Source organism: Brassica rapa, chromosome A08 (assembly GCF_000309985.2).
Source record: "Brassica rapa cultivar Chiifu-401-42 chromosome A08, CAAS_Brap_v3.01, whole genome shotgun sequence".
Lineage (NCBI taxonomy): Eukaryota > Viridiplantae > Streptophyta > Magnoliopsida > Brassicales > Brassicaceae > Brassica > Brassica rapa.
In genome coordinates, this window is record NC_024802.2 from 6,942,253 (window position 1) to 7,014,341 (window position 72,089).

Here is a 72,089-nt window from a genome sequence, read left to right on the forward strand (position 1 = left end):
AACTGATCACAATCTACCTGAAAGTTGCATGAACGAATGGGCGGACTTGTTTAAAGAGTATTTGCCGGAAGACAATGTGTCTGCTGATTCTTATTATGAGATTCAGAAATTAGTTTATAGTCTTGGGTTGCCTTCGGAGATGATAGATGTCTGCATCGACAACTGCATGATCTATTGGGGAGATGATGAGAAGCTAGAAGTATGTCGATTCTGCAAGAAGCCACGATTCAAGCCGCAAGGACGGGGACGTAATAGGGTACCGTACCAAAGGATGTGGTACCTACCAATTACAGACAGATTGAAAAGATTGTATCAATCAGAGCAGACTGCTGCAAAGATGAGATGGCATGCCGAGCATACTCAGACGGATGGTGAGATGACTCATCCATCAGATGCAAGAGCCTGGAAACATTTCAACAAAGTACATCCGGATTTTGCTAGCAATAGCCGGAATGTGTATCTCGGATTATGCACAGGTGGATTTAGTCCGTTCGGAATGTCAGGGAGACAATATTCATTGTGGCCAGTCTTTCTTACGCCATACAACCTGCCACCGGAGATGTGCTTGCAACGGAAGTTGCTACTCTTGACGATATTGATACCTGGTCCGAACCATCCAAAAAGGTCCCTGGATGTTTTCCTACAACCATTGATAAAAGAGTTGAAGGATTTGTGGTCAACAGGGGTGAGGACGTATGACTGTTCAACGAAGACGAATTTTACGATGCGAGCTATGCTTTTGTGGACCATAAGTGACTTTCCTGCATATGGGATGTTGTCTGGATGGACTACACATGGGAGATTAGCTTGTCCATATTGTAATGGAACGACAGATGCGTTTCAACTGAAGAATGGTAGGAAGACAAGTTGGTTTGATTGTCATCGTCGATTTCTTCCCATTGGCCATCCTTACCGAAGAAACAAGAATTTGTTTAGGCACAAAAGGGTTGTGAGAGACACTCCTCCACCATATCTAACTGGAGAACAAATTGAAGCACAAATCGACTACTACGGAGCTAACGAAACAGTTCGTTGGGGTGGTAATTGGCATGTCCCTCGTAATATGCCTGATTCTTACGGTGTTCATCACAACTGGCACAAGAAGAGTATATTTTGGGAGTTGCCATATTGGAAGGATCTTCTTCTGCGCCACAACCTCGATGTGATGCATATAGAGAAGAATTTCTTTGAGAACATCATGAATACAATATTGAATGTCCCAGGGAAGACAAAAGACAACATAAAATCGAGGTTGGACTTGCCGGATATTTGCTCAAGAAGCGAGTTACATATTAAAAGCAATGGACAAGTTCCCGTTCCGATATTCAGACTGTCTTCAGAAAAAAAGTCGGTGTTGTTCAACTGGGTGGCATCAGAAGTGAAGTTCCCCGATGGGTATGTTTCAAATCTCTCTAGATGTGTTGAAAAGGGTCAAAAGTTCTCTGGGATGAAGAGTCATGATTGTCATGTCTTTATGCAACGACTACTGCCCTTTGCATTTGCGGAGCTACTTCCAACAAACGTACATGAAGCACTTGCAGGTTCGTAGTGTTTTATATCACAATAATTTTATAACGGTCTAGTTTGCAAAATAATATACGACTAACAATGTGTTTAATTGTTTTTGGAATATAAAAGGCATTGGAGCATTTTTCAGGGATCTGAGCACACGCACTCTTAAAGAAGAAGTTGTAGAACAGCTTCAGGAGAACATTCCCATCTTATTGTGCAACTTGGAGAAGATATTTCCTCCTGGATTTTTTGACGTCATGGAGCATCTAGCTGTCCACCTCCCATATGAAGCATTGCTTCGTGGCCTGTACATTACGGATGGATGTATCAGTATGAGCGAGCCATGAAATATTTGAAGGGAAAAGCAAAGAACCTCGCCAAAGTTGAAGGTTCTATAATTGCTGGAAGTTTGACGGAAGAAGTTTCTCACTTCACATCGTACTACTTTGCGTCAAAAGTACGTACCCGTAGAAGAGCTCCAAGAAGATATGATGATGGTGGAGTTGCGCCAACATATGCAGTTGCTGGTGTTCCAGACATCTTTAGCCAGATTGGACGACTCGGTGGGAAGTCTAAAGAGGTTTGGTGGTCGAGTGAACAAGACGCTCATAGTGCACACACCTATATTCTACTCAATTGCGAGGATCCATTGATGCGTTATTTTGAAAGGTAACATATATGGACACTTCAAAACACATATAATTAATTATATAATTGCAAGAGATTCATTCCTATGAAATGTGATTAATTTTACAGCCTATTTGTTTCTCAAGTCGAAGAAACATTTCCTGGTATATCCACAAGTGACGTAGACAAAAGGAAAGATCAGCACTTCATTAAGTGGTTGCGGAATCAGGTATTATAACTCAAACTATTTTTTCATACATGATTTGTATTTTAATGTTCTCTTTATTTTTGCAGGTTGATTATGACGACGATGCAGATTATCCTAAGTGGTTACACGAAGTAATTCAATCTCCACTTGTAAAGGTCACCACATCACAGATGTATTTCACACGAGGCTACACTTTTCACACATATGAGTATGGTAGACAGCGGGCGACCAGTAACTATGGAATATGTGTGAAAGGGGAAACAGATTTCTACGGGATCTTGACGGAGATTATTGAAGTCGAATTTCCAGGGATACTGAAGCTGAAATGCGTCATCTTCAAATGTGAATGGTTCGACCCCGTCGTCAACAGAGGTGTTCGGTCTAACAAATTTGGTGTAGTTGATGTCAACGGTGGACGTCGGTACAACAAATTCGAGCCTTTCATCTTAGCTTCACAAGCAGACCAAGTTAGCTTCCTTCCATACCCTCGGATGAGAGATTCGGGTATAAATTGGTTAGCAGTGATCAAAGTTACACCTCGAGGACGAATCATCAGTGGAAAAGAACCACCATTGCAAGAAGAACAGATAAATGAAGTCGAGGAACCTGAACAAGAAGTTGATGACATCCTTCTCATTGATCCGCATAATCACGAATACGAAGATCTTACCGATGATGCCACAGACGAAGCTGTAGAAGACGAGTTTAATGAAAATGATGATATTTCTAGTGATGACGAGAATGTCGATGTATCCGATTGATGTATTTGATTTTGTGTAGTTTGTTTTATGAATAAGGTAATGTGAGAGTTTGTTTTATGAATAAGGTAATGTGGGAGTTTGTTTTATGAATAAGAAATTGTGGGAGTTTGTTTTATAAATAAGTAAATGTGGGAATTGTGGTTTGGAATGGAAATAAGGGATGGGGTTTGGAATATATGAAGTAGAAGATAAGGAATATGGGGTTTTGGGGTTTCGAATTTTAGGGATTTAAACGTACTCCTCGTAATTTGACGTCGAATGTACGACGTAATCCTCGTTTATTCCACGTAGGACAGAATCGTCGTAAAGAACTCGTTAGCTTACGTGGAAATAACGACGAAAGTAAAAAAAAATAAAGAAAGCGAAACCCGTTAATTCCACGTAGGACGGAATCGTCGTAAAGACCTCGTAAGGTAAATTGACGTAAATACCACGTAAAGTAAATGACGAAGGAGGCACTCTTTAATTCCACGTAGGATGATTTCGTCGTAAACACCTCGTAACAGAAATCGTCGTAAAAACCTCGTAGACTTAAAAACTAGAAAAAAAAGGAAAAGAAGAGAGACACCAGATTTACATGTGGCAAGACTTCCAGCAATTATAATACTTAAGTCTCGCCCACATAAATTCTAATATCTTCTTCTCTTCCTTTTTTTCCAAATATTTCTAATTTGGTGAAAAGCGAGACTAGCTACTTCCTCATAGTATAAAAACTAGAAAAAAAAGAAAAAAAAGAAAGATACTAGAATTATATGTGGCGAGACTTAAGTCTCACCCACATAAATTCTAATATCTTCTTTTCTTCTTTTTTTTTTTCAAATATTTCTAATTTGAAAAGTATTTTGGTGAGGAGTGTGATTTGAGATAGGGTGTGTTTTGTGAGTTTGTGTGTGTGGTTTGAGAAGGAAAGTTGTGGGTATTTATAGAAAATAAAGGCTCGCTAATTCCTCGTAACTGGTTAACTCGTTAATTCCACGTAACCCATTTCGTCGTAAAAACGTCGTTAACGAAAACGCGGGCCTCTGTAATTCCTCGTAAGTTTACGAGGAAATTACGAGGACAAGTAATCTTATATATATCCCGAGCGAGCTCGCTCCGTCTTTCCTCTCCACTTCCTCCCTAATTCGTAGCAATGGTAAGTCTCTCTAATTCCTCTCTAGTTTGATTAGTTTAGGATATATTAGGTGGTTAGTATAGGGAATTTAGATAGGTTTACGGATCTTATGTTATTTAGTGTTGATTAGGTGGATAATGTTGGGAAGTATATGTTCACGAAAATTTAAAAAATTTAAATTTTTTTTTTTTTCTCAGGTTCGAAAAGGTAGACTTACTGCCCATTACAGAGAGATGTTCGGTGAGCCGGGTAGTCGTTTAGACCCGTCGTCTTCTTCAGCTCCCGGTTCTTCGGGTCAGGAGACTGTCCCCGAGACTCAGTACACTCAGAGAGTCATTGGATCTCCTTCTTCTAGTGCACCATCGGTTCCTCACGTGCCTCCCCAGATGGCTCCTCCTCCTGTGCCTCCTACGATGCCGGCACCTCCGATGCCCGCGGCCGAGATTCATCCCGATTTGATGGTGCCTCCGAGTGCTCCTTACTCGCAGTACACCGTAGAGGACATTCTCCGTCTGCCAGGCAGAGAAGGTTTACCAGTCATCGACCCCGACCAACCGGACGAACTTTATGGTATGTTTCATTATTTTTTATTCTTTTTAAATTCTTTTATAACTTTAAAAAATAATTTATATTTTAAATTTGTATTTTTCAGGTGGGGGATTGACGGATGGACGTGGTTCAAAATTTACGCTGTAAGTTCTATTAATTAAATATATATCTTTAATTTTTTTATTATTTATATATATATTTTTTTCTGAAAAACTAATTATAAATTATTTTTTTCAACAGCAAAAATATAATTGGGCCTTGGAGATCACTGAGAGGGTGAGGAAGAAGTTTGTCGCGAAGGCGAAAGTTCGCTTGTTGGACACGGTCTCCAACTGGAAGGGTGACTGGATCGTGAAGGGGTATGAGCGTGGCAAACCCGCTGAGCTCACCACAGATGTCTGGGATGGCCTCATCCGATATTGGCGTCTTCCTGATTCCATTAGAATCGCCAGTCTTGCTCTAACTCCCGTAACACAGTCGATGAGCACGGGAACGGGCCGATGCTTCACACTACGGGCCAAAAACCCCACGCCGGTGTCCGTTTGGAAATGGTAATTAAAAATTTAATTATATTAAATTTTTAGTATATTTTTATATATATTCTAATTAACAACTTTCTTAAATGTTTTTTAGGCCAAAGAGACGGGAGAATTCCCGTCTCTTATGCAACTTTACGAGAGGACCCACAAGAACAAGGCGGGCCGATTTATAGATGGCAAGTCCGAGCAAATCTACAACGATTTGGCTGCTCGGGTTGAAGAACGCCAGACCCAGCTGACCCAACAGTCCACCGATGGATTACCCGTCACCTTATCCACACCTGAAGTGGATAAGCTTTACGAGGAGGTAAATTTTCTAAAATTTTAATTTTTTTAAATATTCATTTAATTTAACTTTAAATTTTTACTAACAAAATTTATTTTTTGTTTTTAAGGTTGTCCCTAAAAAAAAGGGACGGACGTTGGGGATTGGTTCCGTCAACGATGTTCCGAGAGCGACATCGTCTTATGTTCAGCGACGGGATGATGAAGTCTCTCAGCTGCGTAGGGAGTCCGAAGAGCTGCGTAGAGAGTCTACTCAGCTGCGTAGAGAGTCTACTCAGCTGCGATCTCGTATGGGTGGACTCGAGGGCTTCTTGGACGTTGTAGCGGCCACAAATCCGGAATGGGCGACTTTGTTGAGGACCATGCGACAACAAAATCCTATCCCAGGCCAGTCACCGACCGACGACTCACATGCCGAGGCGGATGTTCAGGCGAGGAGTGATGAATTCTACGAGGCGATTAACGACCACCCTTAGTTCTTTTTAATTTCGATTCTTGTATTATGAATTCAAAACTTATTTATATATAAAATATTTTGGTTTTGATTTTTTTAGAATTTTAATTTTATTAATAATTTAAATAATTTAAATTATATTTATAATTATAATTTTTTATATTTCTATAAAATAATGAAACGAAGTAAATTCGTAGCTAATTTTGCGGCTTCTTTACGTGGAAGCTTAACATGGTTTTTACGAGGAAACATTTACAAGGAAATAACGTGGAAATCTATCAAGGTTTTTACGTTTTCTGTATGTGGAAAGCTGTCAAGGTATTTACGTTTATTTTACGAGTATTTATTTACGTGGGTTTTACGAGGAAAGTTTTTCGTGGTATTTACGAGGAAACTTAGCGACGTCCTTACGTGGAATCTTTACGTGGTCTTTACGACGAAATATCCTCCTTTGCTTTTACGACGAAATTATTTCCTCGCTACCTTACGACGAATTAGCAAGGATATATGCGTTACGATAAACGTATAACGACGAAACGGGTTTCCTCGCTAATTCGTCGTAACATTGCTTTTACGACGAAGTAACGAGGAAAACTGCCCTCGTAAAATTTGTGTTTTCTTGTAGTGCATGTCTACACATAATATTTTATATATTTATACGTTGCTATTTTTGATTAATATATTTCATTTCTTTAGTTGTTTGTTTATATGAATGTAATTTGTACTTTGTAAAAATTTGGAATATATAAATTAAAAATAAAATATACTAACACATATATAGAATATATTATATATTAATTGTTATAATGGTGAAGCTCTTATTTTAAATCCATTTTGATATATATTATAGTCTAATGCACCGAAGCTCAATTAACTTATTATAAGATCATATTATTAAGATGATTTATAAGTAAATGAATATTATACATTAGAATAAGCCTATTAACATAAGCTTCAGTATTAAATGGCTAAGCTAATTTACAAAGTACATAAATGGGCCTTGCCTTTAAACTAAACCCATCTGGAAGTCTAACTATTTCTTCTTCTTTATCCGGGAAACACGATGTTACCTAACCATTCATCTTCCCCTCGGTGTCTCTTTTATTTTTTTGTGTCGGTGAGGCAGAGATGTATTTCTTCATCTCAATTCATCAACCTTAAACAATCTCCTAATCTCAATCGAAGACTCACCTAACGAAACGAAAAAGATTGTCCCGTAAGTGGATCCATGTGATCTCTCAACGTTAGTCTTATAATTTGTTCTGAAGCGCTTGAGATTTCGTTTTCAGATCTGTGTACTAATTGTTTCATACATATTGATTAGGTAATTCAAATCGTCAAGGATAATCGATGATTGACTTTTTAGAAGTTCTGGCGAAGATGAATGACTTGATTGCAGAAGCTCTGTTTAAATGCTAGAACACCCAAGTATCGTGATCTGAGGAATCACAGAATCTACACTGCAAGGTAAGTTCAGATAGTGTTGTATTAGATGAATACTATTCTAAGTCAGGGTCAACTTTCTTATAGCTTATTGATTTCAGAAATGACTTATTTAGAGGTATCGACAAACTGCTCTTACTGGAGTAAGAGAGGAAGAGTAGCCAGAAGTGATCTATACAAAAAAGCAAGACGGAAGGGAGAAGTACAAAAATATGAGAATCAGTTCTACAAAAGTCAAAGTGAAGGGACAAAAAAAACATGGTAAGTAGTTGTTAAATATTGATACCTTTCATAATATGTCGTGTGATTGCCTGCTAGTTAAAAAAAACGAATTTTGTTTCTTTTTATACAAATCATATAATGATATTAGACCTTTTAATGTTTTGCATGATACTGGATCGTTCTGAGAACCAAGTACTTCCAGCTATCCACCTGCAAATGAAGACAACAACCTTGCGAACAATAGAAACATAACACGGTTAGTAGTTACTTATTTATCTTAAGTAATTCATATGGTGAAACCTATGTAGAACGATTTAGAATCAATTAGAAGATTGAAAGAACCTTTCTTTAACTATAAATAAAAGGTTTCAACTTGACTGAGATGCATTTCTAGGTACATGTTAATGATAGTCTTATATAACAAAAAAAATAAAATAGATTCAAATTACTTTGTGAGAATGAATATGTTTGTCCTAAACAAAGGAAAAAGAATCTTATTTAAGCGAATGTTTGTTTGATAACCACGAAAAAATGTTGTTTAAAAAAATTAAAACAATCTTTCTGAAGCATACGAACCAGTAAGCATTCTTCCACCAGAACAAACATGTGGGTATCTGATACTTGCACAAAAAACTGGTCATTCATTTAACTTCTGTGTCTTTCTAAGACATACAAGAAAACACAAATACAACTCTTAATCAGAAAAAGAACTCTACATAAAACTAAAAGGTCTGACTTTTGAGAAGAGTAAAAGTTGTCGCTAACGACATGTTTAGGTTGAGGATGTTCAATGCTTTTCTCTTGACGCAATAGAGTAGGGGTATATATAGTTCCCTTTCGAAAGGGTAGGTTAAATAGGAGAATTTAAGAAAAGATTTTGTTAGTTGTGATTCTAAAGAATTCAAAAAATAATATATACGGTTTTGAATTAGTGACTAAACATTCCTTATATATTAAATCAGCATACTAACCGAAATATTCGTTTTAAAGATTAGCCAAACGTGATTTGCAAGTTAGATAATAAAATGTGCAGATTTTGTTAGTTTAATGATATCTTTTTCGTTATGATGACTGCGTTGAAATGCTGAACAATTATGGAAGGTTTTTGAGTTTAGGAAAAAAATGAATTTATCAGTTTTATTTAGTGCAGTTAATTGTCATTGCGTTAGTTATGGGTTTACGAAATTTATGGAATGTTATTGATTAGGAAAATACAATTTATGGAATGTTATTGATTAGGAAAGTACTAAATTATTGGTATACGATAATACCTTTAGGATTATATTCCAAGATTTGCAACACATTACTTGCATAAAGACTATGTATCTTCGAATTTGTATTAATAAAAAGATGAAAGTTATAAAAAAAAAAAATCTTAGCTTGATCGATACATTTTAACATACATCATGCTACAAAACCAAAAAACCAATAGATACATGAAAACGATACTAAGATGAGTAACAATTCTTTGATAATTGCAGTCTTTCTTAATCATGATATATATAATGAATCGGAAGTATGTGGTTGATTATTTAAATTTTTTTTAATGCAGTCAACTGAATTTTGTATCTATCTAATCTATCTAAACTATTAAAAGTGAAGTACAAATAAATTTTAACCCTAAGTTTTCCTCAATAATTACTATTCAATGCCATTGACCTTATAAATAGTAATTTTCATAAATATTGTTACGAAATTGCCTAATATTTAGCTACCTGATAAATTTAGAAGATATGCAATCATTTACTTACTTTTAAATCAAAAAGTCAATTTTGCAATTCATAAAAAACTATAAAATATATTAAATTATCAGATTAAAGTATTGATTTATTAAAAATTAAATTAATCAAAATCGTTTAAATTTTCAGAATAATAAAACTAACTCAGTTATATTAAATTAATTAGTACAATAATGTATGTATTTAATTTTAAACGTTTACAAAATCAAATACCCGTGCAGACGCACGGATCAAGATCTAGTCATATGTTAACTGATAAACAGTACATACTTTGCCATGTATAATATACATTTTACATTCGATACAAGTTCGTCATCAACAAAACTAATAAGCCTGCAATTTAATATCGGTAGGCAAGTTCATCGTCGACAATGTTACCAAAAATCATCGTTTTCTTAACAGTCAAAGGTAAAAGACTCTTGACATACATGATACACCAGTTTATCTACTCTATTACCTCCTCTCTTTCTCAACTGATCACCTTCCCAAAATTGTTTGTTCCTGAGTCAGTTGCTCTCTCAGTGCCTTCTCATTTTATATATATTACTTCTAATTTCGAATCTATATTAGTCTGTGTCTATATGTTTAATTATCCAATCAACTATACAGAATATCTTATAACATTAAATCATCATACTACAAGGAATCATTATACCATGTCTGTCCCAGTTTCGTCTTCTGGCTTATGTGAAGGAGACAATTTTTTTTTACATCGGTTTATGGATTTGGTATACTCTAGATCAAACCGGTTCTCCTAATTAACAATAAACCACGGTTAAATACAAAACAAAATACAAAAAAACAGGATTTGAATGTAAATATCTTTGAGTAATAGTTTCCAGCAATATTTTCCAACTTAAATTGTAGATAAAACCCAAATTCCTAATTTGTAGCAAACTAAAACCAAGATAATATCAAATTTTAAATCAATCAAGATAAGAACATTAATTTTCTAATATATCTTCTAAATCTTAATGGAATAATATACGTCAAATTTATATGGTTAGATACAAAATTATACCAAATATGCTTCAACCGCTTCAACAAGATTATGTAATATCTTAAACCCTTCCAAATACAACCCTAGAACGTCTCAAGCCTACACGCTATATATACGCATAGTTACAGCACCATTGTATTATTCAAAACCTTTACTCTCCATTGTTTACGTGATGTCTCCAAAAGGTACAAACTTAGTTAGTGATATCAAACCCTGGAAAATAGAATGGCGAATTCATGCAAAAGCATTTCATTAGTGGAGGCAACAATCAAAGTTTGGAGGGGAATCCTTAGAAATGATACTTGCAGATGAAACTGTGAGGATCCATCCAATCATTTACGAATAGAAAGGATTGAAAATTCTTATTGTGGACAAAGATAGGAAGCCTCAGAGGAAGACTAAGAATGTAGGTTTCAAAGAAGTGTTTAACAACCTTGAAAACGGAGAGAAGAATGAATTCTGTGTTCTCTCTCTTTTTTACAGTTTTGAACAATGATGTGAATTTGTTTCTGAAGTTGTGAGCTCTTTTGAACCTTTTTAGTTCAGTATAATCGTCATGTTTCATTTAAAAGTTTTTTTCAAGTTTATGCATGTTCCTCGTTTAAAGCGGTGAAAAGGTTAAAAGAGGCTAAAATTCACTTTCTTACTGCATATATTAATAAATATATGTAAGATGATTACGTCCAAATACGCGGAAAACACAATTAGTTTTATTTATATGCAATAAAAATGAGCTAATTTATGGATAAACATTTATAATATAGCACATATTCCCTATACATTAAAAGTGAAGAATTTGTAATAAATACTTTTACACACTAATTGACACGTGGCATTCTCACAATCATTTAAAAATTAGAATTCTGACGTGATAGCCTCACAATTATTTTAAAATTAATGTGTTCATACACTAATTTTCTTTACTCCGCCGTAGACAATTTATAATGTGTTCACACACTACATTTTTCAATCAGCTCATGTATTTTTAAACTTTTATTAGTGAATTGAAGTTTCCTTAGTGCAACTACTGAATAATATCATTGTTGAAAGAAAGAAATTACAAAATTATTAAGATTCGTACCAACTCAAATGGTGGAATGAGAATGTTTTTAGAACTTGAAAGTTACATATGTTGCCGAATTTCGCCATGATTGAAGCTTTTGCACACGAAGATAACAAATAATTGTGATTGGTTATAAATTAACGAAACTGAAGTGAAAAACACCACACACAAAGTCGGATTTTAGTTTAGCCGAATATTGTTTTTCTTTAAAGAGTTTTCATATCATACCAAGAATTAGAAACATAATCAAATTGTTAGAAAAAACCGAAATCAGAAAGCTTTAAAAGAACATAAAATTCGCGAAACCGATTGAAAAACAGAGTTCATTTGCGGAGTAGAGAGATCACATTATATTCGACAAAACCCTAACCCTATTTCACTCGATTGTGTCATGTTTTATTATATTTACCAATACTTTTTTATATAAATTACAGGTTATTGGTTATAGACTACGTCAATTTTGCAACATGCCCAACAATATTGATAGGACACTCAACCATTTTATTGGTATTCTTAAAGTATGGTCCAGTAATTATGTATGTTAAATAAGTCCAAAATATTTTTTTTGCATTTATTTTATTTTGCTTTATATTACTAGAAGAAAGTAAGTCCGGGTAAAAATTTGGATCTGAAGAACCAAACCGAACTTGATTTGAAAGTACTACTAAACATAAATAAAAATTGATTAAGCACTCAGATGGATCTAAAACTTTTAATATCCAAGTAACCAGACCCGAATCCGATCCAAACTGAAATATTTTGGATACCAAAATCTTAAAATCACAATTATATACTTAAATATATTATTTATTACTAATTATATGTATATTATATATTCAAAAATATGAAAATATCTAAACGTTATCAAAGTAGTCATAAGTAAATATCTAAAAATAATAAAAAATTGTTCAAAATTACTGAAAATACTATTTGTTCTCCATCCAAATATATAAATTGAATTATTTTCTTATGTAAATTTTGGTATTTAGTCTTACACTATTCAAATTTTTATGTTTTACTTTATATTTATTTCGGATTTTGAGGACTTAAGTATATTTTGATATTTGTTAAAAAAAATACATAATTAAAATGGGTATCCGAACTCGAATCCAAACTGAATCGACATTGATTCGTACAAAATCCAAACCAAATTCAAACCAAAATTTGTAAATATCCAAATCAGACGACCCAAAATTCAGAGTTTTCGACTCAAACGCTAACAGTTTGATAGGGAGACTTTTAAACCCGGAGTGCCAACCAATGGCAAAGATGATCAACTACATGCCAACGGCATGGAGACTGTATGGTAGGTAGAGAGGAATAAACCTATCTAGGGACAGATTCCAGTTCATATTCCAACGTGAAGAAAATCTGTTAACTGTGTTGAAGTACCGGCCATGGTCTTACAACCACTGGATGATGCTTCTCGAAAGATGGACTCCTAATCCGCGAACTTCTTTCCTTACGACATTGGATGTTGGATCAGAATCAGGAACATACCTGTGAACTAAATCACATCAGAGACAATGTACACCCTTGCCAGGAAAATAGGCCCGGTGGAGGAACTGGCTTATGATCCGAAAGTGTCGCAAACAACAGATTACATAGCCAAGATATGCTTCAATGTGGAGAAGCCAGCTGTTGAGGCTAAGAACCTAATAATATCTCAAGAGGAGGTGGTTGTTATCAGATATTAGTACAAGAAGATCCACAGAATATGCTTCTCCTGTATGCGTCTTACACACGTAAAAACTTGGTGTCCTTACATGAGAATGATCCAGCATAACAGAGGTGAATCATCAAAGGAGGGAAATGCACGGATTATACCACAAAACCCGACAAGGATGGCAGCTATAGAAGCGTCCCCAAGATTTCTAACAATGTTCCCCGAGCTCTCTAGAGAAGATAGGCAAGCAGCCATGCAGTACATATCGCATGCTGATGAGACCGAGAGAAGAGCCAGGATATTGCGTGTCCAACAATCTATTGAAAATGCAACTACTGAAGATAATGGTCTGCCGATCAGAATATCACATGACCTACACAAAGATAAAGGCTTGGTGCTTGGTTATGAGCATCATGAAGATAGCTCTAGCGAGAGTAATGTCCATTGCACAAAACATGTTGTGTCTGCGCCTGCAGCCTCTCGTCGAAGAGATGAAAGAGCTGAGCAGCTTGAGGTTCAGAGTGTTACATCATCCTTCCAAATTAAGGGTTCGACGGTTTTCAGATTAGGGAACAATACTCCATTTGTATTTAACGATAACCCGAGATCAAGAAGGAATGATCGGAAAAGACCACTGGCATGGGTTCTAAGAGTGAGACCAAACAAAAGTGTACCTGCTATTGACGCTGGAGAGCAGGTTTTTTCTCAACATGGAGACGGGTCAGGAAAACGTAAATCAGAGGATAGTAGCAAGAGGAGTGCAGGGGAGATCTCAGGAGAGGGATCAAAGAAAACAAACACAAACAAAGAATTTTGCTTGCTTCCAGTTTGAAACCGCTGCCATCCCAATGAGCATACTGAGCTGGAACTGTCGAGGAGCTGGACGCACTGAGACAGTTCAACGTATCCGGGATTTTCGTCGTCAGATTTCCCGGATTTTATGTTTCGTATGAAGAGAAAGCAAAAGTTGTCTTATATGTAGGTTTTAAAGTTAAGTTTGTGTTACGATAATCTACATACTGTTGAGCCTATTGGGCGTTGTGGAGGCTTAGTGTTGATGTGGAAAAGTAGTTATGGAGTTGATATCCTTTACAGTGATAAAATGATAATTGATCTGAAAGTCACAATTGGTTCATTGGTATTTTTTTTTCTCTCATGTGTCTATGGGGACCCGGTGAGAGGTAGGAGCTGAGAAGTTTGGGACAAGTTCTCGGATATTAGGGTGCATAGAGATGGAGCTTGGGTGTTCGTGGGCGACTTTAATGAACTGTCTAGATTTTGACTCGCGCTTAGGAAGCACGGGTTTGCTTTTTATCTATTGATCGAAAACTGATTTACAAACTACCATTATTATTGTTTCGAACCATAACAATTGAGTTTTTAAGTTTTTATCATTTGTTTTTTTTTTCTCTTCAAAATATGGTATTTGTTTGAAATATGGTAGTTGTTCTATAATAATTGTTTTCATATCCGACCTAGATTCGTGGTTGAACCTATAGACCTGATACATTGTACATAATCCGGTTCAAATTTATAGAAAAAATTCGTTAATTAAAATCTGATAGAACCCGGTAAAAACCCTAAAAACTCACTATTACCCACGATCTAATACCATTGATTCGATAAAAACGTAAAATATATGATAGTATTTTAAAAAACAAATATTTATTAAATTACTCATATATTTTTTTGTATAACATAAATTTGTGATTCTTTAGAATATTATGAAATTTTATTATGTTATCTAAATAAAAAAAAATGATAATAAAAAAAATCTTATTGATATGATAATATTAGTTTATTTTCGTTATTAATAATAACCTATTATAAGTTTGAATTTCTATTTTAGATTTAAAAATTTGTTTTAAGATAATTTTTAAAATATTCTTAAACGCTCGTAATTTCTATATCAATATTATGTACAAATAACATTATACACGGAAAAATGATATTCAAGATATATGGTGTAGGATATAGAGTTTTGGTTTGTATTGAAAATCTGCATAATATTCGAATTATCTATTTTGAATATTGATACATAGATTTATGAAAATAATAGTGTTTGTTAATTATAATATATTTATACTTAGAATATTTATATTATTTAAAGTTAGCATATCGTTTATATATATAGACCTATTATTTATAAATCAATTTAGGTGTAGCTGTAAGACCAAAACAAAAAACTTAAATGCCATTAATGAATTTTATTAATTCCTTGTAAAAATAAGGGTATTTTTGAGAAAATTGTAATTTTTATTAAGGGTATAATTTGGGAATGATCATCTTTTAATCGTATTGATGCACAATGATGAGAAGTTAGGTGGTGTAACAAGGGAAGAACCCACTTTTTGGGACTTCCTAAATATGGCTGAAGCTTGTAAAATCAAGGAGATGAGATCCACGGGCAATACCTTGTCATGGTCTCGAAAGAGGGACCATGTTTGGATACAGTGTCGCCTGGATTGTGGCATTGGCAATGATGAATGGCTCCGTCTCTTTCCTCAATCATCAACAGAATATATGAGCACGTGGTCATCAAATCATCGCCCTCTAAGAATAGAGTTTGCTCTGGAACCAGAGAGCTTGAAGAGAGGACGTTTTTACTTTGACAAACGGATGTATGGAAAGAGAGGTGTAGAGGAAGCCATAGTTCGGGGATGGGAGGCTGAGAATGACTCCCTGAATCTAACGGTACTGGAGCGTATTGCGCGTTGTAGGACAGAGCTAGCTAAACTCAATAAGGCTAGTGACTGTAACTCCAAAACGCAGATAGAGAGACTGCAGAATGAACTCGATGGAAAAGATGTGATCATAGCGCATGACAATGTGATAATAGTGCATGAGCTCGTGCATGGTTTGAGAAAAAATGACACGATCGGACGTCAAAGTATGGCTGTCAAAACGGACATGCCTAAAGCATACAACCGTGTTGAATAGAATTTCCTTGAGGTATTACTTGAGAAGATGGGATTCGATAGAAGATGGATCAGTTGGACGATGTCTTGCATAAGCAGTCTCTTTCTCTGTATTTTGCTCAATGGTAGATCACATGGTTTTATCAAACCCGAGAGAGGGATAAGGCAAGGGGACCCTCTATCCTTTTTCTTATTTATAATATGCGCATAAGCCCTTGTGCATGTACTGAATGTTTCTGAGCTAAAGGAAAACTTCATGGCGTCAAACTTGCAGCGACAAGCCCTCCAGTTCATCATTTGTTGTTTGCAGACGACAGCCTGTTACTGTGTGATGCTTCTGTCATTGAGAGTGACGAAATAACCAGATGTTTGAAGCTATATGGAGACGCGTCAGGACAGCTTATTAATCAAACAAAGTCATTGATTATCTTCGGGAGTAGAATCGAAGATCAAACTAAAGCTGACATCAAACTGGCTTTGGGCATAGATAGAGAAGGTGGTGAAGGTACGTATTTGGGACTACCGGAATGTTTCCAGGGCTCCAAAAAAAACCTTCTCAACTTTATAAAAGAAAAGCTTGAAGGTAGGCTCCAAGGATGGTACTCAAAGACTATCTCTAGGTGCAAAAGAGGTATTGCTGAAATCTGTTGCTTTGGCCTTTCCGGTGTATGCTATGTCGGTATTTAAGCTCCGTAAAGACCTCTGTGCAAGGATCACAAGTGCTATTGTTGATACTGGTGGAATAGTGGAGGTAAAAAAACGGAAGATCCCATGGGTGGCATGGCAAAAGTTGTGTAGACCTAAAGAGCAAAGAGGCTTGGCTTTCATGATATTGGAAGATTCAACCAAGCGCTCTTAGGTAAACAGGCATGGAGAATCTGGAGCAACCCTAACTCGCTAGTTTCAAGAGTACTCAAAGGGAAATATTTGAAAAGAGGGACTTTCTTAGACTGTGGTAAAGGCTCACGACCCTCCTTTGCTTGGAGGAACATTATGCATGGTAGAGAGCTTCTAACACAAGGTCTGGTTACGAACATAGGCAATGGAACTAGCTCTAACGTGTGGGGTGAAAAATGGATCATTGATACAATCCCAAGACCACCTATGTACAAGGAAAGCATCACTATGAATCTGGCTCTCAACGTGTCCGACTTACTCATTGAAGGTACAAGCATGTGGAACCAGAACTTGCTGTTTCAGACTTTTACACCAGAGGATGTCGAGAGGATAATGATGATAAGACCATGCGTGAATCAGGAGGATTCAATACGGTGGGGATTTACTAAGAGAGGTGATTACCCTACTCAGAGTGGTTATAAGTTGTTGGAAGCTTTGGTCGATTTCAAACATCCACAGACTAGAGCCTTACCTCTTATTGAGAGGCAACTTTGGAGGAATATCTGGAAAATTAAAGCACCACCAGAAAGCAAACACTTCATTTGGAGAGCTCTTTCTGGTGCTCTAGCGGTAAAAGAACGCTTGATCACTCGTGGTATTCAGATGAACATGATAGACATCTAATATCAGATGCTGACGTGGGAAAGGAATAGAGCAAACTCTCTGGATGGTTTGGCAGGTTTGCCGTTAGAAGAAGACTCACGATAGAGACTGAGATATAAATAGAGTTCTCCTTCTTCATTCGTTCTTTATGCTTTGATGTTGCTGTAGATTGACGCCATGAGTCATCTTGACCCGATCGCCATGAGATGGGTGACGAAGGTGAAGCTCGCCATGAGAGCCTAGCCGGAGTCAAGCTCAAAGCTGTTCGTTTATCATCTTGTAATCTCTGTTCTAGCTTGTACTTGGTGTTGGAGTGATCAATAAGAAGAGTCTGAGAGTTAGAGATATCTAAACTCTATCATTGGTGCGGTGATACTGGTTCGGATTCAACGCGGTGCTGCGATTGTGTGAAGGAGCGGCGAAGACGAAGTGATCGGATCAAACTAAGTGGTGCGACAGAGTTGACGGAGCGGTGAAGCAATTTGATCGGAGAGTTCGTCCTCGATCAATAATACAATTTTGTTGGTGACGAGAGTTGATTCGTGATTTTACAAGCAATTGGTGTGTTGGTGAGCCGTTCGATTGCTGCGAGGTGACGGTGAGCTCGGATCGTGTGATTGCGACGGTGTACTCCGATCGATCAGACGCAACTGTGAAATCGGAGCGTGACGATGAGTTCTGAGAAAGTTACGGTTTTCAGTGGCGTTTCAGGTGATTTGCGGCCATGGATAGCATATATGGAGTTTGGATTCTCTCTCTTTAAAAATTTAGAGCTTGACAAGTTATCTTGGGCTAAGCTATTCATGGATGGTACAGCCAAAGAGTATGTTAAAAGGTTAGAGAGGATATCTCCTTTTAAGAGCTGGCATGAGATGAAATACGCTTTGTTGTTGGTGTTTGGGGAGAAAGATGATCCTGATAAAGTTAGGTTGCAAATAGAATCTGAGCAGAAAATGAAGCGTTGGATGGATGATTATGATCGGAAGAAGAAACCATGGAGAAAGTCTGAAACGATCCAAGATGATGCGAAAATGAAGCTTACAATACATCATAACGTCAATTCTCTGGATATGAGTGGTTCTGCAGTAGAAGTGAATTTGGGAGAGGATGCAGGCTCAAACGAGAATTCTGTTGATGAGATGGAAGTAGAGCAGGAGACAAACTCATTACTTATGGAAGATTCTGAGGATAAAATTGTGACAGAAAATACAGAAATTGTGATTAAGAAGGGTTCACTTTCTGTATTTGATCACATAGCAGATTTTGGAAGTGAAGTATGATCTACTGACCTTGTGGCGTTGAGTGATTCTTTTACACAGTACGAACCGCAGAAGCCAAATCCATCAGGTACAGAAGCAACTGAGGAGAAAATAGTTGACAAAATTGTAGAGATGTCTCAGACTCAGACAGATATGGTGCAGCAGATGACTTTATCATCGGTGGATGGATTGTCTGTGAGTCCTAGTGGTCGTCTTGTTAATAGTTGCTCGTCACCAGAATTGATGCTGAAGCAAGATTCATTTCCTATTGCTGTTCAAGAATCAAGTTCTGAGACTGTTCAAGCGGAAGAACCAAATAAGGAGATAGTGTTACCACCTGTGGTAGAAGTTACAGTGAGATTGGATGACTGTCTCGGCTGGAGTAGTTCTTCTCCAGAAATTTTACTCAAGAAAGATTCATTTGGAGAGATTGACCACGAGATTGAGTTGCAAGACTCTGCTGATAATTTGGTGCTGAATGATTTGTCTGTGGAGAATGAATTGCAGGTGTCGAATTCATCATCTATGGAAGAACTCGAGGAAAAATCTGGGGTGCAGGAGTCTTCTTTGAGGCATCCAAGCTGCTTCCTTGACCCTGTTTTGTCTATGAAGTTTAAAGCAACTGCAGAAAGGCCTCACTGTTGGTCAGAGTTTTTGAAGCCTGCAGTAGAGCATGCCTATGATGCGTATTATATTGCTCAGACTGAAGCAATGCTGCAGATGAATCAGCAGTGGACTGATGTATCAAGGCAAGGTCGTGGAAACCAACAGAAGTGCCGCAAAACTTGGAAATTCAAGTTAAAAAAAAGGAAGTTCTCGCAGAGAGTTCCAGGACAGCGTTTCAAATTCACAGAAAAGAAGTTTAAGCTCATGAGCAGAGTAGATATTATGGGGGAAGAGACTATGAATACGAGATGGATGAAGGTTGCAGGTGTCTGGTTTGGGATTTGGAGGACGTTGATTAATGAGGCAGCTATACGGAATGTCAAATGGAACTGTTGTCTTTATTTGCTTGTCGTGGCATTCAACAATAAGAATTTGCAGGAAGGGGACAATGCAGTGTATAGGAGCAGACTGAGACACACACATACATCACGAGTGATATGTAAAATGAGATTGATTCAACCGGTCAAGGAACTGAAACAGTTTGCTTTAAAGGATGGCAAGTTTCAAGTGAAGCATAAATGGAGGTTTAAATCTGCTTCAGTTTGGTCAAATGGGGTCTTCTCATGAAAGTTTTTCTATCATGTTAATCAGTCCAAGCTTGTGGGCAAGCTTGTCTTTGAGGGATGGAGTATATACGAGAATAAGAGTGTGTGGGCTGATAGAGGTTGAGGTGATTTGGTGCGTTAGCCAACTGTGGGAAAAAGAAGTACGAATTACACATTATCTGTTACAAGTTGTGAAGCATCTACTGAATGATAAAAGATGCAAGTGGTGGATATACATCAAGAGTCAGTTACAACAAGTTCTCGTACAACAAAGGCATACGTGGAAGAAGTGTCCCAAGACATGGATGTTCAAATATAAAGCTAGAATAAAGCACACGCAAGCTCTGCCATTACATGTTTTGCTTAGTCTGTGGAGGTGTTCTTGCTTTGTTTGGCATCGCTGGAGAAGTAAGGATGATTCCACTTGTCCTTCTGAGATGGTTGGCGTATAAGAGTGGCAAAAAAAAATGTATAGAGATTGAAGCGGGAACGTTAAAGGCATATAGACTTTCTCAATGGAGCTGCACGTCAGTTTATGAATGCATAAGATGGTGGTTTCTTTTCATACAAGCTTGAGGGCAAGCTTGTTTTGGTTGAGGGGAGTATTGATAGACATCTAATATCAGATGCTGACGTGGGAAAGGAATAGAGCAAACTCTCTGGATGGTTTGGCAGGTTTGCCGTTAGAAGAAGACTCACGATAGAGACTGAGATATAAATAGAGTTCTCCTTCTTCATTCGTTCTTTATGCTTTGATGTTGCTGTAGATTGACGCCATGAGTCATCTTGACCCGATCGCCATGAGATCGGTGACGAAGGTGAAGCTCGCCATGAGAGCCTAGCCGGAGTCAAGCTCAAAGCTGTTCGTTTATCATCTTGTAATCTCTGTTCTAGCTTGTACTTGGTGTTGGAGTGATCAATAAGAAGAGTCTGAGAGTTAGAGATATCTAAACTCTATCAGAACACTACGTGACTCTGTTGTAATCAAGCAGCTGAAAGCATTTGCCATGTATTGTATGGGTGTGACAAAGCACATGAAGTTTGGGAACTAGCTAACGTGCCTTTTCCAACTTCGGGCTTCTCAAGGAATTCAGTGTTCTTAAACTTTGTACGTACCTCTTAAAACGCGGAATCTTTTCCCATGGTTAGTTTGGGAGCTATGGAAGGCGAGGAACGCTTTGGCGTTTGAAAATAAATCTATATCGGCTCACACCATTGCTGCCAAAGCTTTTGAGGAAGCGTACTCTTGGCAGAACACCCTGAACCTTACTGAGAACTTTGGTGGCCTCTTGAAGAGGGGGAGTCAAAGCCTATAGGATGGATAAAGCCAACCGGGGGATATCTGAAGTGCAATATAGGCTCATCATGGATAAGTTCGAGGCAACCGAGTGGGGATTCATGGATCTTACGTGATGATAAAGCTAGAACAATCATGCACTACACTGGGCTGTGAAACCAATGACTGAAGCGGCTTCGAAGGTCATATTCCTTCATGAGATCCAAGACTGAAGCGGATCTCTGGGCACTACACTGGGCTGTGAAATGCATGAAAAACACTCATCAAAGAAAGTTTATCTTCGAAGCGTCCTCTGAACAGATACGAGAGGTTCTCTGTAACCAAGCTCAATTTCCAGGGTTCAGAAGTATTGTGGGGATGATCAATAACCAGCTCACTAGGATCGAGATATGGAGTCTTGACTATGCATTACCAAAACGAAACGAGGCTGCAAATGCCATTGCAGTGAGCGTTACGCGTGATAGACGTCACCAGTCAATCATGTCACTAGTCAGTCATACATTGCTCACAATGAACCGGTTTGGCTGCACCATTTGTTATCTTTGGAAGCTCAATCCAACTAGGGTAAGGGGTGAAACCTATCACCAAAGAAATCTATCACCAAAGAAAGATCCTCCCAAGATCATATGTTTCTCTTACCTTCTCCGGTGTCTACTGACATCTTTTTATCTTCTTTCCTTCTGTTATTTGTTTCTTTTTGTTTCATCTCAGTGTTGTGGTTATGAGACAATATCGAGCTAAGCTCGCGTTGTAAGGTTATTTTCAGTGTTATAAAAAAAAGAAAAACAGAAAGAAGAAAGTGACTGAATGATTGCCCAGTCCCGTTTCAGTATTTTGGTAGCATTATAGAAACCGAATCACTTATGAAGTTATGATACATTAACTAGACTAGATAAATTTTCTGCATCGCTCGCTTGTGAGACAGTAAAACGATGATTTTTCAAAAATTATCTTCACCAGAAAAGATTTTTCATGCTTGTTTGAACTTTGTAGTAACTTAAATAATGTGAATATTAACAAGTGATGTGGAGTGTTAAAAAGTAAGGTGCTGAATATACTAACCAATGTAGATGGTCTTAGAAGACTAAAGTAGAGAGAACATTCTACACAGTCCAATGATTAGTGGCATTCTATCATTTACAACAACAATGATTAGTGGCATTCTATCATTTACAACAACAGAAAGTCCGGCAAGTGAAAACTTTAAACCCTCTCCGCGTGGCAAATATTTTATCAACAAAATAAATTGGCTGACAAGTTGATTTGATTTGAGTTCATTAGGGTGAATATTCTATTGTTCAACTTTCATTAAGCCTCAAATGAATAGATTAACGTCGCAAAACGAATAAGAGAGACCAACCCCATTTGAACAAAAAGTGAAACCACAACATGATTAAAAGCATCAGCTAAATTTACCAATTTCCATCTTCTTCTTGATTGCTTTTTGACCATGATATATAAACGCATCTATTATCCCAGACACCGTGAAAACACCTGCCATTTTTTGAATTTTAATGCAGAGCAGCCAAAGCAGGCAACAAAGAGAGTTCTTATGGGGCTATATAGGTAATAGATACATCACCTCCAACTATGGCACAGACATTAGTCAAGAAGTGCAAGAACGATATATGCTCCTCTGTGAAGGTTACCTGGCAATTCAACAAATTTTAGATTAGGACTCTAAATATTTCTTCTATTTTTCCCTCTTCGAAACACACACTCTAACCTTGATTGGAGAGAGATCATAGAAGAAGAAAACTCCTGGTAAGGATTGCAGTTGACCTGCTTCTGAGCTCTTAACATGTTCGGTCACTGAGAACTGTGCCATTTTACTTGAAGTTAATATCATAAAAAGGATGAGAATAAATAGATTATAATTGAACAGTTAAAGAGCCTCGCGCTTACCTGATTTGATTGAATTGTGTGTCCACTGATATCTGTGTATACTGTTGGTACAACCTTTTCAAAGCAGACGAAGCAGAATAGATTAAACAAAGGTACTTTTAAAGACATACTTCAACTGGTTGTCGCAGAACAAACCTTGATAAAATATTGGTACATAGCATTGGGTGTGTCTTGACTCCACTGGACTCTGCAAACGTCAAGTAGCTTAAAGAACATGAAAATATAAACCGTGTGTGCGACAGAATTAGACCACAATTGTCATTACTTGTCAAGAGGGTTCACGACACCAGGAAAGTAGTCCCCAAAAGTCAGTCGATTGATCTTGTGACTTATCTAAAACGGAGTTTGAATAGATTATTAGGACGCATCGATTGAATTATAAAAACGAAATGAAACCAGTAGGACAAGTGATTTCTTACGTTAAAACTGTCTTTCTGAAAAGCAAGAAGATCATGAACGTGAACGCCCCCCTGATGAAAGCTTTTCCCGGGAGCAAAGTGGAAGTTTCCCGCCACTTTATTCACCTCCAAGAACCCATAGATATTACATCCTTCACCTTCTTCATCCTTTACTCTTTGTAAGAAACCTTCTCGTTTACACTGATCATAAACAGACAAGCGAAACAGATCTAAGCTCACAATTAGAAACAATAAACCCACAGAATACCAAATAAACGGACCGTACACAAACTACTGAGGCTCCAACATAGAGAAAGATGAAGAAAAAATGAAATGAAAAAAAACACACACATGCAAATACGTAATGAAAACACACACAGTTGCCAGGAATTTAAAAGGTGAGCAACATATCTCTCAGCAATTCACCTGATCAATCAAATCTGGATTTGTAACACCCCAGCCTTTTTTTCTATATGCTTCACGAACATCCTCACATGAATTGCAGCAGTCATGCTCTTCCTACAAGAAAAAAAACAACATATGAAAGCTGAACGATAGAGGAAAGCCACTATAACATCTGTGTTTGTCTGATCGACTATGATCACTTGACTATCACTAAACAACAAGGGTAATCAGAATATGAACATGACAGAAAAGAGAGAGAAGAATAGCAAAATTACCGCTTCAGCACCATAGCAAGAACCACAGTAAGTCTCATTATGTTCCAGCCTACCACCATGTTTCTGCAGTGGCTTCTCAATCTGCACAATCACAAAAAAAAAGTAAGAGACTTTACAAGCTCCCCAAAAAAGCTGCTTTCAGCTAATGCTTTTATCCTAGTGTGATGACTAAAAAATCCCAGAGAACATAATGACAAGCGCATTCTTCAAATTACACTAAAGAAAAACAAACCTTAGCAGCGCCTATACCGTCCTGTCTTGATTCTATAATGTTACCATGAGAATCTAGTCTTCTCTTAACGACATCATGTTTCTGTTTATCCAAAGGGGAAAAAAAAAACAGATTAGCCACAAAATTGACAAGCATATATACAAGAAAATGTCACATACCACGTCAAGATGCAGCTCTCCACTAATATCCATAGCATCAACACTTAGAATGGAACATGCTAGAGCAGGAAAAGTCATATCAAACTGCCATATCAAAGAGCACATTTGAGAGATCGATCTGAAGAAAAAAAAACAAAACATGCCTTAAGAAAAAAAAGACAAGATTACATTGATGCGTAACGTCTCTCCTCTAGAAGTATCCACCACGAGCTTCGTCTCGGTAACGCTATGAAGATATAATCCTAAACAAACAAACAAACAGAAACTCAAAACCGAAACTAAACTAGGTAGAAATATCAAGCAATTCAGATCTCACGTACGTAGCTCGGAGAAGAAGAGAAGGAACATAACAACGGAGGAGACGAGGGTGATAACGCCGCCGGATAACGTACGGCTGTAAAAGTCCTCGTTGATCTTTGGATAAGCATCCAGATTCCGCAATTTATTCAGGATCCCCGCCATTTCTGGGGATTGAGATTCCCAGATTCAGTTCGAATCCTTACTCGGCTCAAAAAAAACAAGACGATTGTGCCCGGAGATAAATCAGACGAGCGAAACGTTCGGAGGCGAAATTCTTCCGACGATGCGTTCGAAGAGAGAGAGAGAGATGGATTGAGTTGTTTTTTTTTTCCTTTGGTTTCGTCACCGTCGGACGGAGAAGCGTTTACGGTTTACCTAGTCGTAAACACGTTCGCGTTTGCCGTCTTCTCTACTTACGCTGAAACGACATCGTTTCTGTCAGTGTCAAAATACACATACATTATATCCCTTGTTCGGAAACTCGCTAGGCGCTATGCGTACGACATATACAGGCCTAGCGATTTATTGAAAAATTGGAAAAAAATCAGAGATTATACGAAAAAGAATTTTTTTATACTTTTATCTGTATAATACCACATTTTATACGTATAATACAAAAATTTTATATACTACATATTTATAAAAGACACATTATTAATACTAAGAGTAATTGATTTATAAATAATTAAATACATACCAATTAGATCACAAAATATAATTGTACTTCTTTTAGTTCACATCCATTTACAAAATATAATCCACTTACAAGAGACAAAAAAAAATATATTGTTTTGATTTTGAGAACAACCAAAAAAGAAATTTAGGATTGCACTTTCAATCCTCTATTCTTCAATAATCAAACAAATATATTGGCTCGATCTTGTAGTGGAGTTGATGCGTTAGAAGTTACAGCCTCATACTTGCCTGAAAGTAAAGATAAAAAAAATGAGACAATTAAAATCTGAGTTATAAAAGCTAAAGACAGACAAAAAAATCAAGTTTTACTCTACTGCTGAAGAGGCTGCGAATCATGAAAGATAGGATCTTTTTGGAAGACATCAGGTTCAAACTCCATGTCCACAATATCTTCATCTTCTGATTCAAAATCATCATCATACAGATCTCTTACTTTTGGGGCTTGGGTGGTAAGCACAAAATTAACATCACTGTCCATTTTTTCTACATGCTCCACAAGCCAATCTTCAACAATGTCTTCGTTACCATCATCGAAGATGACATCAACATTGTTTTCTCTGATATTTTTGTGCTTGTTAAACAATCTTGCATTGGACATAGACTAGACTGTTTAGCCTATTCACATCTAACCTATTTCTTTTTTTTTTTTGTGTATCTATAACAACAAAAGTGACATTTAGTTAGATATAAAATCAGTCTAGAAACACATTGTAAAGAAGTAACTAATACACTAACCGCTTCAAAGCTGCTCCAGTTTCTTTCACAGCCAGAGGAACTAGATGTCAAAGCAAGGATCCTTGTTGCTAACTTCTACAGATGTGGTGTACCACATCCATACGTCGACCATCAATTCCCTGAGGTTAAACAAGTTGAATGGGAGATAATCAAAGTCATCTTGTGTAAAATATTCTTTTTAAACGAAGATAGTAAAATGAAAAACAAACCTGGGTCAAAGTTTTCCTTCTTCTCACAGTCTGTCATTGCCAAGTTTCTACCAAAAGAGCCATTTCTGTTCTTGTATAGATTAACTTCATGATTGACAACTAAATCTTGCTTTTCAAAATCACCATGATAGAATATCTCTACACACATGATGAATCCGTCCATAACCTCCAAGTCACACTGAATATTGGGGTCTTTGTAGAAGTAGAATGGATTGAGAAAGTAAGCAGCCATATGCAAAGGATAATCCAACATACCTTTCATCTTCTCATCAATGATCTTAAAAATAGGCTGGTAGTTCTTCTCCAAATGGTCAGTAGCTTCTTTGATAGAATTCTTAGCCACTAAGAGCTCACCGTAAATAAAACCAAGAGAAGGAATCTTCTCTCCATCAGCAAGCCTCAGAACCTTCACCATTGGACTAAATACTTTCAAAACAGTCGTAACATTGTTCCAAAATGAACAACTCATCACAGTTTCAGATGCTAGCTTCCTTTTTGCAGTATTTGAATGTTTGCAGTCATGCCATTCATTACTATTAAACATGTTCCTCAGCTGTGCCTTCTTTTCGAATAGACTATTAAGTGTCAAAAAGCATGTTGCAAACCTTGTAGCTCCTGGCCTCACAATATCTCTTTTCGTATATGCTCTCATCATGTTTAATGTTATATAATGAGCATACACAAATATAGTGAATTTTTTTGCTTGCTCTATAACTTTAGCAAAAACTGTCAGCTTGGAAATTCCCTCAAGCATCAAATCAACAGTATGAGCAGCACATGTAGTCCAAAATATTCTCGGTCTCTTCTCCTTAAGAAGCCTAGCAGCTGCTACATTGTTGGTGGCATTATCTGTGACAACTTGCACAACCTTCTTAGCCCCTAAATCTTCAATACACTTGTCAATGTAGCTGAAGATATATTCACTGGTGTGAGCATCTTTAGAAGCATCCTTTGAAGAAAGGAAGCATGTAGCCCCTCTTGAATTAACACACAGATTCATGACGCTTCGTTTCTTTCTATCAGTCCACACATTCGTCATAACCGAGCAACCTTCTATGTCCCATTCCTCTTCCAGACCCTTTAACTTTTCTTTTGTCCTTTGCTTTTCTTCATTTAGCAAAGGTTCTCTCAGCTGATATTGTGGAGGAGGTACCCATCCAGGTCCAAACTGCCCTAAAGCTTCACAGAATAACCTAAAAAGCCTCATTGTCAACGGCATTAAATGGGATATTTGATTGATAGATCCATCGAGCACAATATTGGTGGACAGCATGTGTCTTCGCCTTTGAAATAGCATCATGGAGGCTTTGTTGTCGCGTATTTGCAGCCATTGACACTTCAGGATTAATGGGGCTCGCAAACTGATCAATAGGACCTTGGAAGTGGGGATTTTTAAGAGTTCCAAGCTCTTTTGTTAGTTCTTCAATGACAGTGTCCTTGCTTATATCAACATCTGCCCTCAAAGCTTCCTCATGTTTCCTCTTCATACTTTTCTTGTTCTTAGTTTCAGCTAAAGCCTTTTTACACTTCTCTTGATCTCCTTTAGTTGACTTTGGACAAGCTGCAACATTTCCTTTCAGATGACCAATGTGCTCCTTCATTCTGAATATACCACCAGAGAACTCTTTTCCACACAACAAACATTTAACCTTGTCAGAAAATCATGCATCACACAAAACTCCATAATCCCATCTTACATCATTTGAGTTTTTTTAAGGCGTGGAGGTGAAGCTGTTGGAGGAATATCCATTCTTCTTAATCTGAATAAAAGCAACAATAGACATTTGAGTCTCGACAAATTACAGTCCAAACAAAACTCACAAGTTTAAACTAGTTAATGTAAAAGATCTGTCACTTTAATAAGAATTGTTGATTTTCTAGATAGTTTTGTAAATAAAAAGAGACAAGAGATCAAGAGACCAAGACAAAATAGATATAAAAACAAAAACAAGAGACAAAGACAAAACAGATTAAAAAAATAACAAACATCACTAGGAGACAAAAAAAAATAGATGTGGTCATGTGGCATGATATACTTCAATACAAATATCACGAGAACTTTCAGAATCTTTATCTTAAGTTTGATTAAGAAAGACAAAAGAGTTGGTCAACCCTAAGTTAATCCCAACGGTACCAGATAAATTTTCATTCACGTGAACCTTTATCTTATTAACAATAATCGACAAAGTCAAGTTCTATAACATACTAAACTAAACTTTTACCGAACTATAAAAGAAATAAAAGACACAAAGCTGAAAATCCACAATTTGAGAATAAGCTTTAATAAATTAAAACATGAATGGTTTAGTGTTTATTACCTTGAATCTGGTACAATAAGGATTTGCAATCGATGGACAAATTTGATTCACGTTCATTTGTTTTGGATTCACTTGAACTGAGGACGAGAAATCAAAACTAGGGTTACTCGGCCGATTAATCTGCGGAAAAAATCGGTTTACTGTAGAAAGTTAGAAACCAACCGAATTAGTCCAACTTGCTACGGTGAGCTAACAATTTACGATTACTCGGCCGATTAATCGGCTAGGCGGCCGATTTTTTTAACAAGGATTATATCATTAATCGCCGAATAAAAGCTGTCCAAACATTTGCATGTCCAATGCATACTTCAGATTTCTTTGACCAAGTAACCTTTGCATTTTTGGGATCAGTTATATATAAATATGTGCAAGGATTTTAATGATCTGCCATGATTTTTGCAATGCTCTTTATATAGGATATAACACGCAATTGGGTGGTAATCTTTCATACCGTTGCCTTAGTTTTTATCAGGATAAGACCCAACTCGAAACATGTTTTATTTTTACACTCAACGGATGTATATTGAAATAGATATTGAACCAAAAGGCTACTAGCACAATCGGCCAAGGATAATCGTTGTTTTTACAAAGGGATGTCGAAAATGTTGGTTATTTAGGTGGTAACCCGAATAGTTGTGAATTATATACTTGGATAATGATTGAATCGCCATGCTTTCCTTAAAGAGTATTTCGACTGTATTCCAAGCATTTGGGTAACACGAAATCCCTTTGTAGGATAAGACAATCAAAGTTTCATTCTGATTCTAGGCTAAGATACAAAAATAACAAATAAAGCTTTAGTGCTTATATGTATTTCTTCAAAGATCTTTGATGATCTTCGAACAATGAATCTTTCTTTCTCTCTCTCTTACTAACTATTAGTTTTTGATCTTCAATCTTGTTTTACAAGTTGTAATTCAAGTTATTATTTTCCATTGCCCACAACTCCTTTTATAGAGTACTAAGGTTACAATGGTTAGCACCAATAGTTACAATGGTTAGTGAAAAGTTACAACCATTAATACCAATAGTTACATTGGTTAGACAAAAAGTCACAATGGTTCATGCCCAAAGGCTTTAATCACCAACAGTTACAATGGTTTATCACCAAAGGTTGCAACCATTTACCACTAATAGTTACAATCACAAATATCCAACAATCATCTCCCATTTCAGTATAATCATAGATTCACTAGATAATTAATACATATATCAAACTGATGCATAAATGAAAATGTTCGAAGAATTTTATCTTAGTGCAATACATATTCCAAATGTCCGAGAATCAGAATGTCCTACGGATTGAATCCCTCAACCCATTTGAGCACATGAAGATAATACACACACGTGTTTTCACACTACTCTAAGTGTTTATACTTGACACTATTATAAGCCATGTGTCTCTATCCATTCATAAGTGCATACAAAGCTAAGTCCCAGCTTATTGAAGCGGCATCACTTCACACTCATATAGGTAAGTACTTTCACTCATGCACCTGCAAATGCACTTTTTCAAAGTATTTATTAAGAATAAAATTTCAACCTAACTCTTTCTTGCAGGTCCAAGCACATACAATGGGATAATATATTGACATGTGCTACAATATTTAAGTGTATGCTTTCCACATTGAATTCAGCCTCTAATGTCATATTAGAGAGGAATTGGGTATCCCACCATTAAAGATTTCAAATGGACTTTAAACTCATCCCTTTAACAGACTCAATTATCAAGTCTTTAACTAATAATTTCGTCAAATGATATACTATATTTCTTTCAGACCGAACAAACCCTTATGGTATTCACCCTGTGAGTGATCAGCTCACATAATGCGCTATATCTAACACCAGGTGTCGCGACTTACCATTAATCACTTGATTATAAATCTTAACCAAGATTACTTCACTATCATAAATAGAAACTGGTGATACTATTTCGGTCACAACAGAATCTCTTAAATTAAATTCCCTTAGCCAATATGCCTATTAACCGGCAGATGCTAATGCTAAAAAATTTATTCAATAGTCAAACTTTCCTGCAAGTTTGCTTCTTGGAAGCCCATGAGATGATACCTCCCCAAGTAAAATTACTCAACAACTTATAGAAGAACAGTTCTTCTATATTGATAATCAAACTTGCATCTAAATATCCTTCTACCATAGAAGAAAATCTGACATATAACAAACCATAATTTATGGTTCCTTTCAAATATTCAAGTTGTGATACTTCTTGTCCTATATAAGGTACAAGCTTCACTCTAACATACATGGGAGACTTCATTGGAGAACAATCTCACAATTGAACTACTTAACAACTTTCTCAATATAATGAGATTGTGTTAATAATAGTTTTTTACTTATATGTATAAGTTTAACAATCACATCTACCTATCCATGTCTTTCATTGATGTTACATTTGCATCTTATCGGTGATGATGCATTCGCACCCTTTTGGTGACGATACATTCGAACCCTTTCGGTCCCAAACCATTCACACCCTTTCGGTCTCGAACCGTTCGCACCCTTTCGGTCCCGAACCGTTTGCACCCTTTCGGTCCCGAACTGTTTGCACCCTTTCGTTCCCGAACCATTCGGATCCTTTCCGTCCCGAACCGTTCGCATCATTTTGGTCACGAACCGTTCACACTCTTTAGGTCCCGACACGTTCGTACCCTTTGGATCCCAACACGTTTGCACCCTTTGGGTTCCAACACGTTTGCACCCTTTGGGTCCCAACACGTTTGCACCCCTTAGATCACGACCCGTTCGCATCCCTTGGATCATGATACGTTTGTGCCCCTTGGATCATGATACGTTCGTACCTCTTGGATCACGACACGTTCGTACCTCTTGGAACACGACACGTTCGTACCTCTTGGATCACGATGCAATCGCATCCCTGGATCACGATGCACTTGCATCCCTTGGATCACAATATGATCGCACCTCTTCGAAAGTTTATTCTATCAAACATTTACAACTTTCCAAACTTTGAGATTATGTAGAGACGGTTTGGAGATCTTGTCACACAAACTAGAAACCTTCCATGCGAATCTATGAGCGTTAAGTAGACATCTTTCATGTTAACCTCACATCCGTTTTCTGTTGTTTGCCCAAGACTCAATATGTTGTGCTTCAGGTCGGGTATGTAGTATATGTCTTTGAGTGCCTTCTTCTCTCCAGTCTTGCACACAAAGGTAACCACACCCCTTCCTACAATGTCAACACATGATCCATCTCCAAACTTCACCTTCCCTTTGGTGTTGAGATTCAAACTCGAAAAGAACTCCTTGTTCCCTGTCATGTGATTGCTCGCTCCATTATCCAAATACCAGACAATTGCATTGCCTTTGTCGATATCAAGATTCTTCGGAATCACCTTATCTTCGTTCAAAAACACCACCTTGTGTACATAGAGTGCATCGGCCTCTTCTGTCTCGTTTAGGTTGGTTTCTTGATTCTTCTATGTCTTCTCGGGATAGAAAGTTGTGTAGTGACCATGCTTGTTACATCTCCAACATATCAGCTTTGAACGATTCTTCTTGGAGTTGTTATCTTCGGTGTATGACGCACGGTTTTGGTTGTGTGACCTACCTCGACCTCTGGCTCTACCGTTCCTTCCTCTTCCTCTACCACGAGAATTCTCATAGCCCATCTAACTATGCTCTTCATTGTTCGAAAACATCAGCTTCCCTTGGTCTTCTTTCTGAGTTTCTTCTCCTACACGCTCCTCGTACGCCTTAAATCTTCCAACTATGTCACCCCGTCGACTTGAGATCTATGACTTTCTCAAGTGATGCTACGATCTGGATATACTTGTGTCTCAGACGACCCTTCAAAAACTTTTTGACCATCTTGGATTCTTCTATGTTTTCTCCCAACGAGGTTGCTTTGGATGATAGGCCCGATATATTCCCCGTGAAGTCATCGACCGTATCGTTCTCATCCATCTTCAACCTATCAAACTCCGTCATCAACGTCTGAAGTCTCGCCTCCTTTACACGATCAGCTCTTAGGTGCGCGACATGATGGCGTTCCAGATCTCTTTTGATGCGGTTTGTTCTCCCACCTGGAGAATCAATGTCTCTAGAACAGATTGAAACAAAAGAGCTATCGCAACATCAATCTTCTTTTGATCATCTGAACCGGGTTCGATCGTGTCCCACACTTCATGAACACGAAGTAGAACCTTCATCCTCATTGACCAAACTGTGTAGTTTGTCGATGACAACATCGGACATTGGATGGATGTTGATCCAAAGTCCTTCGTGCGTGAAGCCCTAGTCATCTTGCCGCCGCGATCTCTTGTTCACAAGAATCAGGATCTTAAGGTACAACTTAAGCTTAGATCGAGTCTCCAACTTGAGGCTCTGATACCAATTCAAATCTCTTGGAAACACAAATAGTTATAAAAACAACTTTTCTAATGTGAGATGTCAATCTAAATCCCACATTGGAAATTAAACAAAGGAGAGTCTAATATATAAAGAGATGTCCAACTCTAATTAGTACGAGGCCTTTTGGGATGGAAACCAAAAGTAAATCCATACGGGCTTGCCTTTTAAGCCCAAAGTGAACAATATCGTACTAATCAGAGTTGGACACGGGATTTCACAATCCCAACAATTGGTATCAGAGCGGTTTGACGAAAATCTGCAAGAAGACCAAAATATCCTTCGAGTAGGAATGGGACCCTTTAAGGTGGAAAAGGAGGTTCGGCAGAGATAGTCAAGAAGATCTTGGAAGTTCAGTTGTGGGAGAACATTCTCAAAGGAACGAGATGTTATGAAAGACACATTCTCAAAGGAAATCCCTGCGATTACTGGTACAAGGTGGTGCCAAGATAATCCACTGAATGAAGAATACACGAGATGAGTGTGGTCTTTAGCTTGAGGGAGAGAATGTGAGATGTCAATCTAAATCCCAGATTAGAAATTAGATAAAGGAGAGTCTAATATATAAAGAGATGTTCAACTCTAATTAGTACAAGACTTTTTGGAATGGAAACCAAAAGTAAATCCATGCGGGTTAGGGGTGTTCAATCCGGATATCGGTTCGGTATCGGTTCGGTTTTCTCGGTTTTTCGGTGTTTCGGTTTATAAAAAATAGCTACCATATTAAAACCATATTTAATATGGTTTGGTTCGGTTTATATACCGTCGGTTTTTGGTTTATTCGGTTTTATACCAAAAAACCGTAAATATATTTATCTTTTAAAATATTTTTGAATTTTACTTTATAAGATTAGATATCGGCTTTAAATTTAATTATAACATGGCGATATTTTGTTTTTAAATAATCTATTTTTTATTTTACTATTTAAATAATCAGTAAACATATTTAATTAATAAAAGTAATAGTTTTATGGAATAAAAGTAAGAAATATCAGTAATCCATAATACTATTAAACAAAAAAGTAAAAATTATGTTTTTTTTTTAATTTGATAAAAAGATTTGAACTTAAAATAAAATATTAAATAACTAAAATAAATATTTAAGTAGGAAGATCATACCAATAAAATAAATTAGGTATATGTTATTAATTATATTATATAATTTACATATACTTATACTATTATATTTTAATTGATCGGTTTATTTGGTTTATTCGGTTTGATCGGTTTATATACCAAACCATATTCATATACCGTGGTTTTTTAAAAATGACATCCATTCGGTATATTGGGTACTACCAAATCCAAACCATTTTTTCCATTTCGGTTTGGTTCGGTTTTAATTGGTTCGATTTTACCGGATTGAATACCCCTAATACGGGTTTACCTCTTAAACCCAAAGTGAATAATATCGTACTAATCAGAGTTGGACACATAATTTCACAATCCCAATAAACACTGCCTCTTTTGATTCACTTCTTGCAGAAGTGACACGAACATGTTATCCTTTTGTGTTTATGATCGGATAAGGCTTGTATTAACGACACTGGTCTTCTATGTTGTCGGCGTCTCTTTTCTTCTTCTTTTTGTAGAAACAAAAGAACTTAAGAAAGCTGATATAATTAAAATATAAGACTAAAAATTATTTAATTTAAATTTAAAATAAATCATTTGTTCATTTATAATAATTTTAAAATGATTTCATATTAAAACTGTGAATATATATATATATATATATATATATAATAAGTTTAAAATAAATTATTATATTAGTTATTTTAGTACTTTCATAAATAACTGACAAAATATATTTGATTATATGTTATATCTTTAACAAAAACTCAATACATAAAGCTAATGTATAATATTAATTTTAATAATTGTATATGTTTATTTTCTCTATTTTATTACTATTAAATTTTGGATTTTATATAAATTAAAAACTATGATTTTATATTTTTGTTGATTTATGATATTGTATCTTAAAATATACGGAAACGGAATAGCTTCCAACTTGTTTTAGAAAAATATTTTAAAAATGTTTTGGAATCCAAAACGAAATTCCACAAGTTTCCACAAGATTCTGATTCCGGAAAACAAATGTCTGAAGCTTTCGTGCAACCTAACTTTTAAAGCCATATTGCTCTTTTTTAGTATAACTTAAGAGTGCCACACTGGTTCTCTCTCTTTCTCTCTTTTGCATTATTTGGAAACTCAAAACACAACAAACAAAGTTTTTAAAGAACATCATCAAACGGTTTCAAGAAAAGAGAGAAAAAGAGAGGAGGGTTGTTTGATTTAAGCATCATCTTCACCTAGAAGTGCGACGAGCATCTTCTCGTAATCTCCACGAGTGTCTTTGGTAATGGCTTTCTCCAATGGAATGCTGTTCCTCCTCTGATACTCTTCTCCAATGACCTTCAAATCAATCTCAGCTCTTGTTGTTACAATTCTAGTGAGAGCCCCTTCGTCTGTTCCGGTTTTGTTGATTGCTGAGCGAAGAACATCCACAAAGTAAAGCTCTGGTCTTGTCAAGCACTGAATCGTTGACCTCAACAGTTCGAGGAACTTGTCGTCCCCATCTCCTTCCTCAAGACTCTGTAAGATGAACAGTTTTAGCATTGTTCTAAGAAAAGAAAAAGCTTAGATTATTAAGTTAATAAATGAACATTTTTAGCCTTCACCTTGAGGATTTCCTCGCCATGATCATCTTGGTAGCGGTTGAAAGTAGCATTGATCTGCGCTTTGCTCCTTGTGGACAAAATCCTAATGACCTCCTCATCGCTGTAGTGCTTGTCCTTGATTCTCTCATGGATCAGCTTAGCTTCTTGCTTTGCCAATGTCATGTTCACCTCGTCTCCTTCGTACCTGTATGAGCTGACAAGAGAAACCAAAAGCTGCAAAAAGAAACAGACAACTAAATAATTAGTCTTTCCAAATACTTTTGCATTCTCATAAAAAAAATCTTGATTTTATTACCTTTCTGAAGTCACCGGTGGTGTGGTGAGCGACATCCTCTTCAATAGACTTCTTGAAACGAGCATGGTAAGCTTGCCTGGCGTGAAGCAGCTGCGTTGAGGTCCTTGTGCAAGCTACTTCCATAAGCACTTGGTTGCTTGAAGTCCATCTTTTGGTAGCTTCATTAGCCAACAAGGCATCACGCTCCCCGGGCTCAAGAGTCCAGAGCAAGATTGCTCTCTGTCCATGAAACAAATCATATTAAGATACGTATAACTTGCAAACACACACACGCACAAGTTTGAGGATATTGTAAAAGAAAAAAAAACGTACCTCGAAGTCGCTTGAGAGTTCCTTGTCAAGACTCTTGAGAAGGTGTTCTCCAAAGACTTCATGGTATGTTTGCCTGATCAGCTTCCTCTGTTCAGCGCTTCTGTGAGCCAAGATTGATATGATCAAGTCCTCGTTGGTACCCCATCCTGCCAAAAGAAACAAGGAATCCAATTCTCAGAAGTCGAACGTCAGATTCAACATCATACAAAAGCTATTCATTTCATAGTGTCAACATGACCTGATGATAATTAAAACTATAATACTTTATCAGAGAAATGAGAAAAACACTACAAGCATAAACATATCTTCAATATCGAACAAAGAAACGATCAGATCAGAGAAGGAACAAGCTCGATCTACAACTACACCATCAAGAACATGATCCTACTAAGACAAAACAAGCATGGTACCTTCAAAGGCGGTTTTCAACTGCTCAGCATCTTCAGATGGGGAAGGAACCGAAGAAGAAACCTTAAGAGTCGCCATTTTTAATCTTTGCAGGTTGTTTTTTTTCACTCTCTCTCTCTGGTCAAGTGTATGTCGAGAGTCGAAGCAGATTAGATGATTGATTTATAAAGAGAAAAGGCTAAAACAGAATTATACTTTTTTCTGCCACGTGTTTCTTACACCTGCTCAATTATTTGATTTCTTCCCTTTTAATTTATTCACAGATCATTGCACCGAAACCTATCGTTATCACTTATCTGACTAAAACGGGTTGATTGGATGTCATGCCATAAAGCGAATCACAAGACTACGCGTTTCTCTTCATTTAACTGGGAAGGCCATTGGTTTCTGCCGACAAAAAAAAACATGCCTCTGCCGACAAAAAGAACATGCCTCTACAATATTCTAGTGTAGAAGTCTTTGACATTTACATAATGTTGCCACGCCATTGACCGGAATAAAGAGCACTAGTAGGTGAATGGTCAGCAGAAGGCCAAAAGATGTGAAACTCTTTCTAGCCAAATCATTCATGTTATGCAAAGCCATGGGAAACTTTTATAGCTGATATAAGCGATATAAAACATTGCCCTAAAACATTTCACAAAAAGTTTTTTTTTTCTTTAAGGCTTAAATTTCATAAAAACTTCTACATCAAAAATAATACTATAGCGTAGAAAAATATAAATTAAACTAACAAATAAAATATTAATTACAAAAATATTATTTTCTGTTTACAAATCAGTTTTTGAAATGGATTTATAGATAAAATAATTAAATCAGTCCATGTTTCTTATCCAATACTCAAAAAAATAGTACAGTTTTGTCTGTTTTATCATTAATAACATTTCGAAAACCGATCTAACTATTCTGTTTTCTAATAATTAGCAACTCTTTTCATTTTGTTATTTAAGAAACTCAAGCTTGTATCATACTTCCAATTTTTTAAATTATGATTACCACAGTGCTTCGCATAAACTAATGTTTCTTTAATCATTTTATACACTTGGTCTATACTTAAGATTAGTCTAAGATGATGCCCTTAATTGTTTTATAAAAATCTGATGTCCTAAGCAAATGTTTCATTTATTCTCACGAAGACACGAGTCTGATGTGGTAATGTTTGTTGTTCTCTTTGATAGGTTGTAACTGGCAAATATGTTTAAGAATTAATGAAATAACATGAATGGACACACAAAGAAAAATGGAATAGATTCACTCAATTCATTCTTCATTCATTTTTTTCCGAATAATTCCTTTTGTATTTCAACCTTTTATTTTTGGAATGGATGAAATGATTATTCTATTTCACTCAAGTTAAATTGTAAAAAGAAAAAGAATTGGTGGAATAAATAATTCCTCATCATCCATTTCAAATAATGATAATTCAGTTGTAGTCTTGGTAATTTTAGAACTCTCCTAAAAAGATTAGGATCTCACACTTATACTCTTTTTATAGTTGAATTTGAGTTTATCGCATATTTGATATCCTAAATCAGAAGGCGGTTTAGGAATGTAGAGTATATCCTCGTGGAACATTGTTTTTGGATTGAAATAGATATGTATGTTAAATTTCGGTCTGAATCTATTTGGGTTGCATGAGTCAGTAGAAATTATATCTCACATATATCATTCTGGTCTTTAAACTTCAAATCCCACTGCACTTCTTGGACGTTCCATCATTTAAAAAAAAAAATTGAGACCACTAGCATTATCCTTTCAAGTATTCGTATTGGGTGAGGGAAGAGACATATTTTTGGTGGGATCTTTGGACACTATTCGGTCAGCTAATTCATTTCTTAGGGTCCTTTTCCCCGATGGATATGGGAATACCCTCACTGGCCCTTGTTTCAGAATTTACTTGGGATAGTGAGATTTTGTTACGGTGAGAACATACCATCAATTACAGCTCCTTACTTTCGTCCACCATTCGAGTTTCAGTTAGAAATGGTAATCTGGCCTGGTGGATCAGAGATAAGGTTTTCTCGCATTTAATTCCAAAGAAATTTGGAATAGCACAAAATTATCAAAATCCACAGTTTCTAATAGAAGTTTAGAGGTGAACAGAAATTGAGGTTTCTTATTCAATGGAGTACGGAAGAGGAACGTGATGAGAGAGAAGAGGAAACAAGAAGAATATTTCTGTTATTCAATAAAGTGTGTGTTGATCACACTATATACATGTTAATTGTTATCCGGAACAAACCGGTTATTAGACTAAGCCAATTGTACAACTAAACCGTATAAAATATTTCTATAATAAACCAATATTCCCCCTCAACATGGAGCATATATGTTAATGAACTCCATATCGCTCATCAAATGTCGGAAAAGAGAAGGATATAGAGGCTTAGTTAGGATATCAGCCAGTTGATTTGTTGTCCTGACATTGAAGATTTCTGATATATCCTTTCTTAACCCACTCGCGAACAATGTGACAATCACGCTCAATGTGTTTTGTCCGTTCGTGAAAGACGAAGTTGTTTGCGATATGTATAGCTTCAGTGTTATCACAGTACAAAGGAGAAGCTTCCTGAGTGTCTAACTATAGGTCATATAATAGATTGCGGAACCATCATTTCCCGAACAGCATCAGACATGGACGGGTACTCAGACTCAGCAGATGAGTTAGAAATAGTGTCTTGTTTGAAGATGTAAGATGTATGTCCTGAAGTAGTCGATGACGTAGTTGCTGAAGCAGACGTCGTGTTGAGTGGTGAAGACCATGTGGATTCAAGATGCTGAGCTGGAGTCGTGTAGACTTGGAGAGCAAGGGAGTATCTTGGAGATAAAGAAAGAGGAATAAACTTAAGGACCAAGTTTATAACATAAAGAAAGAGGAATAAGTGCATTCCAAGAAAATGAAAGTTGCACTTAATGTTATGGAAGATGTCCATATCCATGTTGCCTTTGAGACTAGGGTTTCAGGAACGTGGAGAATAATATAAGATAGCTATGAGTCGTCTGTAAAGAGACAGAGACACATAGGTTGATCTTATAGAGAGAGAGAAGTTCTTGGAAGTGTTTTGGGGTCGTGTTGAAGCAGTGGCTGAAGTACTTGACGGTAGAGAGACATAAGCGGGTAGCTTAGGAATCCTTCAGTGTCGTGTGTTAGAGTGTTAACACTAGACGAGTAAAGCTGAATAAACAAGGTTTTGTAAAGATTGTTTAAAGGAAATTATAATAAAAGCTTTGGTGTTTCCTTGTGTATTTGTCTGTTGATTTATCTTCTGCATTACTACATTGTGGTGTCATCTTGCACTAACAAGTGGTATCAGAGCGGGGCACCTAAGTTATCGGTGTAATCCTGAAGGTGAAGATGGACACGATTGTTTCGGTGCAGAAGGCAATCATGTTGAATGCGGACCAGTATAGTCATTGGAAGGCTCGCATGAAGCAAATGATTCGAGGAATCAATGAAGATGCTTGGACAACTATGGAGATTGGTTGGGAGGAGCCTACCATAGTCACAGGAGATGGGAAGAAGCCTAAGCTAAAAGAGGATTGGTCAGAGGCGTTGTCGGTGATTTTTGAAGCAGTTGAAGCAGAACAGTTCCAGGTGATTCAGGGGAGTACTTCGGCTAAAGAGCCGTGGGAGATTCTTCTGAATTCGTTTGAAGGAGATGAGAGTGTCAAGAGGACACGTCTAGATCATCTTGGGGCACAGTTTGAGAATCTCAGGTGGTCTGATAATGATTCTGTGGCGAGTTTTAGTATCAAACTTAGTGGTATGGTGCATGAAGCATTTGTACTTGGGAAGAAGTACAAGGAGAAGAAGCTGGTAAAGAAGTTACTACGCTGTCTTCCAACGAAGTTTGGAGCTCACAAGCCGGTATTGAATATGACCACAAACACGAATGAGCTCAAGTTTGACAAGCTTGTGGGCATGCTGAAGGCAGAAGAGATGGAGACAGACAGTAGTTCAGTCTCTACGTCAGGTGGTGCATCAAGGAGTATAGCTATTGCTGTTGACAAAGATGGAGATAGATCTTCGAATGTTGAAGATGCCATGGGGATGTTGGTTAGGAATCTGGGTAAGATGATGAATTCCTCTGGTAGGAGGAATCAGTATGGTCGCCAGGGAGGTGATTTTGGCAATAGCAGAAGAAGAGAACGTCTTAGATGCTATGAGTGTGAAGGTGTTGGTCATATAAAGGCTGACTGTCCTGTAGCACAACGGAGAGAACTTAAATGTTCTGAGTGCAGAGGTGTTGGACACACACGGCGTGAATGTCCAAACTCAAAGAAGGAAAAAGGTGTTCCATTGCAGTCGCCTGATGATTCAGAGTCTGAAGAAGATGGAAAGGTGATGAAAAAACTTGTTGCATTTGGTGCACGCAAGGAGGAATCCAGTGAATCCTCGGATTCAGATATTGATACAGACTCTAAAGACTATCACGTGATGCTCAACAAGTAGTTGAATCTCAAGAATGAGAATCTGAGGTTGCAACACGATCTGGTGCAAAGCCGTGAGCAGTATGATGATCTTGCTGAAGAACTTGCTATTGTACATGAGAAGAATGAGTCTCTGGAGACGGAGGTTAGCAAGCTGAGAGAAGTTGCTACTGGTGAACAAGAGAGAGCAAGGATGCTGGAACGTGATTTGGCTGAGAATCGCAAGCATATCAGGATGCTCAACAGTGGATCCAAGGACTTGGATAAGATACTCTCTATGGGAAAACCAGCCAAGGTGAACTGGGGACTGGGATATCCAGGAGCTGAGAGTACTAAGCTTTTAAGTGCCTTACGTAATCAAAAACTGTCGTACATCAGAAAGTAGTGAAACTAAAAGAGAGCTTCTTTTGTTTAGCACGATGATGAATATCACAGTTCATCAATCCTTTAATCTTTGCCTTTGAAAATCCAAGTACATTAGAAAGTAGTTATATTCGCTCAACACAACTATGGCCAAAACGTTGATGCTAATCAGATGCATCAACTACATTATTAGCAAAAGAAGAAGCATAAGTAGAGATAGCAGAACTCGAAGCAGCCATATCCAGGACGTACAAGTTGGCAATGCGTCTACCGCTTCCAATCATCCATCCCCTGATAGGATCTTGTATTTGAAAAGAACTAAAATCAAAGACCACTTGAGCACCAATATCAGAAGTCGAGGAACTGACACTCAGAAGATTTAGTCTGAATTCTGGGATAAACGGAACATTTGATAGAGTTAATGTAGCATAGATAACAATCTGACCAATTCCACAAACTCTGAGTGTAGAACCATTAGGTAGATTCACAAAATGCTGAACAGAAGTATCAAGTTTAATGAAAGCTGAGAAGGCAATGAAATCTTGAATTTGATCTTTGTTCAGTTTCCCAACAAGATTGTCCAAGCCAAAGACATTGTGAGAAGGTTCTTGAACAGCAACGATAGCTAAAACAGCAGGAGACTTCGACTGTGATGACTTGTCAGTGTTCCATTTCCCTTTCTTCCAACCAACCGGATACCCATGTAACTTATAACAACAATCAAAAACATGACCAGTGTTGCCACAATGAGAACAGACTGCTCCAGGCTTCCTTTGGAAACATTCAACACACCTTGTTGATTTATGCTAGAATCACCGGGAATACACCAGACTGAACTGGGTTAGGAGATCTAGACAAACAGAGGATTGAGTAGAATCTTGACTAACTTGGAAGGCATGTGGAGCGATCACTGAGTTAAACTGACGTTGGCTATCGTCCTGATCCAGAATGTTGCAGATTTCAGCAAGATCAGGAAGAAGCTTGCGCATAATGATTTGGCTACGACGAATGATCGAGTATTTCTCATTCAAACCGACCAAAAATTTGATGGTTCTGCTTCGCTCAACTTTAGCTTTGACTTCACGTTGGCTGTGAGACAAAGGTCTGTTACAGCATAACACATTTCAGGAGATTTAGTGCCATCAAGGTTATCCCAAAGGGTCTTGAGGGTATAATAACTAGATAAATCAAGAGAGCCTTGACAGAGATCTTGAATCTGTTGGATCAACTGAAATGTGCATGGAAGGTTTGTCTCGTGAAAGCGATTGTGAAGATCAGTCCATATTTCAGTGGCATCATCAAAAGACAAAATACTACCATAGATCTGCGTAGAAACCGAGTTGAGAAGCCAAGATTTAACCATGCTATTACGACGAGACCAGACCCGAAAAAGATGATTACCTCAATCAGGGCGAGGCAGTGAACCGTCAACAAAGGCGATTTTGTTCTTCGCATCAAGGGCGATTTTCATCACAGAGCACCACTGAGTATAGTTCAATCCATACAGCTGAACGGAAACAATCATCAAACCTGGATGATTAACACTATGGAGAAACAGTGGAGAATGAATGCTGTCTGGATTCATCATGGCGGAAAGAGCAAAAGGATCCGGTAACGTTGGAGCTACAACTGCTTCATGAGGAGAAGAGGAGATACCAGGGAGCGGATTCGACCTACCAGCACGTGTGAAATGACCAGAACGGCGAGAAGGACGGAGATTGACAACCATCATGACGATGAAAACTCGAAACGAAAGAACAAAGATCGAAAAAGGTCAAAACGGAGCTCGAAATGAAGAGCAGGAGACGATGTTGAGATTGAGCTCAATGCTCTGATACAATAATAGAAATTTAGAGGTGAACAGAAATGGAGGTTTCTTCTTCAATGGAATACGGAAGAGGAACGTGATGAGAGAGAAGAGGAAACAAGAAAAATATTTTTGATATTCACTAAAGTTTGTGTTGATCACACTATATACAAATTAATTGTTATCCGGAACAAACCAGTTATTAGACTAAGCCAATTGTACAACTAAACCATATATAATATATCTATAATAAACTAATAGTTTCTTGATCTTTTTTAGTGTGGAATTATGTCGCAGTTCCTAAACATTCCTTTACAGTTTGGCTATCCATTCTTGATCGTAACCCAACTCTTGGTATATTAAGAGCTTGAGATCTGGATGTGGAGACTATGTGTCTTCTCCGTGGCACTCAGTATGAGTCGAAATCACTTCTTCAGGCGTATATCGCTGTTTGGATGCAGGAATGCGTTTACTACTTTCCAAATGAATGCGACAATGTACTTGGTTGGATATCTAGATGGTTTAGTGTTTTGGGATTCATGTATTTTATATTGTGTTTTCGGTTTAGTTGACTTTTTTATTCTTTAATTTAACATGTGTTTCTTTTGAATTTATTTTATTAAAAATTTCTATATTTTATTCGGTTTAATTCGGTTAATGGTAGAATAATGATGAAGTGTAGTAAAAGAATTAATAAAATTGATAACTAGACCTGAGGGTTAATCCCCCCTATATATTAAATGAGAAGTCACTTTAGTGATTTCTCGTGACGTGTCGCTCATAGGTGAAGTTTTAAGAAATTGTTATAATTTGATTGGTTGATTGTTCTTAAATTTTATTTATTTAATTTAGATCTAAAAATTTAAGGTAAGTCTAAAATCATTTAACATCACTTGCCATATAATCTAAAGAATATTACAAATAACAATTTATGGAAATTAATTCTCGAAATTATGGAAAGATTAATAATGTTTTATTTATTACTTTTAATATTTATAAACTATAAAATATAATGAACGAAATTTTATATAAGATAATTATAATACTTTTATACTCTACTTAATGAACTATATTTGAATATAATTATATAATAACAATTTAAAATATTACAAAATCTAAACATTTTTATTAATATTATATTTAAATTATTTATCGTTGTTTAAAGAATAAATTTATCAGAATTTCAAAATAATTTATAAAATGTTATAAATTATTTATAAAAATATAAACCTACTATATATTGATTGAGAAATCACATAAGTGATTTTTTATTATGTGTCGATCATAAATGAACTCTTCAAATTGTTATAATTTGATTTGCCGATGATTTTTAATTTTATTTATTATAATTATATCTAAATAATTTTAGAAATAATTATTTATGGTAACTAGTTGTTGAAACTATGAAAGAATAATAATGTGTTCAAAATTTTAATATATTTATAAATTACATAAAATAAGAAACAAAAATATGTATTTGAATTGATATAATGATTTTTTATTCGTATAGAAAGTCTTATATTTGTATAAAGTATCATAATAACTATTAATGTCTAATAAATTTCATGCATGCTTTATAAATCATTTGTTAAATTATAATTAAATTTATAAAATTATTTATATTGGCTTATCAGATGTTTTAAATTATTATAAGAGGTTCTAAGTCATTTATAGAAGCTTATATATTAATTTATAAAAGTATTTTGAAAATTTATTTTATATTAAATGAGAACTCATTTAATTAATTTTTTCTTAGGTGTCTTTGAGTTTTGGAAAAATTATTATAATTTGATTCGTTAATAGATTTTCTGTTTTATTTATTTTATGAGTAAAAAATTCACTTCTAGAACCAATTTTTATCAGTATCTAAACGATATAAATATATTTCATAATATAATTTATGGTAATTAAATATGTGATTTATATAAAATATATGTAATGCTCATAAAATCATTTTATTACTCAAGTATTTATAAACTATATAATATATTTCATAAGTAATTTCTATAATTGATATAGTAGTTTTATATTCCTATGCATTTGAATATGAATATATAGAGAATGTGTAACAATCATATTGTTTTATCTTTTAATCTTAATAAAGACATATGACTTTAGCTATAAATTATTTAAAAATCAAATGTTTCAAAACTACATACCTTCAAAACTCATTTTTATTGAAAACTGAATTATGAATATTATATATAACTAATTTTAGTAAAAAATTTCAATACAAAATATCAACAGATATTTAAAATAGTCATAATCATCTTTTTCAAAAATAATTATTCTTTAAAAATATTTAATAGTAAACACATATACAATTTTTGATGATGAAAAAATATCTTAATTTGACAAATCTATATATATATATATAAATATGTTTACCTCTCTCATGATGCTGCCACATGGGATTCCGGGTCACAAAGTCGAGTCTCCAGGAACCGACACGTGTCCAGCGTCCAAAACGCATCTCTTCATTGTTTGGATATCAGCTGGGCTTTTAATCGTTATGCGTCTGTTTAATGTTATTGGGCTTAAGTTCAGATTGTGTTTTTGGCCCAGAAACCCTATCATGCGCTAATCCAGAAACATGTGTTTTCACTGCTTTTCGTACGATGGCGACGGCGATGCTCGACCTTCCTCACAGTTTCTGAAACGGAGTGCATTATGGCTTTTTCGTGTTTAATCCCATTAATTAAGATGCCCACTACGAGTTCTTCAATGCCTTGTTTGCATTGGCGAAGCTCTATGCTTTCGGATATAAATAAGCAAGTATTTATCTTCTGGAAATCACATCTCTTCATCTCTCTTCTTCTCATCTCTCTTATAGTATACTAATTCAATGTTTAATGAGGCTCCAGAGGATGTGATGATTGCGAAAGAGCTGAGGTAGAGAACCCGTTCTTCATCTCAGCCGTACGAGAGCTAAACTCAATCTAGGGTTCTGAAAGCGTTCTTTCATCTTCTGATAAGATCATAACAAGAGTCATGGCATCGTGGGATCATCTCCACTTGTATACCATGTTCTAAATTAGTTTAGTGGGCAGTTATTTAGTTGACATGTTATTGTGTATTTAAGTTATGTATGTTTTGTTTAATGGGATATGAAAAGAAAATTGAAGTAACTTGTGTTTTGTTCTATTTAGTTTGTTCTTTCACAAACTCTCTTAGCTTTGAGGAGGGGCCTTAATTGGCATCAAAGCAAACTTGTGTTCTAAGGTATCAAAGGGGTTGATTAAGTTCACTCCTAACAATTGGTATCAGAGCACTTCTATCCTGCGATTTCGCGTCACCGATTTGATCCGGACCACTTAACTGTGGTATCAAATCACTTTCACCCAAAAAAAAAAAAAGAAAAAAAAAACCAAAAAAAAAAAAATGTTTCAGCAGCTTCATGATTGTGAAGATTATTACGATCACGTCTACTCTGTTCGCGAGCCTTTGTATGACGTATACGATGAAGATGTTGTGATGGGCTTCCATGAAGTGCAAGCTGAAATGCTCCGGAAAGTTCATGACGAGCTCCAAAAGATGAAAGTTTGTATAGCGGATAGTGTCAAGCGTCTCGAGAAGACCGTTAATCATATGGTGGAGGTGGTGAAAGATATGAGATCTAGTGAAGAAAAAGCTAGTGATGGTAACGTTCAACAACCTTCTCAAAGATGTGTATCAGTTACGCAATCGGCAAACTCAACGCTAAAACGTGGACGACCTCGAACGGTTCCGTTCCGCAAATGTCAAACTTCACATGTTGGCAAACCAAGAAATATTAGCCCAATAACGTACAGAGATGGTCTTGGCTCTACACGGACTCAAAAACAAGGTACACCGCCTCAAGCACCTTCCATGCGATGGAGATTCCAAGTTTCAGCCTATGCTCTAGATGGTGCAATGGAAAAAAATTCTTTTGGTGGGGAAGGTGGTAAAAGGAAACCATCCATTTGATCGTGGAAAAGTTAGGATCATGGAGAAGCTGTTCTCAAAGATTGGTATGAACTTTGGGGACAAAGTTCTTTTAAAGGATGGAGTATTGATAAGATCATAACAAGTCATGGCATCGTGGGATCATCTCCACTTGTATACCATGTTCTATATTAGTTTAGTGGGCAGTTATTTAGTTGACATGTTATTGTGTATTTAAGTTACGTATGTTTTGTTTAATGGGATATGAAAAGAAAATTGAAGTAACTTGTGTTTTGTTCTATTTAGTTTGTTCTTTCACAAACTCTCTTAGCTTTGAGGAGGAGCCTTAATTGGCATCAAAGCAAACTTGTGTTCTAAGGTATCAAAGGGGTTGATTAAGTTCACTCCTAACATCTTCCTCATAAAAATCTGAGAGGCAACCAATAACGGGTTCATCCTCTTAAAGTTGTTGCTTGAATCCATCACCCGCGATCTCTCTTCAATGCTAGCTTTACTCATGCGAGGCGGTGTAACCACGAAAGTATGCTTTCATACTCTGAGACCCATCTCTTCTTTCCATCTAAACGAACCAGTAAACTTATTTATTTTATGACACAAGCTCTTCATATTTTGTGCAATGTTCAGTTCATGACTCGGGAGGATTATAAAGCTGAGCCTCCGGAGGATGAGATGGTTGTGAAAGAGCTGAGATAGAGAAGAAACAGAACAGGAACTGGAGTTTGAAAAACAGAAACTGATGAAATAGAGGAAAGCAGAAAGCTTTGAAGGAGAAAGAGATGGATAATGCTACCTACAAGGACTTCAAAACTTCTATTAAGCGTTATTCCAAAGAGGCATTACATATCAATTAGAGGGAGAAACAGAAACAGAAAGTGGTAAAGTGTTTAGAGAGGGAGGCTGCTGGGACAGAGAGGAATCACATAGAAAAATAAGAAGAAGAGACCGAGAGAGAACAGAGTGTTAAGCTGCAGAGAGAGAGAGAGAGAGAGGAAGAATCTGCTAGAGTGAGAATGAGACAATAAAAGGCACCTCATCTTGATGGATCTGAGAAAGGAACTGATGCTACGCATGCAAGTTCTTTTTTCTTTGACACCCATTACTTATATTTCACTCATCAAAGATCAGGCTATTACTTTCTATGCAAAGCACATCAATCTAATTTTTATGTTGTTGGGATTCAGAACGTTGTGATGGGTATAAAACTTTAATTTTATAAAGTCTTATAAACCTCTTTATAAATTCAGGAGTCAACAGAAGTTGTTTGATTCTTTGTCCATGCTAGATGAATTCTCTGGTAATTAGCTTTGAGGCAGCCTAAACATATACACCTTACATTTATACATATATGAATTAGAAAACCTGTTTTATGTAATGTGTCTTAAAAATTTGGTGAAAATACAGTGATCAGTTTTGAAACTAGGATTGCTAGAGATAAAATAAATACCCATCTTTTATTCTAAAACAAACATCATTTACGCTAAGTATGTGATAAAAGCTTCTAAATGTTTGGTTTACAGTGTATGACTGCATGAACAGTTAATCAGTTATCATTCATTCTGAGAAGCTTGAAGAAGTTAACAAAGGTTTACAACTTTGTTACATTCAACTTGGAAGGAAAAAGATGGTTACCGCACGCCCTTAACAAATGACATGTTTTTTTGGATTCCTATTAAAGGTAAAATCGTTGTGTCCACCGATGAACAGTATTTTGTTAGAGACACAATATTAAACTTGGCCTTAGTTACCCAAAATGCAAGTTCGGAAATCATATATTAAAGTTAATGTGCTCCACTGTCCATGCACGAAAGTATGGAATTCAACCTTTAGATTTTTCTTGCAAATTATAATCAGTACAACCAGTAAAATAGTACCATTAGTATAGTTAAAAATATATATTTAAAATATACAAAATTATATTTTTTATAAATATATTTTTGAAAATATCAAAATTTAAATATGAAATCCTGCCTGTAGGGCCGACCCTAATTATAATAAAAGAGAATTTGTACTCCCTACACACAAAATCTACCTTATTTGCACTTCATACCTTACTAGTATTATCGCCTATGCTGCGCACAGGTTAATTTACTGTTTTAAATTTTTATCATTTTTATAATGTTCTGTCATAATAAATTATTATTAATATTATATGAACAGTGGTACATAATATTAGAGATTCTTGCCCTGAAACAAAACAATTGAAACTTGAAAGGATAAAACAAATGTCACTATAAAATGGATACATGTTTGCAAAACTTTTTAAAATATCAAAATATAAAATATGGTTAAAAACACTTTATTCAATCCATTAATTTTGTTCAATGATTTTATAACAACAAATAAATTAGTTTAATTTAAATACGATGAATCTAATAAATTTGATAATTTTTTTATAGTTAAAGTAATTGTTGCGTTGATATTTTATGTTAATTTACCAACTTGTTTTAAAAAACACACATCTGAAATACCCACATTACTTTATTTGATGCTTTATTAAATTTATAAGATTACATTTTAGATCTTTAGTTTGCTTTTTATGAAGCTATAATGAATTGTCTAGCAATAATTAAGTAAAGTAGATTTACCTTTCAGAAATGCAAGTTCCGTAATATCCAACAATAGTTTTAGGGTTGAAAACAATTACAGTAGTGAACGCTGAAAAATAATTGACTCAACAAAGGAAATATTAATCAATAAATCAAAGAAAAATAATAAAGACTGGAAAACATGCAAAACCTTCTTTGTGAGGAGAAAACTTGATGCTTGTCTCTTTCACAAGAATAATTTTGATTATGCTCCATCCCATATCTCCAAACCATAACCTACAGTACATGTAAATCAATAGATAGAAAAATTTTCCAAGTTATACACTGCAGTGATCTAAAATTGAAATCTCTTCAAAAAATACCATACCAGTATCTTTTTTTTTTTTTTTGTGTAAACCAGTATCATTTTTTTCCCATAATTTTACTGTATTTATCGACTGAGTATTGATTCAGGTGATGAATAAATAAAATTTGAATTGCCACAGAAGAAAGAAGAAAGAAGATAGGAAGAAACCTGTTCAATTCAAACGAACCTAATACTCAATCTCTCTCTTTTTGGCAAACGGACCTAATACTCAGTAACTCATTTTCTGCAAGAAAGAACGAACGAACTAAAAAGCTTTCATTCTGTTGCAGAGAAGATTGAAAGAGAAAAAAACAAAAGGTATATTAGTAAATCAAAATCATATATAAGAAGAAAACAGTTTGAAAATCATGGTCAACTGATTTTGAAAGTGGATGGAATATTATGAGAAAATATAGGCAATATATGCTTAAAGTTAGGGATCCAAGATTAATTTTTTCAGTTAACTGTTTTTTAATTTTTTTAAACATTTTCCACATGTCAATTTTTTATTTGTTGAGTGACTTGTGTTTTAGTATATAAGGGATTTCTCCCTAATTTTCTTCTTCCATCATTACCATTTTTCCCCCATTCTATGGTTTCCCACTTTTTTTAGTATATTGAGCTAATTTGCTCTATAATAAATATATTGTTACAAAACATTCAAATCCATAAAATTGTGGGCATCCACCTAATTGAGATAAAACAAACTTCCATTACTGCTTTAGTTAGATAATTTTCTTTTCTTTTTGAGATCCAGCTCCTATGAGATTATCGTACTTCACTGTATGGATCATTGGCTCAAATTTCTTAGGAAAATTGTTCAACAAGATAACAACATGATCCTCTTCACTCAAATCTATGTCTAAAATTGAGAGATCTGAAACCAGCTTGTTAAAGACATTCATTCTTATCATCCTCCATACTGAAGTTACAAAACTTTGGTCTGAGACAACCTGTTTGGTAGATATTTGATCTGAAATGTCGTCGTTTCAAGAGAAGATGGATCACAAAGACTTAAGACACAAGTTTACTGAAATTTTCTTTTCATATCCCATTCCATAAACAACTCGTTGCTTAAATAACAAAGTATCAACTAAATAACTTGCAACTAAACAAGTAAAGAACATGTTGAACAAGTGGGAGACTTCCTATTAATATAGGAGCCACACGTATCCATCATTGACCATGATCTTATCAATACTTCACCCTCTAAAAGAACTTTGTCCCCAAAGTTCATACCAATCTTTGAGAACAGCTTCTCCATGATCCTAACTTTTCCACGATCAAATGGATGGTTTCCTTTACCACCTTCCCCACCAAAAGAATTTTTTTCCATTGCACCATCTAGAGCATAGGCTGAAACTTGGAATCTCCATCGCATGGAAGGTGCTTGAGGCAGTGTACCTTGTTTTTGAGTCCGTGTAGAGCCAAGACCATCTCTGTACGTTATTGGGCTAATATTTCTTGGTTTGCCAACATGTGAAGTTTGACATTTGCGGAACGGAACCGTTCGAGGTCGTCCACGTTTTAGCGTTGAGCTCGCCGATTGCATAACTGATACACATCTTTGAGAAGGTTGTTGAACGTTACCATCACTAGCTTTTTCTTCAGTAGATCTCATATCTTTCACCACCTCCACCATATGATTAACGGTCTTCTCGAGACGCTTGACACTATCCGCTATACAAACTTTCATCTTTTGGAGCTCTTCACGTATCTCATCATGCATTTTGTTGAGGAGATTGATCTTGAATTCTTCAATGCCCTCTCGTGTGCTTCCCATTTCTTATATAACAAGACCTTTTTTTTTTTTTGGATAAAAAAGTTTTGATACCACAAATTGTGGTCCAAATCAAAACAATGATAGGAGTTTCTGATACCACAAAGTGGTCCGGATCAAAAACGAAAATGTGCTTTGATGCCAGTGAAGGCCCCTCTTCAAAGCTAAGAGAATTTGCTCTGATACCAAAGATGGATCACAAAGACTTAAGACACAAGTTTACTGAAATTTTCTTTTCATATCCCATTCCATAAACAACTCGTTGCTTAAATAACAAAGTATCAACTAAATAACTTCCAACTAAACAAGTAAAGAACATGTTGAACAAGTGGGAGACTTCCCATTAATATAGGAGCCACACGTATCCATCATTGACCATGATCTTATCACATTCTTCATCTCATAAGCGGTGTGTGACTTGATAACCATACACTGGATTTGCTAGACTCACACTAAGGATATTTTAACCTTTCTAGCACTGTCAAGCCTCTTCAGATCAACAACAGCGCTTATATTGAAACTCTTTCTAATTGAATATTTTTTCCTTTTGGACCAACAAATTCTTCTAGTTGAAATACATAATCAAGTCCTGAAATTTCCAATTGATACAACACTATGTTCTCATATTGCGAAGTCCCATTCTCCATAAAACTTATCGTCCGGATTTTCCTTAGTAAGTTTCATGTTTAATCTGATCATAATCATAAAAAGAATATCAACATAATCCAATATGGAACAACCACACAAAAATGTTAACCACAAAGCCACAAATCTCATATACCTCACACAATAAGATTTTGTCCTTCAGATTTTCTTCAAGTACTTTGTGTTGTCTTTTGTTGTAAGATTTTGTCCTTTAGGTTTAGGAGAAGAATTCCAAATTCTTCCCAGTTTGAGTTTGTACCCCATTGTGGTTCACCAGTTCCTTAGATCCAGTCTTGATTACCATTGCTTCATGAGTGATTGTAACACAGAAGATATTTTGATGGTGACGTTAGGGTATAAGATAGCCCTTTATCAAGCTTAGAGAGGACCATTCTTTAGGTTAGGAACTCTATTTCCGCTCTTACGGAATATTCTTCTATGATCTGAGGACACGCTGTAATGACTGTATCAAGTATCAACTCACAACTCTATGATATATTCAATACGTCTAGACGGATAGATGGAGACTTGAAATATGGGATAAGAAATGGCAAAAGTGAGTATATATTAATAAACTGCATCTTAACATACTCAACAGAAATGAAATGGTCTGGTCTTTCAGAAGTACATAGAAAAGATCAGAAAATTGAACATTCAAGAAGCATATTTTTTTTTCCAAAGATCCTATACTTCTCTAGACATTTAAACAGCAACGTTGGGTGACGCTGGATACTCTTCGTACCCTGTGATTCCTGTAATCCTAATCCTCGTATTTGGCTGCATTACCAAGACAAAAATCACAATGCAATTGTTATTATTTACAGTTCTATGTGTACCAAATCATACGAACTAACTGATACTAGTATGTGCGGATTAAATTATATCTAGCTAAAGGAAAAGATGACTTTGAACAACAGAGAGCAGTGAATACCTGTCGGTGACCGATATTTCTGCGGTATTTCTTCTTGGGCTTATACTTGAAGACGACTACTTTATCATTCAGACCCTGCAGCAACACAAAGACATTGCAAGTTGGCGGTCGAAAAGACACCACTTAAACTCAAGAAAGACTTGGGTATTGATTTTACTTGATTTTCCACTACTGCATGCACAGTAGCATTGGTAACAACCGGTTTGCCGATGTAAGTATGTGTCTTTGTGCCGACAAGCAACACTTTGTTCAAAACAATCTGCACAAGAGAGATGCAAAAGTTTCAGACCGCAAACGACACTGTTAACATAGACAAAATGTGTTCCTATACCTGATCATCAACATTAGCATCTTTGAGCCGCTGAGTGTAGAGATATCTCCCTGGGAAAACAATGTATTGGCGTCCACCAACCTGTTGAATCAATGAGAGAATGTAAATTTCATTACACAAAAGGCTTTTAAAACACCACTTTAGTAGATAAGCTCTCACTAAAACACAAACCTAACTCACAGAGTCTCCTGAATAAGTCTAAATCAAACAAAAAATAGGAATTGATAATTCAGTAGCTAACCATAACAACGGCGAAGATCTCTTCTCGTTTAGGCTTATCCTCGGAGACCACCACAGCTTCAATATCGGTAGTCTCCGGTTCAGCCACGACGGCTGATTCGGCGAATTTCGGAGCGGCGGGGAACGCGGGTCGAGACGTAGACGCAGCGGAAGTAGAAAGAAACCCAATTGTAGGTCTAGCCAGACTCAACGAAGGCTTAGAGAGGGAGCGCGGTGGAGCGACACTGCAATGAGCAGAGAAAGCAGAGCACAGAGAAAGCGTCGCTGAGGGAGAAGCCATGTTGTTTTTCGCCGATAGCTCTAAAGCTCAGAGGAGAGTCCGAACTAAGAAGAAGCTCGAGAGAGAATAAATCGGCAGTGTTATCCTATCCATTTACTATTAAATTACCAGTCTAACCCTTTTACGTCAAATTACCAGTGCAACCTTATCTTCAAATTCGCATCATGTAGGAAATAAACCGCAATCAAATTAGACCAGAACCGAACCGATATTGAAAATCTGGAAAACCAAAACCCGATCTGATATAGTTTTTTTTTTTTTATTCTGGCTGGCTGTAGCAGAGCAGAACCGAGCAAACAAGAATTCATTATCTTGAGATGGCTCTGATACCATGATAACATTTATGAACTAAGAAAGATTCTAACTTTATTGAAATGAAAGATAGCTCATTGAGCTTTATTGTGAAACTAGAAAAAAAAAAGCTTTAGTTTTGTCACCAAGAACACAAGAAATTAAATAGATATTTCATTAAGTAAAGGAGAGGCTGCTACAATGGCAACAAAGGTTACATTCATCAAAGCACATAACAATATATATATGAATCTAGAAACCCTAGTTACATGGGTTACAAAAGCTTCTAATGGATCACAAACTTATGTTTTAGTTTGGAGGAGATAGAGGAGGAGATAGACGACATCTGAACCTCGGTGATATATGAAGAGAAAAGGGTCTGGAAAGCTGCATTGAAACCCGAAGTCTAGAAGGAAATTACTGAACTTATCAAACCACGCCCGCGGAGCCTGCTTCAGACCATACAGTGCCTTTTTGAGTCTCCAGACATAGTCAGGCTTCTTCGGATCTTCAAAGCATGGGGGCTGTTTCATAAACACTTTATCTTTTAAATCCCCGTGAAAAAAAGCATTATGTACATCAAGTTGTTTCAACGGCCACTTCTTAGTAACAGCAACATGTAACACTGTTCTGATAGTCGCAGAACACACAACTTGGCTAAAGGTCTCAATGTAGTTGTTTGCCCTCTTCTTGTTCATTACCTTTTGCAACAAGTCGCGACTTTAGCTTCATCACAGTGCCATCAGTGTTTCTTTTGACCTTATGAACCCACCGACAACCTAGAGGATCCTGATCATCCTCAGGAGGAACTAGCTCAAAAGTCTCAGTTTCTTCCATATTCTCTATCTCAGTTCCCATAGCCTTGTTCCAACCAGTATGATTCAGAGCCTCCTTCAACGATTTTGGTTCTGTAAATTCTTCCTTGACTGTGATCAAGGCATAGCGAGGATTTGGTTTAACTATACCTGATCTGGCTCGAGTTGTCATAGGATGAATAGGTTCTTGGACATTTGGGGCTGCTGGCTCTTGAGGGAGGGGTTGAGGAGAAGGCGGATTGTTGTTTTCATTAAGTGGAACAACAGGTGTGATGACTTCAATCGGAGGAACTGGTGGAGGAGTTGGCACAAGAACTCTGGCAGGTAATAACTCATCTTGCTGCTGTGTAGACACAGACTCAGACTGATTCGCGGAAGGCTGTATGTAAGCAGCTCTCCAAGCAGTTAACAAGGAAGAATCAGTGTCTTGGTGAAAGCTTCGGTACAGATCTTCAAAGGGAAATGATGATTCATCAAATAAAACATGACGACTGATAAAGACACGGCCAGTGGGAGGATAGTAACACCTATACCCTTTGTATTTTTCATTGTATCCGAGGAACACACACGCCAAAGACTTGGGATCCAGCTTGTTGTTCATGTAAGGACACAGGGATGGAAAACATTTGCAGCCGAACGCACGCAATGCAGTATACACTGGAGCTGACCCATATAACATTTGATAAGGACTCTTGTGATCAGGAAGAGAGGACGCATGCAACAAGTTAATGAGGAAGACTGCAGTAAAGAAGGCTTCAACCCAAAACTGTTGAGGAACTCGAACATGAAACATCATCGTGAGGCCAAGTTCTGTCAAGTGCTTATGTTTCCTCTCAGCCATGCCGTTTTGCTGCGGAGTGTGAGGACAAGAGATTCTTTGTTGAATACCAGCTTGAGTCAGAAGAGATAAGAACTGTTTGCTGAGAAACTCACCCCCACCATCACACTGAGACTGTTGAATTTTACTCTGAAATTGATTTTCTACGAGTAGTTTGAAACGCTCAAAAACAGAGTAAAAACCAGATTTCTGCTTCAAAGGATAAAACCATGAAAACCTTGTGTGATGATCAATGAAGATAACATAGAACTTAAACCCTTGATTAGAAACCACAGTGCTTGGACCCCATAAATCACAATGTATGCGCTCCAAAGGGCGTGAGGAAACAAAGTCTGACTCAACAAAGGGAAGTTTACAGCTTTTACCAAAATGGCATGAATCACAAACAGTCTTGGAACTAGCCTTATTGAAAATGATTGCCTTATTTCTAGATAGAAGTAGAAGAATATCCGAATTCGCATGACCAAGCCTCTGGTGCCAGACCTTCTCACATGCTGCTTGCTGACGTGTAAAGTAGTAGGCCTGAAACTGGATATTCTTCAAGACGTAAAGATCTTTATGCATGCGACCTTGAGTTATCAACTGCTTTGTCACCTTGTCCTTAACCATAACAGATTGATCATCAAATGTTATTTCACACGGAAAATCTGAGGTAAGCTTAGATACAGAAAGTAAGGACTTAGTTATAGCTGGACAGACAAGCACATCAGCTAACGGTAATATACCTTGTGATGTGTGCAGTGGAACAGACCCTATGTGAGTGATGGGAAGATAGTCACTGTTGCCAACTATAACCTGGTCGTTGCCAAGATAATTAAGGCTGAGAAGACTGCAACTGTGAACCATCATTAGTGATGTGAGCTGAAGCGGCGGAGTCTGGATACAACTCCTGACCATTGAACTGACTGTGATCAGAGAGCTACATCGTTGTTAACGCAGTGTGAAGGTTCTCAGGGGTCTGAAACTGCTGATCGAAACGATTGTAGCACCTATCTGCCGTGTGACCGAAGCTACCAAAAATCTGACAAGTGATCCTTGGTCTACAGCTGTTCCCAGAGAACTGTTGATGAAACCCTCTTCCTCTGGTAGAATAGGAGCCTGATCCACGACCTCGGGATCCTCTGCTACTGCATGAGCCACCACGGCCTCTGCTAGAGTAACCTCTGCCTGTGTGAAAGGCCAGATGAGGTGTTGGAGCTGTGGACTCAGTGTAGATCTTCAACTTGTCATCAAAGTTGACAAGTTTAAAGACTGCTTCTTCAAAGCGAGCATCAGGAGAAGAGTCCATATAGTGCTCAATAACAGTAGAGATTGATTCATACTCACGTCCCAAACCATTTAAAGCAGCATAAATCATCTCTTGTTCAGACATAGGACAACCAATAGAGTCAAGTTGATCACAAACACCTTTGACTTCATTAAGATACGCAGACATAGTTTTATCCTTTTTCATCATACCTTGAAGCTTTCTCTGAAGATCTAGTTTGCGGGTCGCTGAAACTCGATTGTACTTCTGTCCAAGGCTGAACCAGACCTCTTGAGCATACGTAAGACCATAAACCGAACAAAGAGCCTCTTCTGTCAACGAACCAAAGAGCCACGCCATGACAAGCTAGTCGGAGCGAATCCATCGTACGAACTCAGGGTTTGATTCCTCTGTTACAACTTCACCATTTCTGACTTCAACTGTTGGCGACAGACGAGGAGATGACCCATTGATGAATCCAAGCAGGGGCTGACTAGAGAGGAAATACTCGAACTGTGTTTTCCACAAAAGATAGTTTGTGGCGGAAAGCTTCAACGTCACGCACTGAGTGATGCTCAGAGATGGCGCAGTGATTGCCTCCGGTATGTCAGCCATGGCTCAAGATCTACTTGCTGGGCTCTGATACCATGTTAACATTTGTGAACTAAGAAAGATTCTAACTTTATTGAAATAAAAGATAGCTCATTGAACTTTATTGTGAAACTAGAGAAAATAAAAAGCTTTAGTTTTGTCACCAAGAACACAAGAAATTAAATAGATATTTCATTAAGTGAAGGAGAGGCTGCTACAATGGCAGCCAAGGTTACATTCATCAATGCACATAACAACATATATATGAATCTAGAAACCCTAGTTACATGGGTTACAAAAGCTTCTAATGGATCATAAACTTGGGCTTTAGTTTGGGCTTCAATAGTTTTGCATTTTTTTCTCTGATTGCAGGTGAGTTAAACTATTATATAATGCCTAAATACTTTTATAATTGCAATTTTAATTAATGTGTGTCTTTTCAGTCATCTTGCTTTTTAAAAACAACTAATTGTTGAAAGGTTATATTTTTCAGTCATGTAACTATTTAAAAACACTTAACATCGAAAGATTGTGTATTTTGGACAATGTGACTATTGAAACAAGAAATTTCATGTTTACTGCTTTCATGATACCATTATTCATCTTTACCACCACTAAAGAGATATTTTCAAAAATATTATTTTTATTAAGCGGTGAAAGACTCTTATATCATTGATCTCTCTCTATATATAATAAATAAAAAATAAAAAATTGTTTCTTTTTTATGTTTTCGGATTATATTTTTTTCAAATTTGAACTTTTTAATAATTTTTTTTTATTTTTTTTAAATAAATATTTTTATTCTTTTGAAATTTCTTTTTGAAAATCAAAATTATGTTTGAAACTATTTTTAATTTTTTTGTAAAGCTTTTGTTTATATATTTATTTAAAGTAACATGAAGCAACCGTCTTTCGTCGTTCACATAGATCAATGTCTCACAGTTTGGTTTACAGAGTCTATATGAGTCTGTATAATTTGATGAAAAAAACATATACCACCCTTCAACTCTAAATCCTAAGTGTAGATTAGTTAATCCTAAGGGTATAAATGTATTTTACCCTTTATCAAAAATAAAGGTAGAAGTGGTTAGTGTAAACCCCTGTTCTAAAAATCGGCCGCCTAATCGCTTAGGCGGCCGCCTGGCGCTACGTGTCACTCTTCCGCCACGATTTATGCCAAATTGGTTAAAAAATCGGATATCCGATTTTCTCCTCCTAGACCGCCAAAATGATCGCCTAGCCGCCTAGGCGGACGCCTAATCTATTTTTTTATTTTTATTTTATTTTTACTAATATTTTTATTTATTTATTTGATCCAAAGTTTTATAAATATCATTTATATTCATAAGTTTGATGAAAATTACACTATATTAAGTTTTATATATTCTATTTATGTGTTTTATACAATCTTAAACATGAAAATGCATTAATGTTATACACAATTAAAGATTAACATGTTTTATAACATAGTAAACAATTTAAAATTTTTGCCCCGCATAATTTTCGATTAATCCCTGATTTTCTCTTCAGACGCTAGGCCCAACCTGACCGCCCGACTAGCGCCTAGCGCGTTCACGATTAGGGGTGTAAACACGAAAAGTGGTACTATGAATGTGGTACTTGTGGCAATTTCTCCTGTTTAAAATGGTTCTGGAAAAATGTTTAGATATGTCTTCTTAACTTCAAAATATATTTGGAAAATTTATTGCAAAATAAATAATAAGTAAATATACAATATAAAAAATAAAAAACTACATCTATCTGAAAATGTATGGTAACTTTTGAGGTTCCATAGAGCGTCTACATCACCAAAAAAAACTTCTTCCGAAAGATGCTACGTGGCATTATTATTAAAAAACAGAATATAAATAATAAGTAAATATACAATATAAGAAATATAAATATTACATTAAATATCTAACATAAATTATCATTTGATATAAAATAAATAAAAATTAGAATAAGTAAATATATAATATAAGAACAACTAAAAAATAAATAAATATACAACATAAGAAATAAAAGAACTAAATTAACCATCTATTTGAAAAAAATATAGTAAAATAAATAATAAGTAAATATACAATATGAAAAATAAAAGTATTACATTAAACATCTATTATAATATTAGAATAATTAAATATAAAATATAAGTAAAATAAATAATAAGTAAGTATACAATATAAGAAATAGAAAACCCACATTAAACATCTATCTAAAATGCATAATAAGGAAATATACAATATAAGTGATACCACTCAAATTACCCTAAAGAGTGTTACTCTCATCAAAAGAGGTTCGGATGTAGTACTTAGGGATAGTATCCACAGAGACTCTAGGATTACTCAACAGACTTAAATAATTAGAAATGAATATAGACTAAAAGGTTTTAATAGTTTTAAAAGCAATAAATGATAAATCGAAAACAACAGTGATTCAATAGATTGAATTGAAGTGGTTTCAAGATTGGGAAAGTAGCTAGATTCAGGCAATTCTCAGGTATAAAATGTATGCACTTAGTTTAGACTAAAGGGTTTAATGGTTCTTGAACTAAACGCTGATTTAACCGGATAGGTTATCTTCGCTAGATCTCGGATCTCAACTGTCGTATTTTGATCTCGAGAGAGTGTCGATCGATGCGACTTGATGTACATCGACCGATACACCTTTGTAACGATCGACCGACAGAACGATAGTTGCGTCGATCGACGGTTATTCTAGCGAGCTTTGCGAACGGGTTTAACTTGTTCTCTAACCTTCTCAGACCAAATGTCGTTGCGCCTGAGTCAGCTAGATCACGCAAATAGGTTCAGGTATTGAGGGGAAACGGTTAGTTGGACTCAATTAATCCTAAGATCTAAAATGAAGGTGATCAATCTCAATTTTAGCATTAAGTCCATAAGCAATGAAAGAACAATCAAAACACCTTTTTAACAGTCATATTAGCAGTACATAATTTCAACCATGATGAGAAACCTAAATCTAACAATTGGTTTACGCAAACATATTCATGAGAGACAAAGTCATGATGGTGTGAAATAAACTCAAATGAAACATAGAACACAAATAGATAGAGTAATAGAAATAAGGAGTTCAAGATCTTCTCTGTTTTGTAGTCTCAGATCTATCTCTCCAATCCTAAGCTCTCCTAATGGTAGCCAAAATGCTCATTTTCCAAAACTAGGTCTTTTGCAAGTCTACCTTCAAATGATACAAAACCCTAGTACATATAACCTAACAGGCGGCCAGGGACTTAAGTTGTAAAATAATAGATCTTCTGGGAAATGAAATCTTTTAATTTGCGATTTCATCCGTGTGACTGCGTATCGATCGATGCACATATATGTATGTCGATCGATGGTAAGTGATTACTATCGACCGATGTTGCTCTTCAAGCGTCGATCGATTTCCTTGCGTAAAAGCATTCCAAAGTGTCCCAAAAGTATCATTTCCTTCCATCAGGTGAATAAACCTGTATTTGCTTTAAAAAGACTCTAAAACATGATTAATACATCTTAAAACCTTTATATACCATGTATAAAAACGGGTGAAAATCATGGTATATCAATAAGAAATATAAATATTACATTAAACATCTATTGTAATATTAAAATTTGATATTAAAGAAAACCAATTAGAATCAAATGCAAAAGTATACCCAAACTTGAATCAAATGCAAAAGTAACCTAAAAACCTTGTGAAATTACAGTCATCCCCTTGTGACCAAACAAAAAACAAAACTCATTTTTACGAATATAGTCCCGCTAAGTCTTCCGAGTCTTCTGGGATTCTGTTAAGTCTTATGGATGACGTCCATGGAAGTCCTCTAGTATAGTGGATCTTAAAAATAATTTATACATTTTGTAAAAAATATTTTGATAAGCGAAAAATTAAAATCATGTAATTATAAACAGTTTTAAGTTATATAAATTGAGATATAATAAAATTGAATTCTTTTCAACATAAATGAGGGAAAGTAGTGAATCATGATATTCTTTGGTCTAGGGTTTGGTAATATATGTTGTAGTATTGTATGTATTGTTAGGGTTAGATTTTGGAAAGCTTAAATGTTTTTTTGAAAAATTAAATTTTTACCCACATGTGATTATTTCTGTGTATAGTAAACACTTTTTAAGTTTAATTTGATTTTATGAAGTGTTTAGTTCGTTAATTTAGTTTAGGGGTTGTGTTTAGGGTCTAGACGACTAACGTGTAAGTCGTCTGGTGATTAGAAGACTTCTGTGAAAGTCTTCTAAATCCTGCTAAATATATTTTAGTTTCCTCTTAAAAATATTGAAGTCTTCTGGGCGACTTACAAGTAAGCCTTATATTAGAAGACTTACTTGAAAGTCTTCTGAATCAAAAAAATGTAACCTCATTGGAATTTTTGTTTTCATATATAAAGAAATTTACACATTCTCTTTCCTCCTCTCAAATGGCTGCAACAAAATTAGTATGTTCCTCATTCTAAAACTCTCCAACCTCTCTCTAATCTCTTTGAACTTATAAACACCAAATTTTATATCAATTTATTGTTTTCGTTTCATGTCTTTGTCACTAGTTTATCTTGTTTTCAGGTTTTTCATCACATGGTTATCATCTTCCATTCATTTAAAGGTAGATCTATTAATTTTATATATGCATTTTTGTGTGTTCTATAAAGGTAGATCTATCTAATCTTCCACTCATTTTTTATGTTTTTAAGCTATTTGAACGTTTTTGGATATGAAGGTTTTTCAGATCTGAAAGACTTTTGGGGCGACTTACCTGTTGGTCGTCTAAAATATAATGCGCTAGAAGACTTCCAGAATGACTTACCTGGAAGTCTTCTGACGGAGTCTTCTCACATATCTCCCTTTCATAACAGATCTGAGTGTTTTGGTAAGTTTAAATGTATGATTTTTCTTCATTTGGTAACTTCATGTTGCATAAAGTTCTTACCTTTTTTCCCAAACTAAAACACTCCAAACCCATACTAATATCTTTGACTTGAAAACACCAAACTTTATATGAATTTTTCATTTTTGTCTCATGTCTTTCTGGCTAATCTATCTTTTCGTTGTAGGTTTTTAACCAGATGGTTCTAATCTTCCACTTGGATATGTACTTTGTGTGTTCTATAAAAGTAGATCTATATAATCTTCCACTCATTTTCTCTGTTTTTAAGTCATTTAAATTTTTTTTTATATGCATGTTTTTCAGATCTGGAGCAGACTTTGAAAGATTTATGGGAAGTCTCTATAGCGCATTATATTTTAGAAGACTTCCGAGAAGACTTTCCATAAGTCTCCCAAAGTCTTCTAAAATATAATGTTCTGGAAGAAGACTTCCTGGAAGTCTTCTGTCGGAATGTTCTTCCATATCAAGTGAAGTCCAAGCTTGTCTTTGTAGAGAAATGATCTATAATAATTTTGTTTTTGGTCTGTTTTTTGATTTGCATGTGTACTCCTTTAGTTGTGATTTTTTTTTGTAAATTTGAAGAGATATTAATAAAAAATTTGGTAAATATGTTCATATTCCAAAATATTATCTTGCCAAAATTACTTGACATAATTGAAGTTATTGATAAAACTTCAATAGCAAAACACAATAACATAAAAAATTAAACAAATTTATTACAACTAAGGAAGAAGAATTCTCAAGAAAACTTAGTCAAATTCAGAAAAGATAAACCATTACATAAGTTCAAAGATATAAAACACTTTCATTAGAAGTCTTCTCGGAAGTCTTCTAGCAAAAAACATCATTGATGCACATAACAATAATGATACTTAAGTCATTGATACAACATATTAAGAATTATTTTAACCATTCTACTCACACATAGCAAAAAACATCATTGATGCCTATAACAATAATGATACTTAAGTCATTGACACAACATTTAAAAAAACAAGTATTTTACCCACTCATAGCAATAATCATCATTGGTGCATACTTAAGGGATGGAAACAAACAATGGTAATTAGTCAAAACATATCACAATTTTTACAAGTTTGTATTGAAACATTTAGTCAAATTTAGTAAAACTAAGGCATAAAACATATTTTGAAAATACGAGTTTTACATATCTTGAAGTTCTTAAAAATACAAGTTATTCAAAAACTAGCGTAGAAGACTTCCGTGGAAGTCCTCTCGGATCAACAAGAAGCTTTAATAAACATGAATGTTGGTAACCTCATAAATATCACGAATTAAGTTATAAATTTCATTCAGTAGCTAAAATATTGATTAATAGACATGAATTAACAAGAAAATGTTAAAAATTCTTTATAGTTTTAGAGAAAATGAAAGTTTATTAAACATTGATGCATACGACTTCCACGGAGGTCCTATGGCAAACTTCTAGGAAGTCGTCCATTTAGGTTAGTTTTGCAACTGATTTTTAATCTAGACTACTTACATGGAAGTCGTCCATCTTTGTTTGTTAAAAAAAAACCTCGAGATGACTTACATGTAAGCGGTCTAGGGAAAATGGGTTAGTTTTGCATTTGATCGGATTGTGTCAGAAATTTGACTTTTCCGGAACGACTTACACGTAAGTCGTCCAATAGAATTTTTTGTAAAAAAATCAATATTTTAATATACCTAGACGACTTCCATGTAAGTCGTCTCAAGTTAGTTTTACAATTGAAAAATAAAACAAAAACTTTTTTTTCTAGATGACTTACACGGAAGTCGTCCGTCCGACGACTTACATGGAAGTCGTCCAAGACAAGCAAGGTTTTACCAGAATCTCGGAATAAAATCATGGACGACTTCAATGTAAATCGTCCGACGGACGACTTCCGTGTTAGTCGTCTAGAAAAAAAAAAAATTTTGTTTTATTTTTCAATTGCAAAACTAACCTGAGACGACTTCCATGTAAGTCGTCTAGGTATAACAAAATATTGATTTTTTTAATTTTCTACTGGACGAGTAAGTCGTCCAAGAAAAGTCAAATTTCTGACACAATCCGGTCAAATGCAAAACTAACATGTTTACCCTAGACGACTTACAAGGAAGTCGTCTCGAATTTTTTTTTTAACAAACAAAGATGGACGACTTCCATGTAAATCATCTATAAAAACACATTTAAAAGTCAATTGCAAAATTAACCTATGCATTGACCATAAGACTTCCATGTAAGTCGTCTACAGCCACAGGTAAGTCATCTGGATGAACAGATCTAGGAAAAAAAACTGATTTCATAGTTTCAGCCAGTGATATAACTTGTTTAACACACATAAGTCTTCTCCAAGCACTCAGAATCTCAAACAAAAGTGACCCACCAAGAATCATAAGCTTCATTGGCTCTATGAACCATAAAAATTTTAGAATCAAAATCTTGGGGTTTTTTGGATGAATATGGATATAAAAGAGATGTTTTTAGTTCATAAGAATTGAGAAAGAAAGAATGTAAATCGATTTTTAGGTGCATTAAGAGCTTCAAATTGGTTGCTCATGGTGGTTGGTGTATTGATAGCAATGGTATTATTGTGAATACTTGAAGAAGATGAGGGTGATAGAGTAAAATATGCATTTTCGAAAAAAAAAGAAAGAAAAAAAGTGATGGCATTTTCGTGAATAATCTGAACTTTGTTGGTGAAAGAGGAAAGTCAAAGTTCAAAAAAAAACATAGGTTAGTTTTGTGTTTGACTTCAAGTTTTGAGTCTTATTTGCAAAAACTCCATAAATATACAATATAAGAAAACTAAATAATAAGTAAATATACAATATAAGAAAAACTACATTAAACATCTATATGAAAAATGAATAGTTTTACATTTTTATTACTTCCAAATATTTTATAAGTAAATATAAGTGAGAAAATAGATAATAAGTAAATATACAATAAAAAATTAGAAATATTACATTAAAAATACATCGTAATATTACATTATAAATATTACATTTTGACTCTTTTTGTTAGCTACCCGTGGCTGCCTCCACGCTGTCTTGGATGCCAGACATGGGGCCATACTGATAAAAGCTGTCCGAAGAACAAGAAAAAGAAAGAAGGAATTGTAGACTCAAAGAGTGTCACTGAAGAAGAAGAGAAAATTGCTAAACCTGCGGACTTGAAGGAGCAAATAGTTGATGTGGATACACTGGTGAATGTAGCTTCAAACCCCATTGATATTGAGGAACCTGTGATGGAAGTCGCAAAGTTGAATCCTGATGTTGGTACTGCCCAGGAATCCTCTACAAAACGCACTGACCAACCACCTACTAAACATGTTGAAGGAGAACAGAACTCAAACGTAAATGTTGATGCGAGGGCCGATGATGCCAATCTCGTCCGTGAGACTGGAGTTGATGGGAAAACTGAGGAGTGGTTGACGATCCCTCAAAGCAACTCACCGTCTGCTCGCCGGAAGATAGAAATTAATACATCTCGAACAGAACTACCCACCTGCTCCCCATCTAGGTACCAGGTGCTCAGCAATGATCTGGAAGAGGGGGAGGTTGAGGGAGAGAGTTCCGAGGAGGAAAATTCGGTGGAATCACAGGCTGCGGTTGAAAGAAGAAAACAGTTAGAGAAGCAGAAGTCAGGAAAGACCAAGAAGTCTCAGAAGAATCAACCAAACACAAGCGTTGGGAAACAAAAGGATCAATCTAAAGGGGCCAAGAACAAACAAACTAATCACGCCTCCTCACGGAGGCACTGATGCGATGATATCTATTTTTGCGTGGAATACCCGGGGCTTCAACAAAATGCGCAAACATACGGCTCTTCGTTCTTGGATTCAATCTGCTCATCCGTCTTTTGGTTGCCTCGTTGAAACTCGTGTTCAAGAGAGCAACAGTATTTCTATTCTTAACTCTGCTCTACCTAACTGGAATTTCATTACCAATTATGACCACCATCGTCTTGGCAAGATTTGGGTCTGCTGGGATACTACTGTATCAGTTATGCTCTTGTATAAGAGTGACCAATGTATCACAGTTGGGGTCACTTCGGATACAGGGGAACCATTTATCTGCTCTTGTGTGTACGCTTCGAACTTTGCATCGCAACGCCAGCGTCTTTGGGAGGAGTTAGCACACATTAGAACGTATTACGCCTCTACTGGAGCTCCTTGGATTGTAATGGGCGACTTTAATGAAACCCTGGCTTCATCGGAGCACTCTCTAGGTACTATATCAAGCGCGTCTCAGAGGGGAATGCATGACTTCCAGTCGGCGGTAACAACGTGCAATCTCACTGATCTCGCTGCAACTGGTCCTACATTTACTTGGACTAACAAGAGGCCTGTGAACCCGATCGCAAAGAAGCTGGACCGTGTCCTGGTGAATGAAAACTGGCTAGATAAATATCCACATTCTTATACTAGTTTTGAGCCCTCAGGCGTCTCTGATCATGTTCGCTGCTGGATTCGACTGGAAACACCTCCGCCTGGGAACAAACGTCCGTTTAAGTTCTTTAACTTCCTTGCTGACCACCCGGATTTTATGGATTCAGTTTCTACGGTCTGGGAGTCTACTGAGGCCCTCTTCCATTCCACTTCTGCCCTGTACCGCTTTCACCGCAAGCTGAAGTTGTTGAAACCAATTCTGCGAAGACTCAATAAGAATAAATTTGGGAACATTCCCCAGCGCACAAAGGAAGCTCTTGATGTATTGTGTGACAAGCAGAAGGCTGCTCTTCAACAACCATGTACTACTACGTTTGAGGAACTCGCTGTAGCCACAACCACTTGGAATCACTGGGCAGAGATTGAGGAGAGCTTTCTTCGTCAGAAATCTCGTATTACCTGGCTCAAGCATGGCGATCAAAACACCCTCTTCTTTTTCAGGATTGTTCAGAGCAGAACATCTTTTAACATGATCAGACAGCTCCTCTTACCCTCGGGGGAAATGATCACTGATATTCACATGATAAAAACGACGGCTGCTACTCACTTTGAGAATTTCCTGAAACAAGCCACAACTCCTGTCGACACCGTCCCTGGTCTTGTACTGTCAGAGCTCTTAGACTATCGATGCCCGGATCACACTGCTCAGCTGCTCACACATCCCATATCTGAGGCTGAAATCAGAAATGTGCTATTCTCGATGCCGTCCAACAAAGCGCCTGGTCCTGATGGTTTTCCGGCGGAGTTCTACCGAGCTTCATGGCCTATCATCAAAGATGATTTTGTTATGGCGGTTCAGTCTTTCTTCATGTATGGCCTCCTACCTAGGGGTGTCAATGCAACCATTCTCACACTTATACCAAAACATGACGACGCAAAACAGATCACAGACTATCGACCCATTAGCTGCTGTAATATCTTGTACAAAGTGATCTCGAAAGTCTTAGCAAACAGGCTAAAAGTTCTGCTTCCGGAACTAATAGAACCTAACCAATGTGATTTCGTTAAGGGTCGGCTACTGCTTGAGAATGTCTTACTTGCGACGGAACTTGTGAAGGATTATCACAAGACCTCGATCATGGCAAGGAGTGTCCTCAAACTTGACATCTCAAAAGCTTTTGATTCGGTGAGATGGTCTTTTATCACTGATGCTCTTAGTGCCATGGGTATCCCTGACATGTTCGTTCAATGGATCCATACCTGCCTCTCGACTGCTACATTCTCTGTCGCAGTGAATGGTGAGCTTGAGGGTTTCTTTGGAAGTGAACGGGGGCTGAGACAGAGATGTGCTCTCTCTCCCTACCTCTTTGTTATAGCAATCAATGTGCTGTCTCGTATGCTCAATAATGCAGCTCAATCAGGGAGTATCGGGTTCCACCCTTCTTGTAGTGAAGTAAATTTAACTCACTTAAGCTTTGCAGATGACCTAATGATTTTCACTGATGGTGCAGTTTCATCGCTTAGGGGCGTCTTTGATGTTCTCTCTGCGTTTGGGAGTCTCTCTGGTCTACTGATAAATCCAGCAAAATCATCCATCTTCATGGCAGGACGTATTAGCCAAGACTTCAAGGAGGAGGTTAACCGGCTCGGCATCCCTACTGAATCGCTTCCAGTGAGATACTTGGGACTTCCTCTCACCACCAAAACAATGACTAAAACAGATTACGAGCCGCTGGTTGATCAGATCCGTACTCGTCTCCTATCTTGGTCCAGCCGTCTCTCTCATATGCGGGTCGTCTCCAACTTATTAAGACCGTCATAGGTAGTATCACGAATTTCTGGTGCTCAGTATTTCGGCTCCCAGCGAGTTGTATGGAAACAATTGAAGGGTTGTGTGGTGCGTTTCTTTGGTCTGGTACCCCGAACACGCACACGAAGACAAAGGTTGCTTGGGAAGATGTATGAAAGCCCAAGGAAGAGGGAGGCTTGGGTATCCGACGATTACGTGATATGTCTCGTGTATTTGCTCTAAGCTTGATATGGAGACTCCTTACGAACTCAGGATCGCTGTGGGTAGCATGGACAAAAGCTTACCTGTTGCGGTCGCATAGCTTCTGGGATGTTAGCGACAAATACGCAGGTTCGTGGATCTGGCGCAAGCTACTGAAGTTACGGGACCAGGCAGCTACTTTCCTCTGCTCCGAGATCGGCAATGGCAACTCTACTCTGTTCTGGTTTGATAATTGGTCTACTGCAGGGCGCTAACTAAATATTACAGGTGACTCTGGTACTCAGGTCCTCGGTATACCTCGCTATGCAACGGTCTCAAGAGCGGCGTCTGCTGGTCAATGGAATTTTCGTGGTTGTCACCTACGGGCGATGATAGCCACCATCACTTTAATTCCGGCTCCGGTGGACACTGCAGGCGATGATCGGTATGTGTGGCGTCATGGGGAGGACGAGTACAAGCCGTGTTTCTCAAGTGTCAAAACGTGGGAGCATATTCGAATGCAGCATCCTACCGTAGCTTGGAGCAAGATTGTATGGTTCCCACAGGCCATCCCTCGGTTCTCTTTCATTACTTGGCTGGCACTCAAGGATAGATTGTCCACGGGAGCCAGAAGTAGGGCCTGGGGATGCATCCAGGCATGCCTTCTATGCGGAAAACCAGATGAAACTCGAGATCACTTGTTCTTTGCGTGTCCCTACTCTTTCACGGTCTGGATTGATCTGGTGGGGTACCTCCTAGGGTCTCATGTGAACCCTGACTGGTCTATCACCATCGCATCTCTTCTTTCTTCTCGTCGCAAGGAGATCGAGACTTGTCTCCTAAAACTTGCTTTCCAGACCACGATATACAGCTTGTGGAGGGAGAGGAATAGTCGTCGGCACCAAGGCCACCCACAGAGCGCTGCTCACATGGTTCGTATCATCGACAAGCTCATCAAGAATAGGATCTCCTCCCTGCGTCACTGGCGCCCATCTTTCTACAGTGATATAATGCAGTGTTGGATGGGACGCACCACGTAGTCAATTAAGCTCCAGTTTTCAAAATTATCTCTACTGATTGTGTTCAAGTTTGAAAGCATAAACCTATGTTGCCTGTAACTTGTTTTCTTTGTTGATAATCAATTTAAAATTTCAGCAAAAAAAAAAATATTAAAAAAAGTAAATATACAATATAAAAAAAAATAAATAATAAGTAAATATACTATATAAGAAATAAATATTACATCAAACATATATTGTAATTTTATCATTTGATATAAAAGCAAGAAGTGTTGAATAAGTAAATAGGTCCAAAAAGCACTTGAAGAGGTCCAAACAGATAACACTAGAACTCAGGAGGATATTCTGGAGGTTTCAAGGAAGTTACAGGAAGCTTATAAGGATGAGGAAGATTTCTGGCAACAAAAGAGTCGTAATATGTGGCACACTTCAGGGGATCTCAATACCAAGTTCTATCATGCCTTAACAAAACAACGTAGGGCCCGTAATCGAATTGTGGGTCTCTATGATTCCAATGGAAACTGGATAATTGAGGAACAAGGGGTAGAGAAGGTTGTAGTGAATTATTTTGATGATTTGTTTCAGACAATTACTCCTACAGGTTTTGATGGTTTTTTAGATGAGATTAGATCTTCAATTACCCCACAGATGAATCAACGACTACTTCGGTTACCAACTGAAGAGGAAGTTCGATTGGCTTTATTCATGATGCATCCAGAGAAAGCTCCTGGACCGGATGGAATGACGGCCCTTTTTTTCCAGCACTCTTGGCATATAATAAAAAATGATCTATTGGAAATGGTTAACAGTTTTTTGATATCGGGTAAACTGGATACAAGGTTAAACATTACGAATATTTGTTTGATTCCTAAAAAAGAGCGGCCCACAAGGATGACTGAACTCAGACCTATCAGTTTATGTAATGTAGGATACAAGATTATATCTAAGGTACTATGTCAAAGATTAAAGGTCTGTCTTCCATCACTGATCTCGGAGACACAATCGGCTTTTGTTCCTGGACGTTTGATATCAGATAATATACTTATAGCTCAGGAGATGTTCCATGGCCTGCGAACTAACAAATCGTGTCAGGACAAATTTTTGGCAATAAAAATGGACATGAGCAAAGCTTATGACAGAGTTGAATGGGTCTTCATCCAAAAACTACTAACCAAAATGGGTTTTGATTATCATTGGATCCAATTAATGATGGAATGTATTTCCTCGGTTCAGTATAGGGTTTTATTAAATGGTCAACCAAAGGGGCATATAATACCACAGAGGGGACTACGACAGGGGGACCCTT

The 72,089-nt window shown here is 36.5% G+C and overlaps 5 protein-coding genes and 1 long non-coding RNA gene across 13 annotated transcripts; 2 read left to right on the forward strand and 4 right to left on the reverse strand.

Moving 5' to 3' along the window:
- Positions 1-6,915: 6,915 nt before the first annotated feature.
- Positions 6,916-23,236, forward strand: LOC103827914. 8 transcript variants are annotated; one of them, XM_033276483.1, is made up of 5 exons: positions 6,916-7,292; positions 7,374-7,516; positions 7,594-7,753; positions 7,863-7,970; positions 11,951-22,178. In XM_033276483.1, exon 5 carries the CDS (start codon positions 18,992-18,994, stop codon positions 20,090-20,092), a length of 1,101 nt encoding a protein of 366 aa, XP_033132374.1. In that variant the 5' UTR covers positions 6,916-7,292; positions 7,374-7,516; positions 7,594-7,753; positions 7,863-7,970; positions 11,951-18,991; the 3' UTR covers positions 20,093-22,178. The 8 variants fall into 8 exon arrangements, 4 of the variants coding, with proteins under 4 accessions (XP_033132374.1, XP_033132376.1, XP_033132373.1 ...); XM_033276485.1 differs by having other exon boundaries at positions 7,609-7,753; XM_033276482.1 differs by having other exon boundaries at positions 6,916-7,265.
- LOC103833581 (endoplasmic reticulum-Golgi intermediate compartment protein 3) lies at positions 22,587-25,453 on the reverse strand. Its single transcript, XM_009109663.3, has 13 exons — positions 25,061-25,453; positions 24,909-24,982; positions 24,741-24,824; positions 24,583-24,663; positions 24,351-24,431; positions 24,097-24,189; positions 23,692-23,871; positions 23,538-23,605; positions 23,408-23,459; positions 23,273-23,326; positions 23,094-23,186; positions 22,950-23,016; positions 22,587-22,861 (listed from the first exon to the last, which is right to left on the reverse strand). Exons 1-13 carry the CDS (start codon positions 25,200-25,202, stop codon positions 22,770-22,772), a joined length of 1,161 nt encoding a protein of 386 aa, XP_009107911.1. The 5' UTR covers positions 25,203-25,453; the 3' UTR covers positions 22,587-22,769.
- A 290-nt stretch (positions 25,454-25,743) lies between these two features.
- LOC117127129 lies at positions 25,744-28,520 on the reverse strand. Its single transcript, XM_033276481.1, has one exon. The coding sequence runs from the start codon at positions 27,978-27,980 to the stop codon at positions 26,583-26,585; it is 1,398 nt and encodes a 465-aa protein (XP_033132372.1). The 5' UTR covers positions 27,981-28,520; the 3' UTR covers positions 25,744-26,582.
- Positions 28,521-31,955: 3,435 nt separating this feature from the next.
- Positions 31,956-35,819, forward strand: LOC117127131. The gene is made up of 2 exons (XR_004449926.1): positions 31,956-35,458; positions 35,500-35,819. It is a non-coding gene; the product is annotated as an uncharacterized LOC117127131 (long non-coding RNA).
- LOC103833582 (annexin D1) lies at positions 35,450-37,345 on the reverse strand. The gene is made up of 5 exons (XM_009109664.3): positions 37,091-37,345; positions 36,681-36,826; positions 36,369-36,587; positions 36,074-36,286; positions 35,450-35,987 (listed from the first exon to the last, which is right to left on the reverse strand). The coding sequence occupies exons 1-5, from the start codon at positions 37,164-37,166 to the stop codon at positions 35,688-35,690; spliced, it is 954 nt and encodes a 317-aa protein (XP_009107912.1). The 5' UTR covers positions 37,167-37,345; the 3' UTR covers positions 35,450-35,687.
- Positions 37,346-53,479: 16,134 nt separating this feature from the next.
- Positions 53,480-54,792, reverse strand: LOC103833583 (50S ribosomal protein L21, chloroplastic). Its single transcript, XM_009109665.2, has 5 exons — positions 54,437-54,792; positions 54,196-54,276; positions 54,022-54,123; positions 53,865-53,939; positions 53,480-53,710 (listed from the first exon to the last, which is right to left on the reverse strand). The coding sequence occupies exons 1-5, from the start codon at positions 54,713-54,715 to the stop codon at positions 53,636-53,638; spliced, it is 612 nt and encodes a 203-aa protein (XP_009107913.1). The 5' UTR covers positions 54,716-54,792; the 3' UTR covers positions 53,480-53,635.
- Positions 54,793-72,089: the final 17,297 nt, after the last annotated feature.

Coding starts and splice junctions, on each gene's coding strand:
- LOC103833582 (XM_009109664.3), bottom strand. CDS start 37,166: ATGGCGACTCTTAAGGTTTCTTCTTCGGTTCCTTCCCCATCTGAAGAT. Junction 36,588..36,680: donor AACTCTCAAGCGACTTCGAG/GTACGTTTTTTT, acceptor TTTCATGGACAG/AGAGCAATCTTGCTCTGGAC. Junction 35,988..36,073: donor ATGGCGAGGAAATCCTCAAG/GTGAAGGCTAAA, acceptor TTCATCTTACAG/AGTCTTGAGGAAGGAGATGG.
- LOC117127129 (XM_033276481.1), bottom strand. CDS start 27,980: ATGATGCTATTTCAAAGGCGAAGACACATGCTGTCCACCAATATTGTG.
- LOC103833583 (XM_009109665.2), bottom strand. CDS start 54,715: ATGGCTTCTCCCTCAGCGACGCTTTCTCTGTGCTCTGCTTTCTCTGCT. Junction 54,277..54,436: donor AGATCTTCGCCGTTGTTATG/GTTAGCTACTGA, acceptor TTGATTCAACAG/GTTGGTGGACGCCAATACAT. Junction 53,711..53,864: donor GAAATATCGGTCACCGACAG/GTATTCACTGCT, acceptor TTGGTAATGCAG/CCAAATACGAGGATTAGGAT.
- LOC103833581 (XM_009109663.3), bottom strand. CDS start 25,202: ATGGCGGGGATCCTGAATAAATTGCGGAATCTGGATGCTTATCCAAAG. Junction 23,872..24,096: donor ATCCAGATTTGATTGATCAG/GTGAATTGCTGA, acceptor GTTTATGATCAG/TGTAAACGAGAAGGTTTCTT. Junction 23,327..23,407: donor TGTACCAATATTTTATCAAG/GTTTGTTCTGCG, acceptor TGCTTTGAAAAG/GTTGTACCAACAGTATACAC.
- LOC103827914 (XM_033276483.1), top strand. CDS start 18,992: ATGTCTCAGACTCAGACAGATATGGTGCAGCAGATGACTTTATCATCG.